General features: G+C 45.8%; 4 protein-coding genes across 4 annotated transcripts in view; 3 read left to right on the forward strand and 1 right to left on the reverse strand.

Moving 5' to 3' along the window:
• Positions 1-3,206, forward strand: part of LOC130487145 (pituitary homeobox 2-like) — a 9,533-nt gene extending 6,327 nt beyond the window's left edge. Inside the window, exons 2-3 of the mRNA XM_056860551.1 lie at positions 1-170; positions 2,700-3,206. The exon at positions 1-170 is cut by the window's left edge and continues 45 nt beyond it. Coding sequence (XP_056716529.1) covers positions 1-170; positions 2,700-3,206 — 677 coding nt within the window. The remainder of the gene's footprint in view (positions 171-2,699) is intronic.
• Positions 3,207-9,878: 6,672 nt separating this feature from the next.
• SNRNP200 (small nuclear ribonucleoprotein U5 subunit 200) lies at positions 9,879-48,339 on the forward strand. The gene is made up of 45 exons (XM_056860009.1): positions 9,879-9,951; positions 11,039-11,202; positions 13,709-13,880; positions 14,244-14,436; positions 15,571-15,626; positions 16,529-16,627; positions 16,857-17,009; positions 18,302-18,401; positions 19,282-19,418; positions 19,992-20,075; positions 20,560-20,733; positions 22,249-22,386; positions 22,532-22,687; positions 24,243-24,413; positions 24,636-24,829; positions 25,373-25,496; positions 27,027-27,176; positions 27,276-27,386; positions 28,044-28,175; positions 29,014-29,202; positions 29,992-30,189; positions 31,688-31,840; positions 32,212-32,292; positions 32,986-33,069; positions 34,197-34,303; positions 34,841-34,959; positions 35,391-35,545; positions 36,093-36,282; positions 36,508-36,681; positions 37,064-37,224; positions 37,545-37,772; positions 39,186-39,377; positions 39,493-39,671; positions 40,302-40,453; positions 40,941-41,049; positions 42,017-42,125; positions 42,919-43,108; positions 44,385-44,549; positions 44,660-44,781; positions 45,933-46,076; positions 46,337-46,513; positions 46,600-46,760; positions 47,429-47,510; positions 47,666-47,758; positions 48,114-48,339. Exons 1-45 carry the CDS (start codon positions 9,907-9,909, stop codon positions 48,255-48,257), a joined length of 6,411 nt encoding a protein of 2,136 aa, XP_056715987.1. The 5' UTR covers positions 9,879-9,906; the 3' UTR covers positions 48,258-48,339.
• A 1,187-nt stretch (positions 48,340-49,526) lies between these two features.
• CIAO1 (cytosolic iron-sulfur assembly component 1) lies at positions 49,527-55,336 on the reverse strand. The gene is made up of 7 exons (XM_056860560.1): positions 55,175-55,336; positions 54,470-54,618; positions 53,764-53,875; positions 53,496-53,584; positions 51,611-51,812; positions 50,535-50,622; positions 49,527-49,769 (listed from the first exon to the last, which is right to left on the reverse strand). Exons 1-7 carry the CDS (start codon positions 55,311-55,313, stop codon positions 49,529-49,531), a joined length of 1,020 nt encoding a protein of 339 aa, XP_056716538.1. The 5' UTR covers positions 55,314-55,336; the 3' UTR covers positions 49,527-49,528.
• Positions 55,337-60,310: 4,974 nt separating this feature from the next.
• On the forward strand, positions 60,311-68,201 carry TMEM127 (transmembrane protein 127). The gene is made up of 3 exons (XM_056860679.1): positions 60,311-60,605; positions 66,173-66,337; positions 67,845-68,201. The coding sequence occupies exons 1-3, from the start codon at positions 60,362-60,364 to the stop codon at positions 68,150-68,152; spliced, it is 717 nt and encodes a 238-aa protein (XP_056716657.1). The 5' UTR covers positions 60,311-60,361; the 3' UTR covers positions 68,153-68,201.
• Positions 68,202-69,662: the final 1,461 nt, after the last annotated feature.

The raw sequence follows: 69,662 nt of genomic DNA on the forward strand, positions 1-69,662 counted from the left end.
GTGAGGATGAAGCAAACTTGGGGAAAAAGAAACCACGTCGGCAGAGGACCCATTTCACCAGCCAGCAGCTACAGGAACTGGAGGCCACTTTCCAGCGGAATCGCTATCCGGACATGAGCACCAGGGAGGAGATTGCAGGCTGGACCAATCTGACAGAGCCCAGGATCAGGGTGAGGAGCTATGCCTGCACAGGAGGTTAACCAGGAATGCAATCCCTGAACTTCATTCCACTCTGTTTACACATTTAAAGGTTGAATAAGGAACCAAAGTGGGGTGAAAGACAGCCTGACAAAGATCAGGTGCTCTTGGCTCACTTTTCTTTCTCTGCTGGATCAGGTAATATAAAGAATACCCAGGTTGTTGGACTCTGGTGGGATGGATTTCACAGTTCTATAGAGAAACACTCTGACCTGTGATTGACCTCAGGTTGCCAGGAAGGCAGTGCGGTAAAATGGGCCCTTCAGGCACCTTGTTTTCTATCATATGGGTAGGGTTGCCAGGTCCTTCTTCGACACTGGTGGGAGGTTTTTGGGGTGGAGCCTGGGGAGGGCGGGGTTTGGGGAGGGGAGGGACTTCAATGCCATAGAGTCCAATTGCCCAAGCGGCCATTTTCTCCAGGTGAACTGATCTCTATCAGCTGGAGATCAGTTGTAATAGCAGGAGATCTCCAGCTACTACCTGGAGGTTGGCAACCAAACATATGGGATGTAGAATTTACGCAGCCAGCCCAGTTTCAATCTGCTTGACCACCTTGGCAGAATTATTCCACCATTACTAGATACAGCTAGGGGCCAGAGTAGATGTTCAGGTGTCCATGAATTTCTGTGGATGCCAACACCATTTTGGAGCTGAATTTAGCAATTTAAAAATGCCATAAGTGCCGGGAAACAAGATTGCCTGGTCCTGCTGCGCTTTGAGCCTGATCAGTTTCAGGCCATCACCGCATTTTTAAATGGCCGAGTTCTACTTGAAAATGGCATCATGGGCTGTACCTGTGGGCACCATAACAAGACAAGCAAAGAAAAGAAACACGTCCTGGGCAGGCCTTCATTCATTGGGCTGGCTACAGTATACCCCAGGCTCTGAGCCAAGGGCCAAAAGTCCTTTAGCTTGCACATATGGCCATCAGGCATGGAGCTGGGGGAAAGAGCGCCCGGGGCAGTGGGGAGGAATGGAGGGTGTGTGCCACACACGCGTGCTGGAGCCAGGTGCTGGGGCGGAGACAAATGCTCCGGGTAGTGCAAGTGGCGGCCACCCCTGCAGGAAAAAAAAAGAGGAGAGTAGTGTCCAGATGGGCGGCGTGCGCACCAGCCAGGCCATGGGCAGGCAGCTGGGCTTGTGCCGTGGCGGCGCTCCTTCTACCCATGCCCGAACTTTCCATGCCTGCGCTGGCGCCCCCTCTCCTTACACTGGGGGCATATGCTACCCCCATCCCCCCCACAAAGATCCATCCCTGGTGGCCATGCCCAGACAAGAACCTGTAAATACAGGAGAAACCAAAGTCAGCCCAGGTGGTACTCAGCAAGGAATACAACTTTTAATAAATACTTAAATCAGAGAAGAAGCATAGGAGGAAGAGGTTAACTACCCTCTCCTCCAGTGTTCCTTGATCTTGAAAGCAGTTTGGAACTGCCAAACAGTTTTTGCGAGACCAGCAGGGAGAACATAATTACAGATCTTTCCATCACCCCTAGCATGGCCATTATTCAGACAGTCACTAAATTGTTACTAACTGCTGCAATATAAACAGTTCAGAACAGTACGGTTTATGTATTTAGATATGCATACCCAATTTTTCTCCCCAATGGTACTCAAAGCGGCCCGCACCATCCTCCATTTTATCCTCATAACCTTGTGTGGTAGTCAAAAAGGACAGGAGTCCAGTAGCACCTTAAAGACTAACAAAAATATTTTCTGGTAGGGTATGAGCTTTCGTGAGCCACAGCTCACTTCTTCAGATACAGCTAGAATGTGAATCCATCGGTCTTTAAGTAGAGGAACAGTATGTCAATGTGAATAGCAGGCTTGATGGGATTAGGTGTGATATGCAGAAGTCTGTGATGTCCAGGGGAGAGATGGGTGTGGAGAAATCAGCATTGGTAATGGGCCATGAATGCAAGGTCTTTATTCAGCCCAGGTAAATGCATTGACTTTAGTTTGAATATCAACTGTAATTCAGCAGATTGGAAACTGCTGAATTACAGTTGATATTCAAACTAAAGTCAATGCATTTACCTGGGCTGAATAAAGACCTTGCATTCATGGCCCATTACCAATGCTGATTTCTCCACACCCATCTCTCCCCTGGACATCACAGACTCTTCTGCATATCACACCTAATCCCATCAAGCCTGCTATTCACATTGACATACTGTTCCTCTACTTAAAGACCGATGGATTCACATTCTAGCTGTATCTGAAGAAGTGAGCTGTGGCTCACGAAAGCTCATACCCTACCAGAAAATATTTTTGTTAGTCTTTAAGGTGCTACTGGACTCTTGCCCTTTTTGACTACTGCAAACAGACTAACACGGCTACCCACTGTGAATTATCTTGTGTGGTAGGTTAGGCTAAGATGGAGTGACTGGCCGAACATCATTCAGTAAGCTTTCATGGCAGCGTGGAGATTTGAACCTGGGCCCCTTAGATCTGGTCCAGCAATGTAGCAACTCCATCTCTCTCTCTCTCTCTCTTTCTAGGTTTGGTTTAAAAACCGCAGAGCCAAATGGCGGAAAAAGGAGCGGCATCAGCAGACAGAACTATGCAAAGGGACTTTTGGCTTACCACTCAACGGCTTGTCCGGAAGCTCTTACGAGGACCTCTACCCGAGCTACACCTACAATAACTGGACCCCCAAAGGGCTGCACACCACCCCCATCCATGGCAAAGGGTTCCAGATCTTCAACTCTATGAACCTCAATTCCTTTCCAAACCCCACTGTCTTCCCTGCAGCTGCAGCAGTCTCCATGTCTGGTGTGCCATCTCTGGAAACCTTTAATAGCCTGGCAAGCCCTTCTGGGCCTCCTGGTTCAACATACGGACCAGGTGCACCTTCACCATACATGTACAGGGACCCCTGTAACCCAAACCTGGCTGGTCTGAGATTCAGAGCAAAGCAGACACAGCCTCCTCTAGGCTACGTTGTCCCTCAAAGTCCAGTTATAAGCCCCAGTTCCAGCCACTATAATCTGGACAGGCCAGTGTGATATGGCCAAAAGCATGGAGGAATGAATGGATTTTTGTCTCCTTAGAACTCTTGCCGACAGACCTTGAAGAAGAGCTTGTCACTGTAAGCCTGTGTGGAACATGAATAGGATTGACCAGGTGTGGACAGAAGAACTCTTTTGGCCTGCACCATATGGAGGAGGCATATCTTTCCTCTAAATTGCCTTCACACAGACACCTTTCAGTGAGCTGGTGCTTTCTCTGAGGGCCTCAGACTTCGGCATGGCTGAAGCCCTCACACAATCAATGTAATCTGGATTTAATTCAAATTACATTCGTTTGGGAGGTCCTAAGTGTTTCTATTTCTTTCGCTGGGGGCCATTAGAGATGGTGAGATGGGAGGTCAGGTGTCAATTGTCTGAAGGCTAAAGTAAGTCCATTCAATATGACCAAAAGAAACAAGTAGAATGAGGCGGAGGAAACCAGGAGGAACTTCAAAGAGTAGTGAGAGAGAGGGGGAAGCAGGTGTGACAAAGAGGAATCAGGGGCATTCCTGATTTCTTGGCCTCATTTGTTCAAGTAAATTTTAACACACCATTGAGTTACACAGGATTAGGGCATTCATTCTTAAAATATGTGCCACCAGAGGGATGTTAGTATGCTGTGAGAAATAACTGAAAAGTTAAAGTTCCTTGTGATCCCAAAGTACCTACAGAAAGTAGAAGTTGCCCATTGCACCTCTGCTTGATATACTGCTCTGGCTTCTCTCCCTTCCAAATGCCTCTGTTGAGAACAGCTAACTCTCTTTAGATCTGTTGGTCAGTCCTGATGTAGAAATAGAGAATCACCTGCACTTGTAGGAGACATTCTCAGACTCATGAGAAACCCAAGTCAAGGGCTCTTCCTATATTCTTAAGCATTCTAAAAGGAAAGCTTTTCAGGTGTAAGAAAGAAGTGGTGCTGCCCACTTACATTCTGATAGAAGCACTCCATAGCTGCCTGAAGCGGGGCCAAAAAGAGATGGCTGCAATTTAAATACAAGGTGCTCCCTCTGCCTGCAGCGAGGCTTTCTTCTTCCTTACGTTTATCTAGTTATCACAACTATTGCCAGATCACAGCTAAAGCAAGAACAGTAGTAAAGAAGGCTTTACTTCTTCTTTACTGCCCCTGGGGAGCAATTAGTTTTACAGGTGAGCTGCATCAAAGAGTGAGGCGGCTGGACCAGCTTCCTGTCCCCAAACTGGGCTGCTAGCAAGTCCTGTTATCATCACTAGCCTTCTACCCACAAACTCCTCCTGCCTCTGCCTTGTATATCAGGAGTGGTGGTGGGAAGCTGAGGTACTTCGGAGGGCTGAATCTGACTGGAAATTAAGTTGTTTATTCTAATTATTCTACAGAAATGTAGAGGACCATGATACGACCAATACAGGCATTTGGCGGATACCATCCATGACAAGTAATGTTCCTTCTTGCTCAGAGCAGTTTTGGAACTAGGGTTACCAACCTCCAGATGGGGCCTGGAATTACAATTGATCTTCAGACCACGCAGGGATCAGTTCCCCTGTTGGGAATGGCAGCTTGGGAGGGCAGACTCTACGGCATCATATTCACACTGCACTCCCTCTGCTTCGCGTACCTGAATACTCCCCCCCCCCGGGACCACCCATAAAGCCACCTTGGTGGACCTGAGGGCAGAAAGGCAGGGTATACATTTTCTAAATAAATAAATAAATAAAAATTTCAGGAATTTCCTAAAATAGAATTAGCAGACCTCACCTGACATATATTTTAGTACATACATGTTTCAGTACATATATATTTATAAATCTATATGGCCAAAAGAGGGGGGGAAAGAGCATCAAGATGACTCAGACTAGACCAGAAGTATTCAGAGCAGATCAGACTGTGGGATTATGGAGGCTCTTGGGCAAGGCGCTTGTGGGCCACCTTAACAGGGAGGGTAAGGCACACATGCCTCTTTCCTGTAGACGTTCACCTTCCTCCTCTGTCGGTTGGGTGGGTCCTAGGGTTGCCAGCTCTGGTCTGGGAAATAACTGGAGATTTTGGGGGTGGAGCCTGAGGAGGGCAGGGTTAGGGGACGGGAGGGACTTCAAGGTATCTCCAAAGCAGCTATTTTCTCCAGGGGGACTGATCTCTGTTGCCTGGTGATCAACTGTAATAGCGGGAGGTATCAGGTGCCACCTGGAGGTTGGCAACCCTAGCAGAAGCATATGCAAGCATTTTCAATGTTTTCCCAACCTTGAGATTAAGAAAGTCCACTTTTTAACCAGACTTTCAATAAACTTCTTTTCTGTGATTGCCATATGAGTCTTTCTGACATCCTATCAATAAACCATTTTTTTCTATTTTACTGCCTGTAGATTTGAACTCTCTAGGTTTACCAGTTCTGAACCATTAAAATAATAAAGTGTGGTAATTCTAGTCTAAATGGTTAGTGTACAAGCAGCTGCTATTAACAGCAAAAAATGTTGGGTTTTTATATTCACTAGGACCTTCCAAGAACACTTTCCAAACTGGTTCATATGTTGATGAGCCCTTGTACATTGCAAAAGATTCTGGGATTTGTTCAAGGGCCCTTATTTGCTACATACAGGACAGTAGCCGCACTTGAGCTGATGTCAAAATTATATGCAAACTGTAAAATGCAGGAAGGCTGAACTGAGATTGTAAATTAACTGTCCTGCCATCAGGTAGTCCACAAAGCTGATAAAAACACATTTAGAGCTGCCCTCTTGTCTTTCAGCGGTCATTAACAGAGAAGGGAGCCAAAAAGCACTGTTAGCACATTTGAATTTGGTTTGAGTGTGATACAAAACCAAACCAATTTTCTCCATGCAGTCGAGGAACTGCTGATGCCTCAGAGGAACTGGGTTTCTTGGAACAAAGCTTGAAAGTTACTGCATTAAGACATTAAAAGTAATTTCAGGATCTCTCAAGCTATGTTCACCCATCCAGGATCTTACAAAAGGTCCTTAAGTTAATAAAAATATATATTTCCTCCATGAGTCTTTCCTAATATAACCATAGATCATGAGTCCCCAACCTTATTGAACTTGCGTAGGCATTTCTGAAGTTTGGAAAACAGGTAGCAGGTACCACCACAAAATGCTTGTCATGGCTGCTGGGGCCACTCAACAGTATTGGGAAGTTCAAGCAAAGTATCCTCCTAATGGGGTTGCCAGCTCTGGGTTGGGAAATACCTGGAGATTTGGTGGGGGTGGAGGCTGGGGAGGGTGGGGTTTGGGGAGCGAACGGACCTCAGCAGGATACAGTGCCATAGAATCCATCCTCCAAAGCAGCCATTTTCTCCAGGGGAATTGATCTTGGTCATCTGGAGATCAATTGTAATAACAGGAGATCTCCAGGAGATCTCCACCTGGAAGTTGGCAATCCTGTATGATGACACAGCTGTTTCTGAATTGTTGCTCCTTGTACAGACAAAGGTGATGCTTCCTGGGCTCTACTGAAAGACTTCCTGCTTCAATAAAGAGCAAATCCAAAGTTGCCCTTTGGTGCCAGGAAACACAGTGATGGGCAACACACTGGAGGATTACTGCTTTAGATCATCAAACCAACTTCATTGTATGCAAAGCCTAATTCTTACTCAAAACGGCATCCTCCTGTCCATAGTAAGGCTCCCACTCTCCTTCACTATGTCTTTTATTTTGTCATCCTCATTAAACTGCAGTATAACCACTGAAGTGGTAATTATAGTAAGGGGAGATGGTACTGAAAATGGTCTGTCTGTACAGGCCCTAGCATAGTGACACAACTTAGCCCCCTTCAATGTAATCTAGTCTTTCCTTTTGCCTTCCTTCAGCCATCAGGAGGGCTTTTCTCCAGCTCTAACGCGTTGCCTTCCCTACATAAAGTTGTCCTTTAAGAGTGTCTGGGAGCAAAGCTCCTTATGTCCTTTTTGCCCCATCCACTTGAGATTGCTGGGAAGAACAGCTGGTAAATTTAGAGCAAATAAAAGGAGATACCTCATCACACTGTGGGTTGCCAGATTGCAGAATTCACAACCGTGGGGAAAGGCTTGGATATTCAGCCGAATTTGAAATCCCACACTACTTTTGTATGCAGACGGTTCCCAAATGGAGGCAGTCATAAATGACAGCATGCATTGCCTACAGCTCAGATGAAAGGTCGTTTCATTAAGACGCCTCCAAAGCAGAGTCTTTGCGACTGTCCCTTACTGGTGGCTGATTAATTATTACTCGTCTTTCTTTGCTGTCTAAAACATGCCACGGCCAGGGAGAAATTTCTTGCAAAGTGGCTACTAAAATACCTCGCTACCTCAGATGTTCACAAATTAGGGTTTTTAAGTGACTGTAGCAAAAACCGCATAGTTGACATGGCTATAGTTTTGCTGTTATTTGTTTCTTCAATTATTTGGAGTATGACCTATGGACTATTAAACCCCAAGTAAAGTAAAATATAACACCAGTTCTTTATACTGGCTCCTGGTCAGTTTCCAGGACCAGTTCAGGACCTGTAAAGCCAATTCAATGACCAAGGCTTTGAACTGTAAAGCTCTAAGTATTTGAACAGAAGGCACCCAAAGGACCAACTCCACTCATATCAATCTGCCCAAACACCTTTTATCCCTCCAAATACATCTCTTGAATGTAACATCCTTCACAGAGTGTGAGTTTGGGAATATTTTGCATTTACAGTGGGCATTTTAGAAAATAATGCTATAGAATCATAGAGTTGGAAGGGACCACTAGGGTCATCTAGTCCAACCCCCTGCACAATGCTATGTGTACTCAAATGTATTTTATTCCACTCAAATAAACTGCTTCTGCCTTCCAACACTGCCAAATCTCACTTTTTCTTTCCTTGCATGCTCTACAGCCCCATCATGTTGACATAAATCCCTAAAATAAGAGTGTTGTCATCTAAATTTTAGGATTGTTTGTATTGTAATTATTTATTTATGCTGTAACCATGACATGCTTGCTGAGGTAACATGTCCTTCTGTCTTAATGCAAATAAGTGAACACAAAACAGAAAATGTACACACATCTTCTTTAGTTGCATAATCTGAGGGCCAAATTTGGGTCATTTGGGTACAGATTTAGGATTAATTTTTGTCTGGACAAACTCCAAGTCAGCAGCTTTGAAGATAGAGTTGGCATATTGCATAGCCTAGGTCTTGGGCTCTGATCTCTCTAGTGCCGTAGCTGCTTGTGAATCCAGACCTTCCAAAGCTATGGACAGTGTTTCCAAAAATACTGCCATCACATACAAACCTTAAGCCTTCTGGAACACAGTCCTTGGCAGAATGCCACAGATCTATTTTAATCCCACTACAGAGAAAAAGTTTTTTTTTAAAAAAAGCTACCTTGACCCCCCCCTCTGCCCAGTTGGATTGTGTCAATGTCACATGTCCTCAAAGGACCCCCTTGCTCTCCTGCTTCATTAAAGCTACAATCCTGTGAGAACTTAACCCCACTGAACACTGCGGAAACTTACTTCTGAGCTATTTCTGTTGTTGCCTATCTAGTAACAAGTGTCACACAACTGGCTTGTACCGTTAGAGAAAGACCAATGGTAATTTCCCCTTGTTCATGGGCTCGTCATCTTCCACGTCTCAAAATGCAGGATGAACCCATGTGCCACTGTAGGTCAGCCCAGCGGGCTTTGAGTTGCATTCCTACCTTGACAAGTATGTACATTATCTACAATATTGCATGCCCTTTTGGCAGTTGCTCCTCAACTCTGCAATAGTCTCTAAGAGTAGATGTGCCGCCATTTATGCATGGGAGGTTTTGCCTTGGATTTGCTGTGCTCTGCACATTTCCTCCATCTGAATTCTCAAAACTCAAAAATAAGCCCCCATAGTTTTGAGAATTCGGATGGGGAAATCCCAGGCAACCCCCCACCCATGCATAAATGGCAGTACCCCCTTTGTGGCTACCTTTCTAAGGCTTGAAAAATTTCTGTCTCATCAGCTCTGCCTACCTGGATTCTTTTGGATTGTTCTTGGTCCGCTGGAATTCTGATAATAATTTTACTGTTTTGTGTTTTAGGATGGCAAGGTTTCAACTTGATGATATTGTAAGCTGGTGTGAATTGATGAAAGAGTAGGAGATACATTCATCCAATACATAAATCGTCCTTGCGTTAGACGCTTTGACTAACTCTTATGCAGGTCTTAATAGCACACATCCCCCATGCATCAAAAAGGAGACAGTCCACAGATTTGCATCAGAGATAATGAAATTGCGTCCATAGAGGATCATGGGCAACAGTGTCTTTCTGTTTCCACTAGAAATTCAGGATATGTGTCATAGTCACTCTATATTTGTAGGGGAATCTATTTTAAAAAAAAATTCCAAGAGTTACCCGCAGCCCTCGTTTCCTGTCTCTCCTTGAAAGGCGCCATACGACGGCCCAGGAACCTAATACAGAACAGAACGAGGAAACCGCTCTGGCCCCAAACATCTATGACACCTCCGTTCTTTTTCTTTGTCGTTCGTCGCCACCCCTCCGCGCAGCCACTTAGGAACCGGAAACGCCTCTAGGACATTCACCTCCCAGGAGAGAGGAAGGCTATGTGGATGTGACCCGGAAGTGGAACTAGCGGTGTGTTCCGAAGTGCGTGCGGGCGCCGTTTTGCTGCGTCTGAGGAGCAGCGGAGACAGGCCGGCCGGGACTGGAAGCCTTCGCCCTCCGGACCGTTAGCGGAGCCGGGAAAGAGGCGACGGGGCCGCCATGGCGGACGTGACCGCCCGTAGCCTGCAGTATGAGTACAAGGCGGTGAGTACTGCGAAGGGAAGGGTCGAGGGTTTCTGAGGCGGCCTTGGGTTCCTCCTTATCCAGGAGAAATGTGCGCAGCCGAGCCTTGTTCTCACTTGAACGCATGAAGCTGCTATAGACTGAACCAGACCCTTGGCCCATCGAAGTCAGTATTGTCTACTCAGACTGGCAGCGGCTCTCTAGGGTCTCAGGCGGAGGTCTCTCACATCACCTATTTGCCTAGTAGTCCCTTCAACTGGAGATGGCGGGGATTGAACCCGGGACCTTCTGCATGCCAAGCAGATGCTCTGCCACTGGGCCACGGCCTCTCCCTTGATGCTCATTTGTTACTGTTAATGAATAATCTGTGCAAATAACTGCACTGATGTTATTGGCATTGCCATTTAGTATTTGTTCATTCACTTGCAGTCTTTTCCCGCTGACTCTGATGGTGAATCGTCATTATATATATATAAAAAAAGCCTAACGGTACCATGTGCCTTGTTAACCATAAAGCTAACAATAATATCTGGACAAATATGTTGGCATTACTGCGGACATTATTATCTGCCCGGATAATAGCAATAATAGACTAGAGGGGCAGTTGTATTAACTTGTTTGCTATAAAGATAAGAGAGGCTATTATCACATATAGACACTTAACAGCCAAATCAGATGCAATACAGATTATGAATTGTTGTATGTCTCTCAGAGGCAAATCGACAGTCTACAAACCTGGCTTGGATCAGGGCCATACAGGTAGGGGTGAGGAGGTTTAATTATTTTTTTCTTATTAAAAATATAAAAATAGTTTCCTGCTTCATGGTTGTTGAGTTGTTAGCGCTTTACAGGGGGAAAGGGGGGCTTAAAAATACTTTCTCTGTTGCACAAGTGACTGTGGATATGGGAAATAAGTGGTGCTGTTTCTGATAACATATGAAATTTGTCCTTTTATTTTATTCTTTCATTTTTCACATGCAGCAGGCTGGGAGATGATGGAATGCTGCCCAGTCTTCACAATGTATTGCTAAAAGCAGGAATGTCTGTGCTTCATGGCCATCTCCAAAATCTTGATCTCTTTCTCTTGTGCTATCATTTTTCCCCCCAGAACTCAAACCTTGTACTTCAAGCTGACCGTTCCTTGATAGACAGGACCCGGCGTGATGAGCCTACAGGGGAGGTCCTGTCCCTGGTTGGGAAGCTGGAAGGTACTCGTATGGGCGACAAGGCCCAGAGGACCAAACCTCAGATGCAGGAGGAAAGACGAGCCAAGTGAGTTTCTCTGTAGGAAACTAAGGCAGTAAAGAATATTTAAATATACCTAGTCTAGGTGTTCCACGAGCCCCATTTCGCAGAGTGTTAAGCTGCAGTACTGCAGTCAAAAACTTTGCTCACGACCTGAGTTCGATCCCGACGGAAGTCGGTTTCAGGTAGCCGGCTCAAGGTTGACTCAGCCTTCCATCCTTCTGAGGTCGGTGAAATGAGTACCCAGCTTGCTGGGGGTAAAGGGAAGGTGACTGGGGAAGGCACTGGCAAACCACCCCGCAAACAAAGTCTGCCTTGGAAATGTTGGGATGTGATGTCACCCAATGGGTCAGGAATGACCTGGTGCTTGCACAGGGGACCTTTACCTTACCTATAGTCTAGGTGTTATAATAATCAGCAGACTTCATTCCTAAGATTGGATCCTGTGCGTGAATCCTGTATTATATGTCACTTGTCATTGAAAACTCTGATGCTGATTGACTGAACTGGTCCAGAACTATGGTCCAGACTGAGCTGGGGTGCAGAACTATGGCTTGTTTGAGGGACTGGTAAGTTGTCAGTTTGATTGGAGTTGTAATATCACATGGAAGCATGCTGAAGACTGGGGAAAAGTCCTGTAACATAAGGAGCAGGTTGCTAAGAGATAGGAAGGTTCAAGGATGTAGGCCGTGGACTGAGAGAATCTGAAGGGAATCTTCGATAATAGAATGTAAGAAGCAAGGAATTGAAGCAAGAAGGGGCTAAATAAAAAAAAAGAGAGTTCATAGTACATGGTCAAGAAGAGATAAACAGTGTGGGGAAGGAACAGAGCAATGCTGGGACAGTGGTCAAGAAATAAGGGTGGCTGGGGCAAGAGGGACACAGTAGGAAGTGGACTGAAAGGCAGGAAGTTGAGAAAACAATGAGCAGTAGAGAGTGGGTTGAAGAAAGTGAAGGCCAAGCAGGATGTACAGATGGGGCAAAACTGCACAGAGGGTCTAGAGACTGGAGGTGATATTATTGGTTGACTGCTGTGGGTTGTTGGCCAGGGACTTAAGGGAGCATAAGATAGCTAGGTCCAGATTCTAAAAGAGGGATGCTGCCTATTTTAACTTCCCCCATAGCATTGTGTTCTGGCAACCATAAGAGAAGCCATGAGGAACAAGAAGCAATGGGGATGAGACTAAATTTCATATGCCAACTTGACCTAAGAAGCCAGTTCTTAGATTGCAGGCTCCCAGTTTCAGCCATAATTTTTCCCGTCTAAGAGCTGCTTTGTGTTACAATTTCTTACGCAAATATACACTACTACATGCCAAGTGGTAAGGGATTCTGGCGAATGGTGTGTGTGTGTGTTTATTAAGGCAGTTAGGTGGACCAAAATCGAACTGACCATATGGATCGGCCCCTGAGTCTACCCAGTTAATGTAATTCCAACGGTAAACAAAAAAACAACGCAACACCCATAATGTGGCTATGCACGTACACACAGACTGACTTCTACGTGGCAAACTGTCATATGTGAAGTGGTCTTCGGCTGATGATAGTCCTACTGTGTATTCAAATATTTTAAGTAATAGTTAGCATTGATGTGGGGACTTTTATTGTTATCCTCTGCAAAGTTCCTAAAGATAACACAAAGATGTGAATGCGTTTGTTGTGTGCTCTGTAGCAGTTGCATGCCTTTGTTATGCTGCCCTGTGGAATAAGTAATGGTATATACCTGCTGTTCATGATATTGCTGCATTTAAATGTAGTGTGCCCTAGGACTATAATACTCATTGTTTTGGGGAGCCTCAACGGCTGCTGTTCAGACGTTGATTGCAATCCCTTATAACCCTGAAATCTTCCCTGCCCTTTCAGTAGGAAAACTAATTATGCATTGAAGGTACGTCGCTTTAGAGTATGCCCTCAATCTTACTGTGAAAATGTACAATCAGGTGATTCTTAATTTTGCCAGCCTTGGTTTGTAAATCTGTTCCTTGTAAGGTTGGTTTCTATTTTATCTGGCATAATACCCACAAATAAATTTTATTATTAAACTAATGAATGCTGTCAGTAGATTAAAAGTGCAAGATTCCTTAATCCAGCGGAGGGACCCTAGTACAGTCCATTGTTTCTTTCATTCATTTGTGATTTGGTCTTATTCACAGTCTTCCTTTGTGTGTTGTTCAGCTGTCCCAGCTCCATGATGAGAGCAAAGCAGACTACTTCCATTTCTCCCCTCCTGGTTTAATTTGCTATCCACTCCAAGTTTCTCATCCACCTCCAGCCCTCATCACCCTTTTTAAGGATCATTAGTGATGAAAAAACTACTCTGCCAGATATCAATAATTTGATTTTCTAAACTTGAAACATAGTAATTTATGGTATGCATTAACTGGTTAGTACCCCAGCATTCGTAAAAGCAGAGCTTTGTAATTTTGTGTATTTCACTTGAGAGGATGTGTTTGTTCCTTGCCTTTCTCTTCTTGTGTGCTGGAGAGAGATTCTAATTTTTTTTCCTGATTGTGATGTGGTCTTTGCTTTCTAGGAGAAGGAAACGTGATGAGGACAGACATGACATCAACAAGATGAAAGGCTACACTCTGCTTTCTGAGGGCATCGATGAGATGGTGGGAATTATCTACAAGCCCAAAACCAAGGAGACCCGGGAAACCTATGAAGTGCTACTGAGCTTCATTCAGGCAGCACTTGGGGATCAGGTGAGAGATGGCTGGGTGCTGTGGATGTTGGTGTGCAGAATCGATGGTTAAAGCGAAGATGTCAACCTCTGCCGTCTTTTAAAAACAAAGTTAGCTTGCAAACAAAGTAATCTGTGTGAAGCAATATTAAATCACTCCAATGATGCTATAAATAAAATAAATTATAATAAGCTGGTTGTGTTTCAGAGCTAAATGTGGTTTCTCAATAAATGTTTGACCATCTTTATGTTTGACTGGCCCCATCATCAGAAAGAACTGCCTTGTCTTGCTTTGGTTTCACAACCAAGAAATAACAGTGTGCATAATGAAGTAAATGTGGCAGGCAGACATCAGATTCATTAAGTTAACTCTTGTTTTTCGCAGCCCAGAGACATTTTGTGTGGAGCTGCCGATGAGGTCCTGGCTGTCCTGAAGAACGAGAAGCTACGAGATAAGGAGCGGCGGAAAGAGATCGACCTGCTTCTGGGACAGACAGATGATACCCGTTACCACGTGCTGGTGAACTTGGGCAAGAAAATCACAGACTATGGCGGGGACAAGGAGATCCAGAACATGGGTATGGTGCTTAAGTTGAGCCCCTTTTATAGTTAGAGCCTAGGTTCACCATTTGTAATTTGCATCCTATGTAGAATAATAGAGAGATTGACAGCCTTCTTTTTATTGAAGGCAAGGTTCACAGCCATTGATGATTTCTGCACCTTGCTTTCTAACTTTATCTTAAAATTCTTCCATAAAAGGCATTCTCTGCCTTTCTTAGATGTTGTCTGAATGAATGTCTTTGAATTATTCTTAAATTTACGCTCTGACAATCGCAAACTCATGTTTAATACCATAGATGTTTTGTAGTTTGTGCTGCTTTTGTGACCACTTTAGCGATTGTGCAGAAAAGCACACGGTGTGTTAGAGTACCTGTGTTACATGCAGAAGAACCGAGGTCCAATCCCCAGCATCTCTAGTTAAAGGATCTCTGGTTAAATGGCCTGGGAAGGCCCTGCTTTGAGACCTGAGAGAGCCACTGTTAGTAACAATAAGACAGAATTTTGCTAAAAGAACCAATGGCCTGATTGCGCCATACCTTAACTCCCTTGCTGTGTGGCAGCATGCTGGAACGTCTGCTGCACACTGGCTTTAGCTGACTATAGGCCACCACGATCTGCCTTAACTGTATGCTAGGACAGGCTTGCAAAGTACTGAATTTGGCAAAGAAAATAAAGTCCAATATGGTTGCTTCCTTCGAGTTGATTTTAATGGTTGCAAGGTCTCACTGGCCGATTGGGACACCGCCACAGTTTTTAGCTGTTGTTGCTCTGTATGCATCAATTTAGCATAGTTTTATTATGTATGTTAACAATCTAGCAATTTTTAACCTAGTATTTTCCTTTTATTATGTATTTGTGGTATTGTTGACATGTTTGTAATGGCCTACGTCTATATGCAAATAAAACCATTCATTCATTGTGTTTTGTCAGTTGAGCACTGCCAGCTTGGCATGTACAGGGAGTTTCTGGGCTTCAACCTGTGCGGACTTTCCCCCATTTCTGTCGCATGCTAAATTAATCATGGGGCTGTTGCTCATCTCCCTGCAGGAGCATCATTCTTTTAAATAATGAACTCTGTGTTCTTGGCCGTGAGGAGTTCTACAGATCTGAAACTGTGCTTCTTGTTTCTGATTTGTTTCTCTCTTTTCTAGATGACAACATTGATGAGACCTATGGAGTGAATGTGCAGTTTGAGTCAGATGAAGAGGTAAGTAAATAATCATACTCTTCTGATGTGGATAAGCTAGGAAGTAGAGAGAGGCTTACAGAGCAGCCTTCACAACATAAGATAACCTGTTGCTCCCACACACATTACCAAAAAAATACCCATGTCTACAGAAGAAGAATTGATTTTTATACCCCACTTTTCTCTACCTTAAGGAATCTCAAAGCGGCTTACAATCACCATCCCTTCCTCTCCTCACAACAGGCACCTTGTGAGGTAGGTGGGACTGAGAGAGTTTTGAGAGAACCATGACTAGCCCAAGTTCACCCAGTATGCTTCATGTGAAGGAGTGGGGAATCTTAATCTGGTTCTCCAGATCAGAGTCCACCACTCTTAACCACTACACCATGCTGGCTGTACAGGAGAGGGTGGGGGTAAATTTGGGCAGTACTGCACAGGCAATAGCCCTCTCTCTCCCTGCCTAATCCTCTCTCTCTAGTTGCATGTACATAGCCAGAAGAGTTTTTTTGTGATAATTAGAACATTGCTATCAGCAGTACTAAGCCTGATTTCTGCCCCATATAATTTTGTTTTTTCATGGCTTGTTAATGGAGCATTTGCTAAACTGGCCCACTGGCCCCAGATCTTGCTTTTCTCTCTGCTGAAGAGGATATGGTAGAAGAAGCCTTGTTTAAATCTTCCAGGAAGAGGAAGGCCCAGGTCCAAGTGCAACTGTCCTCACTAGAGTTTTACTAGAGTGACCCAAACCCTTTCTTGCCTCAAGTATGACTTGATCTCTGTTCTGCTTGTAGAATCATTATCTTGCTCTTCAGTCTGTTTGTCCAGCTGCTACCGTGCTGCTAATGGAAATGCTGCATGGTTGGAAATGTTGGGCAACATGTTTGGAAGGAGCCTCTAACTGAGAAGGTCTTTTGCTCCAACAGGAAGGGGACGAAGATGTTTATGGCGAAGTGCGGGATGAAGCATCTGACGATGACATGGAAGGGGATGAGGCTGTTGTCCGTTGCACACTTTCAGCCAATGTAAGTCATCCTGGGAAAACACAGGGCATTTGCCATCTTACTTGTCTCATTTTGCAATGGTGCAGAGTAATAACTTGGTGATTTCCTATCACTTGTATATTGGGGTAGCCTTGTAGTGGTCCCTCTGCGTGCAGACCCACACAGTAGTACTTAAAAGCCTTACCTGCTGTATGTTTCAATGTGATTCTTAAGGCTCTTTGTGAAAACATTGTGGTGGTGTTCCTCTTAGCTTGTGGCATCGGGTGAGCTGATGAGCTCCAAGAAGAAAGATCTCCACCCCCGGGACATTGATGCCTTCTGGCTGCAGCGGCAGCTGAGCCGTTTCTACGATGATGCCATTGTATCCCAGAAAAAGGCAGATGAAGTCCTAGAAATATTAAAGGTGTGCTGTTCCCTTTTATTCCTTTTGAGGCTGCAGCCATGAGCTCTTGTGGTGCTTGTCTTGTTAGTCACTTGTTAGAGAAAAAAGTTAATCTATGTATGGGAAGTGAATACTGAGGTGGCTTACTCTTGTGAAGGGGTAAGAAAGAATTTGAACCATCTCACTCTGACCCAGAACTGTTCTGGCCTTTTCAGTGGCATGATGTAGTAGTGGTTAAGAGTGGTGGTTTGGAGTGGTGGACTCTGATCTGGAGAACTGGGTTTGATTTTCCACTCCTCCACATGAGTGGTGGAGGCTAATCTGGTGAACCGTGTTGATTTCCCCACTCCTACACATGAAGCCAGCTGGGTGACCTTGGGCTAGTCACAGTTCTCTCCGAACTCACTCAGCCCCACCTACCTCACAGGGTGTCTGTTGTGGGGAGGGGAGGGGAAGGTGATTGTAAGCCGGTTTGATTCTTCCTCAAGTGGTAGAGAAAGTTGGCGTATAAAAACCAACTCTTCTTCATCTTCTTGTGATTTGAATGCTGAGGATGAGGAGGCAGATCTGTGAGAGATTCTGTGTCTTCTATACCCTTTGGAAAAAATCCTGGAGATGCTTCAAGTGACGGTCCCCCAGGTTCATTCTCTCATTAATGTGACTTTTAAAATGCTACATAGTTTAGTGTTTGGTCAACCATCTGATTGCATGTGTTTCTGCATAAGAACATAAGAAAGGCCCTGCTGGATCAGACCAAGGCCCATCAAGTCCAGCAGTCTGTTCACACAGTGGCCAACCAGGTGCCTCTAGGAAGCCACTAACAAGACGAGTGCAGCAGCACCATCCTGCCTGTGTTCCACCGCACCCAAAATAATAGGCATGCTCCTCTGATACTAGAGAGAATAGGTATGCAGCATGACTAGTATCCATTCTAACTAACAGCCATGAATACCCCTCTCCTCCATGAATATGTCCACTCCCCTCTTAAAGCCCTCCAAGCTGGCAGCCATCACCACATCCTGGGGCAGGGAGTTCCACAATTTAACTATGCGTTGTGTGAAAAAATACTTCCTTTTATCTGTTTTGAATCTCTCACCCTCCAGCTTTAGCAGGTGACCCCATGTTCTAGTATTATGGGAGAGGGAGAAAAACGTCTCCCTGTCTGCATGCATAATTTTATAGACCTCTATCATGTCTCCCCTCAGCCGCCTTCTTTCCAAGCTAAACATAAGCGGCAGCTTCTCTGTGAGGAGGAATGGTTCTCAGTGGACAGTTGAATGAGCTCTCCCTCCCTTTGTTCCATCTCTTTCTAGACTGCCAGTGATGACAGAGAATGTGAAAACCAGCTGGTTCTGCTCCTGGGCTTTAACACATTTGACTTCATTAAAGTGCTGAGGCAACACAGAATGATGAGTGAGTAAGAGAAACAGAAGGGTGTAGTGGTTAGAGTGCCAGACTTGGATCTGGGAGACCCAGGTTCATATCTCCTCTCTGCCGTGGAAGCTTGCTGGATGACCCTACTTCACAGGGTTGTTGGGAGGATACAGTATAGAGGAGAGGGGGACAATGTAAGCTGCTTTGGGTCCCCATTGGGGAGAAAGGGAGGGATATAAACAAAATAAGTATCTGCTGTGGTCAGGGTAGCAGGCCTTGGGATGTGTGTGCTTCAGGTACTGGCATGAATTCGCTTCTTCTGCAGTTGTTTGAGCAACGATTCATATTTTGTTCTGTCCCGAACAATGCAGCTAGTACTCACACAGTTATGATCAAATGTGGACCAGTGTCTAAATTTTGTACTGTCCTATGCATATTGTGCTGAAGACCTTTGGTCAGATGAGCCTGAAATAAAAGGAAAGGAATTTTGTACTGTACTGTAATTCTCTGTGCTCATGCTTTATTCCGAACCCTGTACTAGATCCTGAGAATGATGATTTAGTTGTGGGTAGTGATGTGCTTTGCTAAGTGACAGTGAACCGGTGAGTGTTAAAAGTCACAAGGGAGAGGCTGGTAGCAACAGAGGATACCAAAGTGTACTGTATAATGGCATCTTCTGTGGATGTCACTGTATTTAATCTTCACAGATCTGTATCTTATGTGCTAAACATTTAAAGTATCCGCAGTCTGTCTTTTATGCCACCTTTATACCATAGTTCACAGTGCGGTGAGGAGCGGGGAACGGCTCATGTCACTGGCTTGCAGGACACATATTTTGTTTGCCAACCTTCAGGAATATCTGGGTATGTTCTGTTTGGCACGTCACACCGGACACAGCTGTTGTTTGCTCTCTCCCCAGTCTTGTACTGTACCCTCCTGGCTAGTGCTCAGAGTGAAGCTGAGAAGGAAAGGATTATGGGAAAGATGGAGTCGGATCCTGAGCTGTCAAAGTTCCTATATCAGCTGCATGAGACAGAAAAGGAAGATCTGATCCGGGTAAGGATTGAAGGTGGGGTGGGGCAAAACTCGGGTAAAAATTCACTTTGATGGCTGTCCAAAGCATCAAGATGGGTTGCAATACCTTCTTTTTACTCTGATTGCTCTGTGAGTTGTGAAAGAAAGAGAAGCTTTCAGGCATCACAACAAGCTTTGGTGAAACCTAGGTGTGTGTGTAAATTATTGATTCGATGGTGACTATTGGGATCTCTGAATGCAGTCAGAAACTTGCCCAAAGCCCCTGTCTGAATGTGTAACAGTTTTGTATTGCAGTTCAGCTCTCTACAAGGGCTGGGTTGCTCTGGTTTGTGGCAGGGTAGGAGTGTTGTTGAATCTATTGTGTAAAATGTTTTGTTGCATTATTTTTCTTTATGTCTTTGTGAATGAAACACTGCACACACAATATGAACGCCATTTTCTTTCTCTTGATAAAACAAACCTTTAAAGAAAGTCTGAGATGCCTTAAAATCTTGGACAAAGAAAGCTGAATAATTTCTGCAGAACCTGGCCTTTGCTGAGCTGCCTGAGGAGCTGAAACCTACACTTACTTGCAATTTCTTTCAACTTCTTCAGGAGGAACGCTCTCGCAGAGAACGTGTCCGCCAGTCCCGCATGGACACTGACCTGGAAACTATGGATCTGGACCAAGGAGGGGAGGTATTTAATTTACTCAGTCAGTGGTGATTGTTAGGGTGCTAGGGGCTATATGAGCAAGAGCAGCCATGCAAAAGATTCTGCATCTCGGGTTGCCTCCTAACAAGGAAGAACAGTCCCCTCAGCCTCTTGCCAAACAAGCTACTTGTTTTTTAATAAGGAAAGGGAGTACAGGGCAAGCAAGAACCAAAATAATCACAGTGTAGTGAAGCGCATGGACCAATTGTCCTTACCAATTCAACAAATTTATTACCATGAGTATATAATGCATAACCAAGTTTATACCACATTTCCAAATAACAATAGTGTTTTGTGACAAATTTCAAAATAACTATAGCAAAGTGCCATATTAATCTTAACAAAAAAAATGACTTAAAGCAAGCTACATAGGTAGAAAACTTGCAGTGATTTCGGTCCTGTTTTCTCCTTTGCGAGTTTTGGTTAAGAGTGATGTGCTCTTTGTCTTGGTTTTCGTCTTCAATTTCAGGCATTAGCCCCCCGGCAGGTTTTGGACCTTGAGGACCTGGTATTTGCTCAAGGTAGTCACTTCATGGCCAACAAGCGATGCCAGCTGCCGGATGGCTCTTTTCGTAGACAGCGCAAAGGCTACGAGGAAGTTCATGTCCCTGCCCTGAAGCCAAAGCCTTTTGGCTCCGAAGAGGTTGGTGACTTCTTTCTTTCTCACCCGTAGAAATAGGGCACAGGGTTAGGGCCTTGTAGTCATGTCTACAGTAGACAGCTGGATGCCTTCAGTATTCATGGAGTCCACTTGGCTGGTGGTTCTTGGCTTGAACATCAGTGAAGTGCTTCTAATCTCATTACTTAGCCTCTCAAGCTAGAAGCAGGGTTTGCAGTGGTTGGTAACTACTGATTTGTTTTTTACTATTTTGATGCTTGTACAGTGGTGGTGGGGGAAAGAGGACCTAGAGCAGGTGTGGTGTAGTGGTTAGAGCATGGGTTCTCAACAAAGGGGGGAATGTTAGGGTTCTGGGGGGGAGGAATTGGGACCACTATTCAGCAAAGTGTGATGTCATGTAGATTATGTACAATCTGTAAAATTGTAGGGTTTTTTCTTTTTCTTTTTTTTTTGTTAGACTATCTTGGGAAGTGGGGGAATTATAATCTGAACAATGGTGAAAGGGGGGAATGGAGGGGAAAAGGTTGAGAACCACTGGGTTAGAGTGTCAGACTAAGATCTAGGAGAGCCCGGTTTGAATCCCTGCTCTGTCATGGAAACTTTCTGGATGACCTTGTGAGTCAGATTAAGCTGAAGGCCCAAGATTGTTGTAAGGGTAATATGGAGGAGAAGATGATGATGCAAGCTACTTCCTGTCTGTTGGCTTTCTGTGTGGGATTGCTCAAGATGATGTACAGAAATACAAAAACAGCATTATTCCAGGGAAATTTCCAGTTTTAAAATACTGGTGTAAATAAAGTTCTTGATGTATCTTTTTTTGAAAGGCGATTATTCCACATCTTCAATGCCACCATCAAGAAAGCCCCATCCCTGGCGACACTAGCACTTCCCTCTCCAAAGGGTACTCATACCAAACCCCTTTTGGAAGTCCTCAGCGATCGGAAAGATGTCAGAATGGTAGTGCCTTGGCTTCAGTGGCTGGTGCTGACCTGTCAGAAGTGTCATGCAACATGATACACATATGAAGCTGCCTTATACACTGTCAGACCACTGGCCTGTCTAGATCAGTATTGTTGCTCTTACTGGCAGTGGCTTGCCAGGGGTCTCAGGCAGAAAAAGGACTTGCTCAGCAGTTATTACTTGAGATCCTTTAACTGGGAATGTCAGGTATTGAACCAGGGACTTTCTCCATGCTAAGCCTGGGCTCTAGCACAGAGTTGTGATCCTTCACAAATACGTTAGGACTGGCTGTTCATCCCACTTCCGATCACCATGCTGCTCGTTGGCTTGTTTTGCTGCACAAAGAGGGGTTTTTGTTGGGGTTTTAATCCTTCCCCTACCATTTTTGATTGCTGTTAGTTATTCCACTGCCTGCTTTGTGATAAGTGAGTGGCGTACTCTCTGCTCTGCAGAGATTATTAATTGATTTGAAGCCCTTCTGTTTGGCCCCATATTTGTTTCAGGCTTATTTCTGACTCGCTTGAGTAATGAATATGTTGTACAAAGATTTCTTTTCCTAATGATGATTCTCCTTTACAGCAACTGGTTCCTGTGGAGAAACTCCCTAAATATGCTCAGGCTGGATTTGAAGGATTCAAAACACTAAATCGCATTCAGAGCAAACTGTATCGTGCGGCACTCGAGACAGACATGAACCTGCTTCTGTGTGCGCCCACCGTAAGTGTCCTTCCCGTTGTTCTGTATCATCAAAACAAATGGATCTGTTGGGACCCTGACATCTTTAGCCTTGCTAATAAGGGAGGGAGTGTTTCTGTGCGTGCTTTTGTGGTGTCAAAGTATAATCTTAATGCTTATTTTCCAGGGTGCTGGGAAAACCAATGTGGCCTTGATGTGTATGTTGCGTGAGATAGGCAAACATATCAACCTTGATGGGACCATTAACGTGGATGACTTCAAAATTATCTATATTGCGCCAATGAGGTCCTTAGTACAGGAAATGGTGGGCAGTTTTGGGAAGGTAAGAACAGGATTCATTTTGTACGAGACTTGCATTGGGTTGGAGATGCCTGGAGAACTGCAGTTTCATTTCCTGAGATAAAGTACCTATTCCCCTTTTTCAAAGGATCCTCTAATGGCGTTATTTATTGACTTGTATTATTTATTAATGGCGTAAATGTCTTAAGAGCTGAGCAAAGAGTGAGCGGGCCTGCCAGAGTGGCTTGCTTTGTTACAACAGCAAAAAATTGGTGTTGGGGGAGGACAAGCGGTAAGATCACTGTAGCAGTGCCAAGTGGTATGGCCATGGTCTATTTTGGACAGAGGATCCCAGACCCGGAGTGGATGCCTAAACTAGGCTGATGGAAAGGGCCTTGTGGGCGCCCTCAGGCTGTGAGGGCTGCCTTGGGGTGAATGGCTACGGAAGTAGCCTGTTGTGAGGGGGAGGAGCTAGGGTGCTAGAAGAGGGGCTTGGCTGTGTCCCCTTAGGGCAGCTGCTAGTTATCCTGAAGGCTTGTCCCATTTTCAGGTGTTTGAGGAGTTTCGTTCATGAGCCAAATACCCCTTTGTGCTACCCGCTTTACCCTTCCTCCAAGCAGCATAGTATGACATGCATGGTTTCCTACCCCCTGCTGCCCAGCGTGCTGTAGTGGTTAAGAACGGTGGTTTGGAGCAGTGGCCTCTGATCTGGTGAACCAGGTTTGATTCCTCACTCCTCCACATGAGCGGTGGAGGCTAATCTGGGGAACTGGATTTGTTTCCCCACTCCTACACATGAAGCCAGCTGGGTGACCTTGGACTAGTCACACTCTCTCAGCCCCACCTACCTCACAGGGTGTCTGGTGTGGGGAGGGCAAGGGAAGGTGATTGTAAGCCGGTTTGAGTCTCCCTTAAGTGGTAGAGAAAGTCAGCATATAAAAACCAACTCGTCTTCTTCTTTGTTCTTATCACAGCCTGTAGTGAGGCAGGTGCAGAGGTATAATAATAATTTATTAATACAGTCACTGACCAGCAAAAACAAACAAAAGTTACAACAGATAATAAGAAAACCACAACAACAGCTACTACTGCTACTACAAATAATCTGAGCCTAAAAATTACATATTACATGTATGAATAAAATTTATATAAACATAGTATAACGTGGTGTGACCCCCTTAATATTTTTAGTAATAAAGTATTTCTGAGCAGGTGCAGAGGAAGTGGCTGTCCCAAGGACACCCAGAGAGCTTCAGGGGTCCCCACTCAGCGCTTAGTTATGCTATAGTGTTAATTTGAGTCCAAAACACTCTCACGTGCCACTGTCGGCTGCTGTTCTCCACTGAGATGAAAGCAGGATTCCCTGAAGGCACCAGCTGCCCATTGCTAGCTGTGGTCCTGTAGAGGGCAGGCGTAACCTAGTGGCCGAGGTCCCTAGTTTGAATCTCTCCTGCCGCAAACTCACCGGGGGGGTCTTAAAACAAGCCGCTCCTTCTCAGTCCCCCTCCCCCCATGTCCTAATATTGCCATACGGGTTTATGGTAAGGCAAGACTATGTATGTGAAATGCTCTGAAACCTATTCCAATCTTCTTTGTAGCGTTTAGCCACTTATGGCATCACTGTGGCTGAATTGACCGGAGACCATCAGTTATGCAAGGAAGAAATAAACGCCACGCAGATCATTGTCTGCACCCCAGAGAAGTGGGACATCATCACCCGAAAAGGGGGAGAGCGCACCTATACTCAACTGGTCCGCCTTATTGTCTTGGTAAGTTGCGCTAGAAGTGTCTTGCTGGACCAGAAGGGTCCGTATTTCTGCCATGCTGTGACCATTCAGGGTGCTCATTATCCGGCAGAATGATTGAAGCACTTGCAACTGCAGCCATTGTGACACAGCTGCTTCTGAGCTCACTTAGAGGATGTGTGAAATGGGCTCTATAGCTTCTTTGGGGCATTGTGTGGTGTGTTCAGCCTTCTTCCTTTTCTACAGGATGAGATCCACCTTCTGCATGACGATCGGGGCCCTGTTCTGGAGGCGTTGGTGGCCAGGACCATCCGTAACATCGAGATGACCCAGGAAGATGTGAGGCTGATTGGGCTGAGTGCCACACTCCCAAACTATGAGGACGTGGCTACGTTCCTAAGAGTGGAGCCCTCCAAAGGCTTGTTCTATTTTGACAACAGGTGCGAGGGGCACATTTGAGGGGAGGATGTTTGGGTAGGAGACGCTTTTGGAAGCAGTCAGAAATTGAGGACTTTGGGCATTTGAGAATGCAGCAGGCAGTGATTTTGAGCCCTCAGTTGCTTTTGAGACTCGTGAGCAGAAATGGTACGTGTATTTTTGCTACTGCATGGATATGCGCTTGGAAACTTCAACTTCCTAGCGTGTATGTGGCATCTGCAGTTAGGGTCACCCACCTCCAGGTGAGGCCTGGAGTTCTCCTGGAATTACGACTTATCTCCAAACTACAGAGAGAGGTTTCCCTGGAGGAAATGGCAGCTTTGGAAGGTGGAATCTGTCATCATATCCCTGCAGAGCTTCCTCCCAAATTCCTTCCTTCCCAAGCACCACCCACAGATGTCCAGGAATTTCCCTAGCCGGAGTTGGCAACCCTATCTGCAGTTGAAAGCGGCCACTTGTTGTGCATACGTGTAGAGAAATTGGTATGTCTTAAAGAATTTGTGCAACAATTTAACATAATTCCTTCCCCCTCCACTTTTTTGTAGCTTCCGCCCAGTGCCTCTGGAACAGACATATGTGGGGATCACAGAGAAGAAAGCCATCAAGCGCTTCCAGATCATGAATGAGATTGTGTATGAGAAAATAATGGAGCATGCTGGGAAGAATCAGGTGAGACGAGGCTCTTCTACTCGAAATCTACTCTTTAAAATCTCTGCCCACCTTCAAAGAGAATCAGTTTGTGTGCCCCCCCCCCACCAGTTGCATTCATTTCATTGAGAAAAGTTAGGCTGAAAGGGAGCAGGCAACCTGAGGTCACCCAGTGAGGTCCATGGCCAAGTGGGCCTCCCTAGTCCAAGTCTAGCACCCTGTCCACTGTGTCATGCAGACTCCCTTTCCTAGGTACCTCTAGTTTTCTTTGAAGTGGGAGGTTAGTACCAGCATTGAACACACTTTTCAAAAAACATAAGGATACACAAGGGCCAGCATGGTGTAGTGGTTAAAGTGTCAGACCAGGACCTAGGAAACCCAGGTTTGAATCCCCACTCTCCCAAGGAAGCTTGCTGGGTTACCTTAGGTCAGTCACATATTCTCAGCCAAACCTACCTGACAGGGTTGTTGTGGGGATAAAACGGAGGCGATGAGAACAACTTAAGCTGCTTTGGGTCCCCATTGGGGAGAAAGGCGTGATTGAAATGAAATAGAATCATAGAGTTGGAAGGGACCACCAGGGCCATCAAGTCCAACCCCCTGCACAATGCAGGAAATTCACAACTACCTCCCCCCTCCACACCCCTAGTGACCAGAAGATGGCCAAGATGCCCTCCCTCTCATCATCTGACTAAGGTCACAGAATCAGCATTGCTGACAGATGGCCATCTAACCACTTCTTAAAAACCTCCAGGGAAGGAGAGCTTACCACCTCCTGAGGAAGCTGTTCCACAGTAAATAGATAAATATACCCATCCATTTTCTAGCTGCTCCAGGTGCTGGAAAAAGTTCAGTAATCCTACATGAACATTGTTTTGTATCTCAGTAATTTCAGACATCTCTGCCTTGTACTGTTCTCAGCAAAGGAATGTGATGCTGTTCATCTTCCCAGGAATAGGTGCTGTGTGAGATTCTAGTATAAACAAGTAAATAAGTCTGTTGATTAGGGATTAGCTCGCAACTATAACCACATTGAACTGAGTTGCTGGAGGAAGATGAGCGGGCAAGCAGGCAAGACCGCATTCATATCAGATACTCTTGGATGTGTGAAGGTGCTTTCGGTTGTCTAGTGTGTTTGAAAGTCAATTGTGTTGGGGAGAAGGGTGAGTAGGATTTCCAGTGGAAAGTGAGACAGAGACACATAGCTGAATTTGCATAACATTGGCCTCCTGCAGAATTCAGCTTTTCTTTGTGCAGAATTTTAGTTTAGAATCTCCTTGGTCCAGTTTGCAGTTCTTCAGCCTCAGTTTCTATTCAGTTGTGTTTCTCTTTGCTTTTGATATTAATTGACTTTCTGGTTTCCAGTACATGCTGTTCAGGTTTTACTTCTCATTTCGGAATCATTTTCAATACCTCTTTATCCTTTCAAGTCTCTTCAAGGATCTTCTCTGCCCACCTTGCTCTCTCATCAATCAAATCAAAGCCTTTGAGCAAAAATATTACATGTAAGCATAACCAACATGGGCCCTGATTTGTGATGTCTCAAACCAGGTGCTGGTGTTCGTCCATTCCAGGAAGGAGACTGGGAAAACTGCCCGAGCCATCAGGGACATGTGTCTGGAGAAAGACACCCTGGGTCTCTTTCTGCGGGAAGGTTCTGCCTCCACTGAGGTCCTCAGGACTGAAGCTGAGCAGTGCAAGGTAAGCACCGAGCATCCCCTCAGTTTTATCGACTTGACCGCAAGTGGGCTAGGAAGAATTCTCAGCCTTTTGACAGCAGTGTCACTTTCTCCTTTGCAGAATTTGGAGCTTAAAGACCTGTTGCCCTACGGCTTTGCCATTCACCATGCTGGGATGACCAGGGTGGACCGAACGCTGGTGGAAGACTTGTTTGCAGACAAGCACATACAGGTAGGTCCAAGGTTTTCCGTGTCAGCTGTACTTGCTTCTCTTCCTCTACAAACACATGCAATAGTTGGAGTGCTATTGCATAAAGTTCCATCTAGTTGCAGCTGACTTATGGCGTCCCTGTAGGATTTTCAAGGCAAGAGACGTTCAGAGGTGGTTTGCCATTGCCTTCCTCGGCATAGCGACCCTGGAATTCCTTGGTGGTATCCCATCCAAATACTAACCAGGGCTGACTCTGCTTTGCTTCTGAGATCTGATGAGATAAGGCTAGTCTGGGCCAGTTCTAGCTTTTAGGAACATCCAAATGTTTCTGTATGATACTTTTTAGAAGTGTACTGTTTCTAAGCCCAGATAGTTACTAGCTGACTTCTTTTCCCAGGTAGCAAAACTCAGTACTTACATACGTTAGGATACACAAGCTTGCAACTCAAAATCTCAGGCAGTTATGTTTTCCAATGTATCGTAACAGTACAAAAAATGAAAAGGAAGGAAGTAATGCATGCCTATCACATTGCCAGCGTTTCCATTTTGCTTGTGACCCCTAGTTTCATTCTGCATGTCTCAAGCTGCTGACAGCAAGTAAACGTTAACCGCTGTTCTTTCCTTCTGGGATGAGGACTGAAATCATCCTTTAAGTGTTTCAAAACTATTTGCTTGTAGGTTCTGGTCTCCACAGCAACCTTGGCCTGGGGTGTTAACCTTCCTGCTCATACAGTCATCATCAAAGGGACGCAGGTATATAGCCCAGAGAAGGGCCGCTGGACTGAGCTCGGTGCCCTGGACATTTTGCAGGTATGCTCTGCGTGGCATTTGTGCTCCTGATAGATTCAAGTACGCTTTCTGTGCATCCCTACAGACTCCGCTTGCGAATCTTTCACAAATTATCAGCTTCATACACCAGCAGCCTATAATAGATGTCAGTGAAATCATTTTTATCCCACTTTTCTTCATAAGATACTTGAGACGGTTAACAAAAGATAGCAGAACCTTAAAACAGCCAGTTCTGTGGCCCAAATTTAGAATAAAGCAGCAAATTGATGAACAGTGTTATCTCCATTTACCTCTCTTATGTCAAATGCTTTTCTGTTACAACTGCTTTGTAGGGCAACAATGTGGTTTTGCTGGGCCTACATGGGTAGGACCAGTTAATGACTATAATAATTATTAGCATTTATGTATCTCACTGCAAGTGATCAGAAAGCTTTACATAAATAGTTACCTCAGTAATCCTTACATCGGCCCTGTGAGGGCCAGTATCATCCCCAGAGTGCAGATGGGTGTGCTGAGAACAGTGGCTTGGCCAAGACTTCCTGGCAAGCACATTGGTATATCATCTCAGCTAGAGACTTCCCAATTTACGTTTTTAGTCATTTATGCTATTTTTACACTTACTTTAGAAATAAATGTTTACCCCGCTTTTTCATTATAGCTTGAAGATGATGAAATACAATAATGTGATTTCAACTCTAGTTAGTAAGGAGAGTTCTCCTATAAGAAACCCATAAGATGTTCTGATGAGTCTGTAATCTCTTTGGCCTTCAGATGCTCAGCACTCCAGACTTCCTAGTTAGGTACACAGAACACCCTGCTCTTGGGCCTCCCTTTTACATCTCTGGCTTGTTTTGTTTAGATGCTGGGCCGTGCGGGGAGACCTCAGTACGATACCAAGGGCGAGGGGATCCTGATCACTTCCCATGGAGAACTGCAGTACTACCTCTCGCTGCTCAACCAGCAGCTTCCCATTGAAAGCCAGATGGTGGCCAAACTCCCAGACATGTTGAATGCAGAGGTTGTGCTGGGAAATGTCCAGAATGCAAAGGTGAGTCGGGAGGGAGATCCTTTGGGAAGCCTCTTTCTGTAACGCTTAAGCCACAAAAGGTGCGTCAGGCATCTGGTCTCTGGAGCTGGAGCTGTGTGCATCATAGAAACAAAGGAGGAAACGAAGGGTGCTCTGATGAGCATCACGTCGGGGAAACATCTGGTCACAACACAGGAACGCCCTGGACGTCACCTGCTGTACCATGCAAATACCAAAATTAGTATAAGGTATAGAGTTGAGTATGAAGGAAAACCCAGCTTTAGTTAAAGTGTATGGGCTGTGCCAGGCAAAATTAGAAGCCAGAAGGTAGAGTTTAGTGTTTTACATATTGTTGTGCGTGCCCCCCCTCCCCATGTAGGGTGGCTATCTTGTCCATATGTGCTAGAGGCTGAATTACATTTGGTGCAGAATATTGGGGCGGGGGGGTGTCTGTGAAGCACAGATTACATGTAATTCTGCATGCAGTTCTGCAGTTGTGTTTTGGAGCCTGGATTCTCAACTGTGAGGAGTGGCGGTAAACCTGGAGTGGGGAGGAGGACTTCCTTGAAGTATCTTGGTTTAAATTTTGGGCTAGTTGCAGAAGAATTCAAACCTCTCTCACTCCCAATGTGTGTTGAGAGTCCTCTTTCATAACTCCATTTTATTAGCAGCTCCCTCACCCACTCCATGTATTTCGGGGTGTTTGTCCATCCTGTCCTTTTTTCCCCCGTCCAGAGCTCATGCCTTTAGCATTAAAGAGATGAGAGGCTGCTGGGGCTGATATTGTGTTTCTTGGGTGTGTGTGTTTAGGATGCTGTCAACTGGCTGGGCTACGCTTACCTCTACATCCGAATGCTGCGTTCCCCAACCCTGTATGGGATATCCCATGATGACTTGAAAGGAGACCCGCTGTTGGATCAGCGTCGGCTAGACTTGGTGCACACTGCAGCACTAATGCTTGACAAGAACAACTTGGTCAAATATGACAAGAAGACAGGGAATTTCCAGGTGAGAGGATGCTGTTGGGCAGGATGGTGGGAGAAGTCCAGACTGTGGTTTTTCGGAATGCATTCCACCAAGTTTCTTCATGATTTGGCCACACAAGGTGTTCATTGGCAGCGGGTTTGTCAGCTTAGGGCCCTCATAGTTCAGATGTTCAGCTTAGTGCACCGAGGTCTAGCTGCCCCTGCTCCATAATATGTCTGAATATTTATTTGCTTAATAAATGGGAATGTGGTGAAGGCTTATGCAAATGGAGGGCACCCTCTCCAGTGTGAGCAGAACATGCTTGTGCAAGTAAACTTTTTTCCTGTCTCCCCCCTCATGCAACCACCTGCTTTGTCCTTCCCCCTTCCCCGAACAATCATGCCTCTGTTGGTTGGTAGAACCCTAGAAACAGAATGAGAAGTAAAATGGGGCTGTGGAAAGGGAAATTGGCAAAAACAACACACACAAACTCTTTGTGCCAGTGGAAGGCAAAGATTGGATCCACCCCCATGAATCGTGGGATGAGGCAATGTCTCTCGTAATAGTAGAAAGGGTCACCCAGTGAAACAACATCTGTGGGTTCAGAAGAGAGGACAAGATGTACTCCTTCAGACAGTGCATAATTAACTGATAGAATTAATTGCCTCAAGTTGTTTTGTCTTCTGGTTTGTAAAAGATTAATTTATGGAGGACAGGTTAATAAGCATTTAGCAACCATGACAGCGAGTGGGATGGGGCTTATGGAACCAAACTTGCTCACATCCCCATTTTCACAGCAACCCACCATGCTCCCTGCAGTGTTGCTTCAGGGGATCAGACGCCCATGAACTGTGTTGGGTGGCGGGGGGCATCTGCAGTGGCTGAGAAGAATTGGCAAAAATCTTAAGAACATAAGAAAAGCCCTGCTGGATCAGACCAAGACCCATCAAGTCCAGCAGTCTGTTCACAAGTGGCCAACCAGGTGCCTCTAGGAAGCCCCCAAACAAGACGACTGCAGCAGCACCATCCTGCCTGTGTTCCACAACACCCAAGATAATAGGCACGCTCCTCTGATCCTGGAGAGAATAAGTATGCAGCATGACCGGTATCCATTTTAACTAGTAGCCATGAATACCCCTTTCCTCCACGAACATGTCCCCTCTTAAAACCTTCCAAGTTGGCAGCCATCACCACATTTTGGGGCAGGGAGTTCCACAATTTAATCTTGGTGTGAGCAGGGGACAAAATCCCACGCTGTAACTTGAAGTATAAGTGGGGGAAGGATGGATAGATGGTTTACTGGGTTTCAAAGAGACTGGGTAAGAGGACATGAGTTAAAAAAAAACATTTAGCTCTCAAACATGCTTTAATCTAGGTAAGCACACTTGCATAGATCATCAAAGAGCTTTCAGAGTAGGTCATGCAGTCAAGAAACTGATCTCTTCCCTGCGTTCCACAAAGGGGATGCTGGTATCTTTGCTTCCCCCCCCCTCTTCCTTAGTTAGCCTAACCAGGCTTCTCTTCCTCCATCGTTCCCCAGGTGACTGAGCTGGGCCGCATTGCCAGCCACTACTACATCACCAATGAGACCGTGCAAACCTACAACCAGCTGCTCAAGCCCACCTTGAGTGAAATTGAGCTCTTCCGGGTTTTCTCATTGTCCTCTGAGTTCAAGAACATCACCGTTAGGGAGGTATGAATACATAGATTCTGTCAATTGTGTCATCTGTGAACATTAATTGCATCCTGGCTTGTCTTTAGTGGGAGAATCACCCATCTCATGCTAATAAATGCTCAGCTCTTTAAACATGAGGATTCACATGTGTTCGGCCAGAATTTGTTAGTCAGGAGACCATGTTTTGTCTTTTTAAATTTCTATGCTTGTCAAACTTTAAGGGACGAAACCATATTTGAACATCAGGGGCTAACAATATTGGTACTATTAATCGTGCTTAGTTCACTGAAAGAATTTCCCTACCAAACCAGCTGCTGTTCTTGCACTTTCTCTCTCTTATGTGGGATGTAGCGGTTGAATTTTTCCCCTGTTTGTTTTATTGTTTTCAGGAAGAGAAGCTGGAATTGCAGAAACTTCTTGAACGAGTCCCCATCCCTGTGAAGGAGAGCATTGAGGAGCCCAGTGCTAAGGTAGGGTGGTTCTGCAGATTTACAAGTTCTTCCCTGTGTACTACACATTCCCCACGCTAAGCAAGTTAGCACATTGGGGGGGGAAGGTTCTAGTCCTCACCTTGTGTGATAGATTGGAATGTGCAGGGAGTCAGTGATGTGCAGGGAGTGAGCACCCATCCTCAATAAAGTAGTACCACCCCAACTGAGCGGGTGCCACATTATTACTCTGGATGTGTAGCCAAAGGCAGAGGCAGTGTTAAATGGTCAGCAGAGGGGGTGTTGGATTCAGTGCCTGGACAACGCCTCTCATTCTCTGTTCTTGCCATGCGATCTGCACCATGTGGGCTAAACTTCGTTTCTGGGGCAAAGTCAGTTATTTGTGTGCTTTCTGCAGAGTTTTGAAAGCTGGGCTGCCAGCCTCTTGGGATTAAATTGATATTATTGTTATATCATACAACTCAGACCAAATTAAGTCTTAGAAGTCATTGCAATAAGCTTCAGATAATGGGATTTAAAAATAGATAAATCCAGAACAGTAACTGGCCAGCAGTTTTGTGCATTTCTCTTCTAGGAGTGCTAGATGTCCCTGTGTTCATTGGTCATGTGCAAGTATTGTTCTACAGTATAATTGATTTTCCCCACCTCCTAAGTCAAGAGAGGAGTGGTTGTTTTGGAGGATGTTTATTTCTCCCATCTCTTCCCTTTCTTCAGATCAATGTCCTTCTCCAGGCCTTCATCTCTCAGCTGAAGCTGGAAGGCTTTGCCCTCATGGCAGACATGGTGTATGTCACTCAAGTAAGTAAAAGAGAATGTGTGTCTGGCTATTGTTCTTGTCTTACTACTTTTGCCTGTCCTGATGTTTCAGTATTCTCTATGCCTTAAGTTTCCATGTATCTGATGCCTATGAAATCTTGGGCGAAATAATTGTGTTCCTCTCTCAGGTACCAACAAGACTCTTTGTTGTATTCATATGTTTCTATGGAAGCTTAGATGTGTATTATGTTTACTGCATCAAACATAGCCATGTGTTTAAAGAAACAAAACTGGCCCTGATGATTCAGAATTCTTAAACTCCCTTAGAGACAGACGGACAGAAGGTGACGAAAGGGACCTGATAAGCTGCAGGATGGATTTCAAGGGTTTTTTAAAATCTGTTGTGTATTTATTAAGGCATTTCTATGAGAGCCAGTGTGGTGTAGTGGTTAAGGTTCAGATCTAGTTCAGATCTAGTGGTCTAGTTCAGATCCCCACTCATGCCATGGAAACTTGCTGGGTGACCTTTGGCCAGTCACACATTCTCAGCCCAGACCCTGGCAAGTATTTGGATGGGAGACCTCCAAGGAATACCATGGTCATGACATGGAGGCGAGCAATGGCAAGCCACCTCCGAACAAATATCTTTTGCTTGAAAACTGTACGAGGTCGTCATTAGTCAACTGTGACGTGACAGCAAACAAACAAACAAACAAAAAAAAACACCATTTCTATGCTATTTTTTTTGAAGGGTCCAGAGCAGCTTATGGACAATTCCTGGCTAAATTAAACAATATAATTTTTTTCAAAAGCAGTTCACAAAAACAATCACATCTTGGACCAGGTCCTACTTCACTGGGCTGGCTATCATAGGCCTCTAAGCTGTGAGTCACAGGCCAAGAGCCCTTTGCTCTAGTCCCTTGGATCATACCTCTGGCTATGCCTAGCTCTTACACTTCCAAGCAGGGAGGAGACCAGAACACAGCAGAGCTGTTGTGCAGCTGGCAGGATACTGAAGTAGGATGCTTCAGAGTGGGTGCTGGAGAAATGATTGCTTGCTTTGCTGTGTTGGACATAATTAAAAGCTGCCTGAGATATTTGGAGCACCTCCACTCGGGTTTCTTCCTCTGATGCTTGATCCTGACCTCTTTCTTTTGTACCCCTGCTAGTCTGCCGGGCGACTGATGCGTGCCATCTTTGAGATTGTTCTCAACCGTGGCTGGGCACAGCTCACTGACAAGACTTTGAACCTCTGCAAGATGATTGACAAGCGAATGTAAGTGATGGTTCCCGGGAAGGCTCTTTTTTTTTTTTTTTTAATAAGATTTTTTCCCGGGAAGGCTCTTAATCCCGTCCACCATGACATCTTATTTCCATGGAAGTAAATGTGCCAAGGATTGTAGACTTAAGCTGTAAAACTGGCTTTGTTGGCTGACCCGGCAGAGGTCCAGTACACACAGTGAATAATGAACCCTGGAGAAATTATGCACTGAACTCTTCTTGGGCCCTGTGCATATGAAGTGCTGGGCAGCATTTGTGGATTCGGCACTTCCCTGCTGTTTCGAAGGGTCTTCGTCTCGTGCATCCTGGAATATGAAGAAAAAATATTTATGTAACTGACTCTGGTAGTGGAATTGCCTAGCATTCTTTGCCTCCCCCCCCCACCTCTGCAGCCCAGAATCTCAAGAGGCTTTCTATTCCTGTTCGAAGGAGAGCTTGGAGCGGAAGAGAAAAACCCGTTCCCGCTGGGGTTCGGTACTACCTACTGGCCATGGCTAAAGTTAAACTTTGACCGTAAGTCTTTCTCTTGCAGGTGGCAGTCCATGTGCCCCCTTCGTCAGTTCAAGAAACTGCCTGAGGAGGTAGTGAAGAAGATCGAGAAGAAGAATTTCCCATTTGAACGGCTCTATGACCTGAATCACAATGAAATTGGTTAGTGGTTGAGTTGGAGGGGAGGAAGCCTGATTTGAAGTTGGTGGATGTGGCTACAAGGGTGGCGGACCCCTACTGGCTGGGGGGAGTACGAAGTGTTTGGCTTAGCTGACTGCACCAGATATATTGATTGCAGCTTCATTTGTGACGATCCTTTTGAGATAACATCTTCCAAGGTTTGTTTTGGAAAAACTGGTGTGATAGTAGAGTAAGAAAAGATCGAGACAATCCCGAGTGTGAGGTGAGGAATGACAGAATGTACCTTTTTCAAGTTACAGGGAAGTCATTTGGAAACCAAATTCTATACCAGATCATGCATGGAAAGGCAACCTGTTGAGAATATGTGGCCTCCAGACCTCCCTTTGTCCATATGATTACTTGTCTAACTCCCTCTCCGCTTTCCTTTCACTAATACCATCCCTGTAATGTAGGGGAGCTGATCCGGATGCCAAAGATGGGGAAGACCATTCACAAATATGTCCACTTGTTCCCAAAGCTGGAGCTGTCTGTCCACTTACAGCCCATCACCAGGTCTACTCTGAAAGTAGAGCTGACAATTACCCCAGATTTCCAGTGGGATGAGAAGGTAAATTGCCATTGGAGCCTGCACTAATAATCACTGCTTATGTTAAGCGCATGTATGGTCCCAGTCCACCGCTCTATTCAAGAGGCCTTTCTGCGCAGGTAATAGGGTAGCACTGTACTAAATAGTTGAACAAACGTGCTTCGATAAATGATTACAGACTGTGGTCTGTATTGCTGTATAGCTTGTTGTAAGAAGAGTCCTATTTATGTAATTTCTGTACTGCTTAATGTGTAATATGAATACTTATGCTATGCTTCACTTCTGACTGGTGGTCCTAGACTTGTAAAATCCTAATGCATTGGTTATTGAATGTCCCATTTTGTTGATTGTACCAACTCACTATGTGTAATCTGCCTTGAGCCCCTGTGAGAAAGGAGGACTATAAATAACGTAAATATAGGAAAGTGCACGTGCCTGGGAGCTACTCTCAGGATGACATGAATCATGACGTGGGAGGTTGAGATGCAGCAAAATGGGAGTCACTCCTTCAGCAAGCACTCCAGTCAGTCTCTTGCTCGAACAAAAGCGTTCCCTTCTCCCGGCTCAGGTCCACGGTTCCTCGGAGGCCTTCTGGATTCTGGTGGAGGATGTGGACAGCGAAGTGATCCTGCATCATGAGTACTTTCTTCTGAAGGCCAAATACGCCCAGGACGAGCACCTCATCACCTTCTTTGTGCCGGTCTTTGAGCCTCTCCCCCCACAGTATTTCATCCGGGTCGTCTCGGATCGCTGGCTGTGTAAGTCCCCTCCCTGCTTCAAAGAGGAGTATACATACTTATTTGAAAAACCACTGCAAGACTAACAGATTCCCCTGAAGAAGCCTCTTGGGCGAAATGCATAGGGATTTTTATCTGATTAATAAAATATATTTTTACCAATTTTGCGCCATCGGCCATGGCCTTCTTTTTTATCTCCTGTGACTGGTACGGCCCTTTTATTTCTCCTGTGCTTTGTTATTCTAGCTTGTGAGACGCAACTACCCGTGTCCTTCCGACACTTGATCCTTCCAGAGAAGTACCCGCCACCAACTGAGCTGCTGGACCTGCAGCCGCTGCCCGTGTCTGCTTTGCGAAACAGTGCCTTTGAGAGTCTCTACCAGGACAAATTCCCCTTCTTCAATCCTATCCAGACCCAAGGTAGACAGTGAGGATGGGTCGGTGGGTGGGGAGAGAGCTACAAACTGTAAGGCTGCTGGAATGCCCAAAAAGTAATACCATCTTAAGGGCTTGTAATGGCTGTTCAGCCATTGATATGTATTGATATATTTATTAGGTTCCTGCAGCCACAAGCTGCACAACAGATTAAAACCGTGCAATCCTGCCTGCAGGTTTGCAATCGAATAAGTATCAGCTGACTTACAGTCAGGGAACTGTGGCCAGAAGGCTTCGTCATGTCACTTTGCAGTGTGTTGTCCGCAGTGTCGGTACAGAATTTGGTACTTGGTTCTTGTGACGACTGGGATACCATCTCTGTCCTTATGAACACTGCAGTTTTTCTCATGCTTTTCCCCCCCTCTAGTATTCAACACGGTCTACAACAGCGATGAAAATGTCTTTGTGGGAGCTCCCACAGGCAGTGGTAAGACCATCTGTGCTGAGTTTGCCATCCTGAGGATGCTGCTGCAGAATTCGGAAGGCCGCTGTGTCTACATCACGCCAATGGAGGCACTCGCGGAACAGGTTTGGAACATCGGACTTTTTAATTCTGCCTTTCCTGGGAGGACAATGTTAAACCAGTTGCTTCCTCTCCTCCTCAGTTTTACAGGAGAATCCTAAAGGGGTGGGGTGGGTGTGAGGGGTTCACATACGTGAACATTTCTCATTTCCCTTCAGTCTCTTCCTTTTGGTTTCTGAGAGAAATTTCAAATACAGACGATGCAGAATTATTAACACAGATAATTCTAGGGGACATTTTACGGCCTGTAGGCAAGAAGCTAGTAAGGAAGGAGTGCTTAGCGTGGAGCCTGCTAAAGGGTGGGTGTCCTCTTCTGCCCTGGCAGATCTTCATGGATTGGTATGAGAAGTTCCAAGAACGTTTGCTTAAAAAAGTGGTCCTGTTGACGGGGGAGACGAGCACTGATCTCAAGCTGCTGGGCAAAGGCAACATCATCATCAGCACTCCCGAGAAGTGGGACATCCTCTCCCGGCGCTGGAAGCAGCGCAAGAACGTGCAGAACGTCAACCTCTTCATTGTGGATGAGGTGCACCTCATTGGCGGAGAGAACGGGGTGAGTCTTCTGGGAGAATGTCGGGTGCTGTGAAAGGGGTTGTTGGAGAAAGCTAAAGGTACGCCCTCCCAGCCACTTGCCCAGCTCCTGCCACCAGAAGAGGGGGTGTAGCCAGAAGCAATAATTGAGGAATTCCCATATATGTTGGAGGGGGCATTAGGCATGTTAGCAGGGATCTCTGGATCCAGACCAGTTTGTGTATTTGGCTAGCAGGGTAATCCCTGTGTTTTGGACTCTCAGGTAATGGATTGAGTTAGAAGAAGAGACCGAATTGAAACAGTCCTTGGTGTTTTGTGAGAAGGGTATTGGTACATCAGAGCAAGGAGAATGAAATTTGTTACGGGAAAAGTTAGTGTTTCAGGATCATCACCCCCAATGCTTAAGAGCAAAGAAATCATCACACTTATTGTTGCTTAGGTGTAGTCGTCAGATTGGACCAGTCCCCTGCTTTGATTTGCCCGTTTCTAGAATATGATCTCTAAAAATTAAACTGCTTAAAACATGCTGTGTTTGTGATGTATTTCAAGGATTACTGTTTCTTTCTCAAGGGATATATATCTTACAATTACACCGAGGCAGCTGGGCTGATGACAGAGAAATTATCAAGTCACTTTAGCATCTTAGAGCGTGGGTGTCAGATGAACAGACTAAATGAGAAAAAGAATCTTTGCATGCAGCTGTCTTCTTTGGGCTTCTTTGAGACTTTCATGTCTTGTAAAATCCACAGTCTGCACACCTAAAATCTTCCTTCTGTGGACCAACATTTCAGTCATGAATGAACATGAGTGATTACATTGCATAGATTGAGAGCCAGCTTGGTGTTGTGGTTAAGCGGTGGTTTGGAGTGGTGGACTCTAATCCGGAGAACTGAGTTTGGTTCCCCACTCCTCCACATGAGCAGCGGACAGGAGTTTGAAGTTGGTTCCCAGTTCATTCCAGCCCTCTGTGGCGGACTCTAATCTGGTGAACCGAGTTGGTTTCCTCACTCCTACTCATGAAGCCAGCTGGGTGACCTTGGGCTAGTCACAGCTCTCTTAGAGCTCTCAGCCTCACCTACCTCACAGGGTGTCAGTTGTGGGGAAGGGAAGGTGACTGTAAGCTGGTTTGATTCTTCCTTAAGTGGTAGAGAAAGTCGGCATATATAAAACCAACTCTTCTCCTCCTCTTCCTCCTTTTTTCTAAAAGGTTGAGGGAGAGGGAAATGCCTGAGCAAAGAAAAGGAAACCAAAGATCTTCGTCACAGCAATGGGGGAGGGAAAAAGCAGACCTGGAGAAGGCACCTCTGAGTTGGGACACGGCAGGGGGCCCCTGGCCATGTGCTCTTTCCCTGTCAGGCGATGTCTCTGGCTGTGGAGTCACAAGATAACTAGCGGCACCTGGCCTTAACCCCCCTTCTCTGGCTTCCTTTTGCAGCCGGTCTTAGAAGTGATTTGCTCCCGGATGCGTTACATCTCATCCCAGATTGAGCGGCCCATCCGCATTGTGGCCTTGAGCTCCTCACTGTCCAACGCCAAGGATGTGGCCCACTGGCTGGGTTGCAGCGCCACCGCCACCTTCAACTTCCACCCCAACGTGCGCCCAGTGCCCCTGGAATTGCACATCCAAGTAAGTTCCCACTCTGCAGCCCTTACGTTTTTCCGTTCACCCAGCAAGCAGGTTTGGCGTTATTCTGACCTGCCTGGCATGCTGTGTCTCTTCTTCCTCGCCTCACTTTACTCAGGGCTTCAACATCAGTCACACCCAGACTCGTCTGTTGTCCATGGCCAAGCCGGTCTATCACGCCATCACGAAACATTCACCCAAGAAGCCGGTCATCGTGTTCGTCCCGTCTCGCAAGCAGACGCGCCTCACGGCCATCGACATACTTACCACTTGCGCCTCAGACGTCCAACGGCAGAGGTAGGGAAAGGCAGGGCAGATCTTTGCAACTTGTGTACAAGTCGAGTCAGCTAAGTCCTTTTCTGCTTCTGTCGCACGACTTGTTTTGCAACTTGTACTGCTTCTGCTAACCTGCAAGGAGGTCCAGAGTGTTACCCCCAGGCAAGCAGTCTCCACTTCAGTTGGGGGAATTAGCTGGAGACAGAAAGGGGGGTGGGTGGTAACTAGGATCTATAACCTGCATATACCAGGATAGTCCCATGTGAGAAACTCTCAAAATAAAGGACGGCACTCTCCAAGCTGATGCTGTCTTTCCTCCTCCTCAGCATGGAAAGTTCCTTCAGATTCTGGAGGGATGAAAGGGAGGCAGCTGCCAAGTGTTCTGTGGCCTCTGGCTGTGGCCAACTTCTTCACGAAGTCTGTACCTGTGTCTAGTTATGCAGCGACTGCTTTCATGAAGCTGTTGGGAGGAGGGGGAATGAGAAACCTGTTAGGTAGTTCTTTGTTTGGCTACTGTTTGGTGGACAGAGGGGCTGTCTCCCTTCAGTCTTGCTGAGAGTGAAAGAGAGACTGTCCGGGGCAGTGGGGGGAGGACTGTGTTGCAACTTTTGGTTGGGCCACTGATGTCAACTCCGGCTTGCTCAATGGCAGGTTCCTGCACTGCACGGAGAAGGACTTGGTTCCCTACCTGAACAAGCTGAACGACAACACCCTGCAAGAGACTCTGGTGAATGGGGTGGGCTACCTGCACGAGGGGCTTACCTCACTGGAGCGAAGAGTTGTGGAGCAGCTTTTCAGCTCAGGTAAAGAGAGGTGGATTTCCAGGGCTCTGATTTCCCCCCTCCCCTTCTGATGGTAAAGTCTTTTTTTGCTGTGGTGTCCTGTCTGTAAATTTCTCCAATTCCCCTGTTTGCCTGGCACCTACTCTCTTGAGTAAGGTACCAGGGCAGACTCTTCTTTTACTATTTCCCATGGCTTTTGGCAGCAGATAATGACTGACTGATACAGCACCCCCCCCAAATCCTCTTGATTGTTTAAGGTCTAGTGCTGCTGTTGCTTTAAACATTTGTATCCAGATAACTTGATGGTTTTATTATGTTCTTCAGTTGTTGTTAAACTGCCTCCAAAAGTGATGAGGTGGCACAGAACATTTTTCTGAACTAAATGAAGTTATGCTTTCTTAGGCGCCCATACTGCAAAGATTAGGTGTCTCCGTCTTCTGTAAAGTTGCCTTGAGCCTAAGGAGAAAAGATGGGCTATAGATGTCACGTTCTTCTCTTTTGGTCCTAGGTGCCATTCAAGTCGTGGTCGCCTCCCGGAGCCTCTGCTGGGGAATGAACGTGGCTGCTCACCTGGTGATCATCATGGACACGCAGTACTACAACGGCAAGATCCACGCGTGAGTGAAGGCAGGGAGCTGCACTGGTGTAGAATGCCAGGTTTTAAGCCCTGAGTGCAGGGAGATTGCGGGGGGAGGGGGAACTAGGTGGAGAATACTGGAAACCACAAAGCACTTTTCTCATAGTATGGAGGAGGCTTTTCCAACATATGGACAGCGTCTCAGCTAGAGCTGGGTTTGACAGTTTAACCAACACAAATCTTAAGACTTGCTACTGGGACGCTGATCTAGAGAACTAGGAAGCTGCTTAGCCAGAGGCACATCTCTCCCCAAATGGCACGGACATGCACTTTTGGGGATGGGTCATCAGACAGTGCAAGCGTGTCCATGCTAATTAAAAAAAAAATACTCAGAGCAGTTGGCAGGGTATCCAGAAAGTCAGCCTGTCTAAAGAACTCAGTGTGGTGTCCACAGTTATCCCCTCCCCATTTCATCCTCACCACAGCCCTTTGAGGTAGGTTATGCTGAGAGTGAGTGATTGGCTCAAGATTTACCTAGTGACCTTCATTGCAGAGTAGGGAGTTTGAAGCTAGGTCTCCCGAGTCCTGCTACAAATTGGAGAATATCTGCTTGAATGTAAAATCAGGTTGTCACCTCATCCCTCTCCCTGTGAATTGGAATATTCCAGGTTGAAAAAGGCATGTAACGGTTGGCTATGATTTGAGAAAGTGTGTGGGTAGTTCCTTGTACACTTGTGGATGTCAGAGTGTGATTGGGTGTTGCTCCCATCAGTCATTGGGTGCAACACCTCTCAGCCTTTACTAAGGTGCCTCTGCATCCCTGTTAATTTTGGAAGCCCCTAATAAAGAAATCGGATTCACTTGATCCAGACACACAGTAACTCCCTGACTGAGTCTGTAAAAAAATTACTTGCCATGCTAATTGCAGATGCTTTTTACCCTGAAGAGTTCTCAGTCCCCTCACATCAGTCTGTGTTAACGGAGTGTGTTCTTCTTCTGTGTGCCAGGTATGTGGATTACCCAATCTATGATGTGCTGCAGATGGTCGGCCATGCCAATCGCCCATTGCAGGATGATGAGGGGCGCTGTGTCATTATGTGCCAGGGGTCCAAGAAGGTGAGCAAGGGTTGGACTTGTTCATTGGATAGGGAAGAGGGCCTGGAAACATTTCAGAACAAGACCTTCTTTCACATATTCTCTAGGAGTTGTTTGTTTAGGATTTGATCAGTCGTTTGGTCAGAGTAGATAGCTTATTTCTTGAAAGGAGAAGGGTGTTCAGTAATATGACAGGCACAAAACAGCATTCTTTTCTGGTTTGTTGATCACAGAGAAGTGTGAGATGGTTTCTGCCTTTTGGGTTCATCTGGCAGTCACTGAATCCATAAGCTTGGTTCAAGTGAATTTATCCTCAGCACAAGTTCCTCGCTGGTTGCTCAGCAGACTGAAGGTTTTTCAGTGGTCTCTGGACAGCAGCTGTTTCTGGCTTGCTACAATAACTAGCAGTGTCATGCTCTGACTTTTGGGATGGGGAATATTGCTCGGAAAACAAAAAGGGTAGCCAGCTACTTCAAGAGGAATGTTACCAGCAAGGAGAAAGTGAAGTAGAGCCATGGCTCAGTGGTAGAGCATCTACTTGGCATGCAGAAGGTCCCAGGTTCAATTCCCAGGATTGCCTGTTAAAAGGATCAGGTAGTAAGTGATGTGACCTCAGCCGCAGCCAGTCAGAGTGGACAGTACAGACCAATATAGACTTAAGGGTCTGACTCAGTATAAGAAAGTTTAATGTGGTAATGTGAATTACATTTCTCCAGTTGATGACATTGTGGAACAGAGGTGGAAGATTGGTGTATTTCTGAGTTTGAAATTCTCTAAGTAATTTTGGGGGGCTCCCCTGCTTCTTCAATTTCAGGATTTTTTCAAGAAGTTCCTGTATGAACCTCTCCCAGTTGAGTCTCATCTGGACCACTGCATGCATGATCACTTCAATGCTGAGATTGTCACCAAGACCATTGAGAACAAGCAGGATGCTGTGGACTACCTTACCTGGACCTTCCTGTACCGCAGGATGACTCAGAACCCCAACTATTACAACCTGCAAGGTGGGAGAGCAAGCCCCCACCCCACTCCAAGACCTGAGCTTGATTTGATCTCTCCCCTGTCTTCGCAGCTAAGGGACAGAAGGAAGCCGTAGAGTAGGACTAGAGTGAAGTGTTGTTGAATCCTGTGGGGCTGCTTGGGATATCTCGCCATTGGCTGCAACCTGCTTAGTCAGCTGACAGCAGAGCTACCTTGTCTCGTGCTTAGAGGGCATCTTAAAATAGATTAGTATATTCCCATTAGGGTAACTGCAACAAATCGAAAAGATGGCCTAGACTGTTGAGAGAGAGCTCGTCTGGCCTAGCAAAGCAGAGAACCGGGAAACGCGGCTTTTAATTCACTTCTGCCGTGAGCTCACTGAGTGGCCTTGGGCAACTTGAAGAAGAAGAGTTGGTTTTTAGATGCCGACTTTCTCTACCACTTAAGGGAGAATCAAACTGGCTTACAGTCACTTTCCCTTCCCCTCCCCACAACAGACACCCTGTAAGATAGGTGGGACTGAGAGAGCTGTGACTAGCCCAAGGTTACCCAGCTGGCTTCATGGGGAGGAGTGGTGAAACAAACCCGGTTCACCAGATTAGCATCCGCCACTCATGTGGAGGAGTGGGGAATCAAACCTGGTCCTCCAGATTACAGGCCACAGCTCCAAACCACTGCTCTTAACCAGTACACGCTTGCACACTATCGGCAATGCTTCATTTGTTGTTTGGTTGTTATTTGCTTATTTAGATATTTATACCCTTCTTTACTCTCCAGTGGGGACCCCAAAGCAGCTTACAATATTGTTCTCCCTCCTTCTTATCCTCACATCAACAGCCTGTGAGGTAGGCTAGGCTGAGAGCGGGAGACTGGCCCAAGGTCACTCAGCAAGCTTCCATGGCACTATTATGTAGTCTAGAAACATCCTTAAGAATGACAGGTTCTGCAAGATATAACAAGCTTGAGGGAAGATTTCAACCCGTGCTTGCACTGAGGCAAATATCTCTGGAACACAGCTTGCTTGCTGTATTTATTTATCTTGCTTGCTTTATTTCTAGCTTGCCTTTCAGTGATCTGGGGAATATACAGCAGGTTGGCTAAAAGAGGTGTTGCCCAGTGACAACAGTTTCTAGCTTGCCTTTCAGTGATCTGGGGAATATACAGCAGGTTTAGCTAAAAGAGGTGTTGCCCAGTGACAACAGTTTCAAAAGGAAAGATCCCCGGGGTCATTGTAAAGCTGTACTGTGCTCCAAAGGCCTTTTGAGTGTACCGGTCTCTGACTCCCATCTCTTGGTTTAGGGGTTTCCCACAGGCACCTTTCTGACCACCTGTCTGAGCTGGTGGAGCAGACTCTCAGCGACCTGGAGCAGTCCAAGTGCATCAGCATCGAGGACGAGATGGACGTTGCGCCTCTGAACTTGGGCATGATTGCGGCTTATTATTACATCAACTACACCACCATTGGTAAGGAGGGACAAATGCCGTGGCACCTGACCGCGGTGCGGCTCATGCAGCGTATTGCTTGAGGCTGCAGCCCCTGCCTGATGTTTCTCTTTCCAATTTCCCCCTATTAGAACTCTTCAGTATGTCCCTGAACGCCAAGACAAAAGTACGAGGCCTTATTGAAATCATTTCCAACGCTGCTGAGTATGAGAACATTCCCATCAGGCACCACGAGGACAACCTTCTGCGGCAGGTAAGGAAAGACAGCTCATCCTAGATTACAAGGGGCACATAGAGGGGACAACACTGCAGCCCTTTGCGCACTGGATGTGGATTAATTTGGGTGATTTTGTTTCTTTGCTTTAACCCCTCTGGGGTTGGATTCCTCTTATCAGCAGAGAGAACAAACTTCTTTCAGACTGCCGCGTAGCCGAATTTGGCAGGATAACATCACAGATCTTCAGTTTATTCTTTAATTTAGTATAATTTAAGTTGGCTGTTTCTTAAGATGTCAGATGCACCCATGGTGTAGTGATGAGGCTGTGTGCCAAATCCCTCCTGTCTGTGAGATCCAGTGATGAGGGTACACAGCAAGGCACTTTTCCATGGTGGCACCGCAAGTCTGGAGCTCCTTCCCAAGAGGAGTCTGCCAGAGCTTATTCCTTCCTGGATTTAGGAAGAGGGTGAAGACTAAGAGGGCTTTATTTTTAAAAAAAAAAACTGATTTAAAAAACCAGACCTCTGCATGGCTGCTGAGAGAAGGTGGGGTTCATTTGGTTGGTATCTGGTAATTGCTGTTCATGTGTGCGTGCAGGTGCGCTTTGTGGCTTTGCAACTTGTTCTCTCCTTCCCGCCTGGATAGAAAAACAGGATAACAAAACCTTGATTACCTTGTGTCCAGTCAGAAGGGAGGTGACAACTTGCAGCAAGGTTGTTCAGATGTTGAGATCTAGTTATGATAAAGCATATGTTTTGTGTTCTACTCTAAGCTTCCCCCCCCCCTTAAATCATAGTCTTTATTTGTAACTTAAATTCTGTGGTTTATTATGGACCATGTAGCCAAATCCCTAAGTAACTGGCAGCTCTCTGGGCCAGCGAGGTATCCTGTGCATCCCATCTGTGCCTGTGCATCCAGCTCAGCCCAGCCTCTCACATCTGCACTTGCATTAGGCTCCTTTCTCACATCTGAACTCCTCCTGATATCAGGTCCACACTGCATCCTTCACAGGAGAAGGGCAGGTTAAGTGCCTTGAGCCACCCTGTCTCCTTTTTTTTGACACATTGCTGCTGCCCAATCTAAACTGCTTTGCCCATCACCCGTTGTTGCTTATACCAAGGAGGCCCCGTTAGCGAGTACAAGATGAAAGTGCCGCATGCTGATTTCTGCTTCCCATCCCCCCTCAGCTTGCCCAGAAAGTGCCCCACAAGCTGAATAACCCTAAATTCAACGACCCCCACGTCAAGACCAACCTCCTGCTCCAGGCCCACTTGTCACGAATGCAGCTGAGTGCAGAACTACAGTCCGACACAGAGGAGATCCTTAGCAAGGTATGGCAAGGAATGGGGCGTGAGAGTGGGAAAGATGGGGCCATGAGAGGGCACCAGAGGTAACCACAAATGCCTACTCATGAAGAGCCCATGGGGAGATGAACGTTGCCAGGGATTGGTGGGTCCCTTCTGGTCCTGTATCGTTTTTTGTTTGCAGAATTTCTATCCCACCTTTCTGCCCTTACAAGAGAACTGACACTCCCCTTTTTGGCTACGACAGCAGAGGCTCTAAACTCTTTCAATCCGTCTCCTTTTCCCAGGCAATTCGGCTCATCCAAGCCTGTGTGGACGTCTTGTCCAGCAATGGCTGGCTGAGCCCTGCTCTGGCTGCCATGGAGCTGGCACAGATGGTCACCCAGGCCATGTGGTCCAAGGATTCCTACCTCAAGCAGCTGCCCCACTTCACTTCGGAGCACATCAAGCGCTGCACGGATAAGGTGAGTGGCAGCTGCCAGGCGGGTTGGCGCTGAAGCCTCCCAAGCCCCCCTTGAGACTCACCCTGTCTCTCTGTCCTTCTTTGCAGGGGGTGGAGAGTGTGTTTGACATCATGGAAATGGAAGACGAGGACCGCAGCGCGCTGCTGCAGCTCTCTGACGCGCAGATTGCGGATGTGGCTCGCTTCTGTAACCGCTACCCCAACATTGAACTTTCCTATGAGGTGGTGGAAAGGGACGTCATCCGCAGGTAAGAGGTGTGGGGAGGTCTGGTTGCCAGAAGCATGAGGTAGTCACTGTCACAATCCAGCCCTGGGTCTCTGTGTTCTCACATGCGCGTTTGCCTGCATATAAAAGTGTGTTTCCTCATTATTGCCATCACAACAAGATATACAACCCAGCCTCTCAAGTGCCTTGGGGTGCCCTGGTAAGGCTGCCTCTGAGCAAATACAAAGGACAGAGCTTCCAATCCCATGTGTGCATGTCCTTAGTGTTTTAGAGCGGTCTTCAGTGTCTAGGTAGCGTTTCAGTCACTGCTTTATTACTACAGAAAACTAGAGCACATACATGGGAAATAGCTATCATAGGAGTTATAGATCTAAGGAAAAGGAAAATAAAACATGAGTCTAGCTAAGTCACAGCATCTGAGCAAAGAAGCTGTGATTATTTTTCCAGTTTCTAATCCGAAAAGCTACTGATTTTTCTTTTCAAAAAAGTTTTAAGAAGTTAAATGAAAATTGAGATTATCAGGATTTAGCTCTGGACAAAGCTATGTGGATAGTAATTGCTGTCACATTGGCGCTTGAACCACTTGCCTGCAGTGGATCAGAGAGTATGTCAAACTCATCCACCGTGTACATAAATGCCACAACCTGGCTAGGTGTGTGACTAAAATCTTTACCTGGTTTGTCTCTGCAGTGGTGGGCCAGTGGTGGTGCTGGTGCAGCTGGAACGAGAGGAGGAAGTCACAGGGCCAGTGATCGCACCCCTCTTCCCACAGGTATTTTGAGTCCTCGGGGAGGAATTTCTAGCTAGTCAGTGGCTGATGCTTCCTATTGGGTTCCCCATACGGGGAAAGAGGATGTGGTTCTGATGTGTGGATGGGCAGGAAAGATGCTGCATTGGCCCTCATTTTTTTGTTCTTTCCCCCTGCAGAAACGTGAGGAAGGCTGGTGGGTGGTGATTGGAGACTCTAAGTCCAATAGCCTCATCTCCATCAAGAGGCTGACTCTGCAGCAGAAAGCCAAGGTGAGCTGGGAACATGTACAGCAGTTCACTTCATCTGGGAAAAAATGGTCCTTACAGGGAAGTGTCAGGGGTGCATTCACCAGTGCGCTGGGTCAGGACAGTATTCTGAACTTGAGCGAAGGAAATGGCTTGGCCCACCCTCTGTCTGCAGGGCGGGGATGAGCTGGGCCACAGGAGGGTGTGGTTTAAGCTGTCTTGTATGAGGGCCTCTTGGGATGTTGCTTGGTTTGCCTTCCCCAAACTGCAGTGTGACGAGGAGGGCTGCCATTGATAAATCTTTGGGAGGAGGTAGATTTTATTCTTATTGGCTGTAAATGCAAAGGATAAGGAACGGGGCTTCTCTTCCTTTATTTAGGTGAAACTGGATTTTGTGGCCCCAGCCACTGGGACTCACAACTACACCCTCTACTTCATGAGTGACGCCTACATGGGTTGTGATCAGGAGTACAAGTTCAGCGTGGATGTGAAGGAGGCAGAGAGTGACAGTGATTCCGACTGAGCTGAGCATTCAGTATGGGCAGTTGCTGTACTGTGCAGAGCAGTCCTGAGGTTCCTTGGACTAGTACCAAAAGGCTGCCTGCTGCTGAAGATGTATTGTGTGGACTCTTCCTGCCTCCCTCTCCTTTTAAAGGCAGCTTCTGAGGCCTCTTGTAAGCTTTCAGGCAGGGCCCTCCCATTCCTTACTACTTTCGTGTTGTGGTCAGTTACCTCCATATTCTTCTACCACCTAGAACAGCTTTTAATATTGGTGAGCTAATGTAAGTATTTTAGAAAGGAGCCCATGTGGGACCCATGTGATGTTCCTGTTTGTTTTCCCAAATAAAGCTCTTTAGGAACAAATTCCAGACTCTTTGGTTGAGCATGGGAAGACCAGCGGTTTTTACTGTCAGAGCAGGTCTGTCACTATTTGTCCATCTCGCACCCAAAGGGCTCTTCTTCCTGCAAGCTAAACTTGTTCCATTCCCATGATCACTGCAATCAGGGTTTGTTTTCCTTGTTGTTTTCTAAGCTAGAGTTCCTTTGCTGAAATTTGTAACATTTTTGTGTCTCGCTTGGTACAGTGATAAATTTACAAACTGTGAAATTTAGAGAGTTCTGAACAACGAGGGGACTCTTCCATTAAAAAATTGGTAGTGGGGAAAATGAGTCAGCGTATGGTAAGGAGACCTTTAAATACTTCCCCTTGACCCAAATGCTAAACCTTTCTCGTGTTTGCTTATTTGGTAACACACTTTAATGCAACATTCAACTACCAGGGACAAAGTTCCATGATCATCATCATAACATTTCATGGAAAACAAGCAAAAAGTTATGTCACCAGCTGTCCTTTCACACTACATTTGTGCCCTCTGCTACCGTCCAACTATACATTTTAAATGTACAGACATCCTAGAATAAATCAGAACGGCCCCTCTCGTTATAGTGCAAAAGAGTGGATCCCCTCAACTAGGCATTTACAGGATTGGTAGCAAGTACAGTTGGGGGAGGGTCCAGGCGATTGTGTTAGCCCACTCTGACCATCATGGAATCTGCACAAGGTTTTCCCATGTGGCTGAAAGATGGTCTGTTCCTACTGCGTGGTTCTTGAGAGAGCTGTTGCCTCACTGTCTTGGGAGACAAGGGGAACCATTCAGAGCGAGCTTTACATAATCTGTCTTATTTGTGAGAGGACTTGACCCAGCTCGCGGCCTGTGGCACTGTTAGCAATGCTAGAAACAGTAGCAGAAGGACTACACCAATGTCATGTGGCACAGGGGAAAACTGGTACTCTCAGCAAGCTTCAGGGCGCTGGTATTTCCAGAAGGCCATTTCCCCGTCATCGCTGCACGATGCCAGAAGCCCGGGCTCCTTAGGGTTCCAGGCCACACAGTTCACATCCTGAGAGTGGGCCCTGGCCATGTGGGCAGTCAAGGTGAAGGTCGGTTGTTGGGGGTCTGAGAGCGGCTCTTCCTCAAACACTCTGATTGCATCATCTCCACAAGCAGTGGCTAAAGCTCCTGTCAGGTGGCACCTGCAAAGAATTGAACAGCATCAGTTGGCCTCTTTATGGATGGATCTGAAAGGCACACTGGTGATCTATGTAGACTATAGAAGCATGAAGGTTCATTGCATGTGTTATCATTGTTTTAATCAACTGGTATTTAGTATTTGGTTGACTGGACATCCCAGCTCTTTCAGTACTGGCTGTTAAATGAGTGTTCCCAATGCAGATATTGCAGTCTCAACAAGGATAACAGGTGAGGGGTGTGTGTGGACTCTACACCAACAGAGAATCAGTTTTGGGTTACCCAGGCTTGATTAGTCTTAATGCCTTTATAGCCCTTCTTGTAGGATATATGGCAACGGTGACAGGCAGAACAAAGTCTTAGAGTCATGGTCTCGTGGGGCACATCATGCACCAACATTACCTTTGCTACTGCTTCACATTTACTCCTTCCAGTATGTGTCAACAGCAATAGAACACTAGCTAAACATGTCTAAAGTAATGTGCCTTCAGTACTTTCTGATGACCACCAACCCTGCACAAATGGTGGTGAAAATTCAGTTCATGAGGAGACAAAGGCCTCTGTTCTCACAGCAGAAGATTTGTGATATGCTATTTTTTTGGGGGTAGGCAGCCATTCTGAGATGCAACACACTCACCCCCTGCAGAGGTATAGCTCTTTCAGGCGTGCTCACACTGATCTCTATAAATTGATCCTTAAAACACTGATCTCTGTAAATTGATCTTTAAAACAGTTAAGCAACTATGGCACAGGGCTGGTCCTCAACTCACCATGCCACGTCGTAGATAGTTCTTGTGTGGAAACCAGACAGGGTGCAGACGCACTTCCATGTGGGATCGGTGCCACTGCAGACTACACCTGCAATACATGAACAGCGCTGCTTAAGCCACAGCTTTGCCTGCCCCTGGTTTACAGGCCACTGGGACAGGAGGAAATTTAAGCTCTCACTTTCGGGGCATTAGGAATGGAAGCTGTAACAGGTCTTGGTGTTTTTAGACCCTGTAGTTCCAGCAGCATTCATGTTTCCCATTTAACATCCAAAGCAAGAAAATATTTTGGACTTCATTCTTCAGTGCAAGGATCTGGGGTACCTTTTCATACCCACCTCTTGTTCAAGTAGGATTGTTCATCATCTGTGATTCCAAGAAGAATCTGGGACATGGGATGCTCTTGGCTGGAAATCTATGGTTGAGAGAGCTTCAAGGCAAGCAGTCTCAACAATGACACTCATCCCCACACCACAAGGTTTAAAAGTATAAATAAAAATGTAATTATGTTTAAAATAGTTTGGGGAGATGAGAAAAGTAGGGCTCAGATGATTCCCAGGCTGTTTCAATGCTTGGCATTAACTTTTGTATGTCCATACGTTACTAATGAAAACGGTAAACTTCAAAATTGTATCCCCCTTTGCCGACAGCACCATTACATATAAATGCAGTAAAGCAGAACTTAAATATTCTATGAACTCTTCTGTACACCCCCAGACATTAATATGGGCCAAAAAAACCCAGGTGGTGCATTCCCAACCAATCTGTATAATCTCAGGGCAACTCCCGGGCAGCAGGGGTTCTTTGACTCTCCATATGTATGTACATTTGTCTTCTACTGAGTCAGACTGTTGGTCTCTTGAGATCAGTATGGTCTACTCTGGCAGCAGCTTTCAGAGATGCAGAGATCCAGTGCCCACAGATTAAACAGAGTGGTCTGGATTCTTGAGTCTTGAACCACTGAGCTATGAGTCCAGGGAGGGGCTGGGGCCCTGCCACCAATCAGCTCTCATATCCCTGCATGAGCCACTCTGCTGTGATGCCTCAAGATTCCCCAAGGAGGCAACTGTGCCTCTCACCTTGCTCGTTGCCTGGTTTATATTGGCGCCAAACTCGCACTGTCTTGTCGTCGCTGCAAGAGGCCAAGCGCTCTCCGCTCTGGTCGAAGGCCAAGCTCCACACAGTGGACTCGTGGCCCTCCAGCGTGGCGAAGCACACCCAGTCATCCTCCTCCTCCCGGTACAGTTTCACTGTGTCGTCATAACTGGCTGAGGCCAGCAGCTGGCAAGGACAGAGAAGCAAGAAAGCCAAGTAAGCGTCTGAGAGGAGGGCCACTAGAAGAAGACCTGAGGGGTCTTCAGCAGGGCTGCTGCATGCAGTGATTCTACAGAGGGAACCCATCTTCCAGAATCCCAATTTTCATTTTAAAAAGAGTTAGCAAGATCAGACCAAGAACGGCCCTGCTGGATCAGACCAAGGCCCATCAAGTCCAGCAGTCTGTTCACACAGTGGCCAACCAGGTGTCTCAAAGAAGCCACAAACAAGACGACTGCAGCAGCATTGTCCTGCCCGTGCTCCACAGCACCCAATATAACAGGCATGCTCCTCTGATACTAGAGAGAATAGGTATGCAGCATGACTAGAATCCATTTTAACTAATAGCCATGAATACCCCTTTCCTCCATCAATATGTCCACTCCCCTCTTAAAGCCCTCCAAGCTGGCAGCCATCACCACATCCTGGGGCAGGGAGTCCCACAATTTAACTGCATTGTATGAAGAAATACTTCCTTTTATCTGTTTTGAATCTGTCACCCTCCGGCTTCAACAGATGACCTCGCGTTCTAGTATTATGGGAGAGAGAAAAACTCTCCAAACCTTGCATAATTTTAGACCTCTATCATGTCTCCCCTTAGCCGCCCTCTTTCCAAGCTAAACAGCCCTAAGCGTCTTAACCGCTCCCCATAGGACAGTTGCTCTAGTCCCCTGATCATTTTGGTTGCTCTTTTCTGCACCTTCTCAAGCTCTATAATATCCTTTTTTAGGTGTGGTGACCAGAACTGTACACAGTATTCCAAGTGTGGTCTCACCATTCTTTTCCCAGAGCATCTTCACTGCCAAAAGGGACGTGTCTGTATGGACAAAGCCCACTCTCAGAAGCCACAGAGGTCGCCAAGTAAAGATTCCTGTGGTTGATGTGGAACTCCATATAGTACTTGCCCATCCCATGACTGCCAAAAACGGCAGAATAAATTATGCAAAATAAGCGACAAATTTGTGTAATATATACAGGTTGCAGAATTATTATTTTCTGAACACAGAGAACCTGTGGGGTCTGCCCTCGATCGCTCCCCTCTAGGAGCCCCCTTTCTAAAGGGACACAGAAACTGCCACATATTCATTCAACCACCACCACCGCGGCAACAGTCCCTCTCCCCTTTGGAGAAAAACAAGGCCCTGGATCCAGGAAAGGGCCGGATCCTGAAGCCTTTCTCTCCCAGCCAACTGCAACCAGGTGGGCTGACCGCCCCTTCGGTGATCCACACTGGATTTGTGGGAATAACTGTATCTCCTTCTGTCCTATCATCCTAAACCAGTTCAGCAGCGTAGGAAGAGCTGCTTTTCTGCAGTTGCCCATGGAGGTCAGTGACCCCCCATTCAATTTCTCTTCTAATGCTATGGTTGGATTAAATGTCTAAATCCACAGATCCTCATAGGCAGCAGCAACATATCACACACAACAATGGGGGATAATCTCTGTGCAGCAGATCATTGGTAAAGGATTGTAAGGGAGAGACATGACAATGTGGAGCAAATTCCAAATGGGGAGGAGGAACAGATCAAAATGCTTGAAAAATGCGCTCCTTTTTGGTCAGCCCAGGTGCTGCATCATGCAAATCAGTGGCAAGATCCTGGCCCACCCAGGGATGCTGGCTGGCTGCCGTGCAAGAAGGGAGCTACTCACCTCCTGGTTGGGATGCCAGATGACGTGTTTGACATCCTGCGTGTGGGAGTTCAGGACGCTCATGCACTCGTACTCATCCTCCTCATCCACTGCAACACAGAAGTGGGAATAAGCCAGGCTAGGAAATGGAGCATTTCCCTCTCCCTCCCATCCTATGCCTGCATCCCACCCAAGTTTGCCTGGTTGTAACCAACACATATCACATATATTTGAATATATTGAGAAGGCCCCACTTCTTTACCCCAAACCACTTGCCTCTGAGTCTCACCTTCCCAAACCCAGACGCTCTTGTCTCGGCTGCAGGTGGCCAGGAGACTGCCTGATGGGGCCCAAGTCACAGACTTCACCTCATTTTCATGGCCCTCTAGAGTAGCTACACACTGTTGGGAGTAGGGGAGAGAAAGAAACATCTCTTCTGATAAGGGCTACTAGGATCCAGGATGAAGAAACTACTGAGAACAATTTGGCCGAATAACATACCAGATCTTCAGTTTATTCTTTAATTAGGGCAGTGGATTTTGCTCGTTTTACCTTCAGGGGACATTTCCCCAAGAGTCTGCCAGGGAATCTGTATTGCACAAGACTCTCATGACTGTTCTAGGGCCCAGTCTCTCTGGCCTCACTATATCATTGTCAAAACCTAGGACCTCCACCGCTCCAACACTTCCTTAAAGCTATGCATGGCAGAGAAAGGACAGCAGAGATTATGTATGTTTTCTTCCAAGGAAGCTCATTTGCAACTCATCTTCTAATTGAGGACTCCTGAATGAGCTTTTTTTATTTTAAATGATCCATTCAGTATGTATCAGTCACAATTTCATATATATAATTTTATACAAACCAGTTAAACGTAGCGCACAGGAAAATGGATGAACCAACACTACAATTACTCTGCAGAGGCAGTAAGTGCCGGACATTAATTGACTGAAAAGCATCAGATAACCAACACACACTCAAAAGGGAAGTCAAGTTACCTCAAAATCTTCTTGGTTCTTCTTCCAGATGCAGGTGGTAGCGTCAAAGCTGGCTGAAGCCAGATAGTTCCCACAGGGGGACCAGGCCACCTTGCGGATGGTCCTCTGGTGCCCCTCGCCCAGCGATGATTTGCACACCCAGGCATCGCCTGTGGAGAAAGGGGCAATGAGTTAGCAAGGGTGGGCTTTGGTAATAGTTACTTACTTTCCACCCAAGGCAGTGAACATCAAAATTAAAACATTTCAACAAAAAAAGTTAAAACAAAAAAGCATTTAAAATAGAGCATATATAAAAATATTTGAACAAAAACATAAAAACAACACACATAATTCAACCAGGGAAGAGGACCAATACGTTATTGGGGGTATGCCATTTATACATCACCTTTCTCCCCAGTGGGGACCCAAAGTAGCTTCCTATCCTCAACAATCCTGTGAGGTAGATTAGGCTGAAAGTGTTTGACTGGCCCAAGGTCATTCTGCAAGCTTCCATGGCTGAGAGGGGATTCAAACCTGTCTCCCAGATCCTAGTCTGGCTCTCTAACCACTACAACACAACATTCTGAAACGTTTCCATCTGAAAGCATTCCAGAAATGTAACTTGTCTATATTTCCACTACAGGATCCAAATGGTTTTTAACTGTCCTGGCTTTTTCTCCCATTCCCCACCCCAGAACGATAAACAAATCGACATTCTGAGCTTACCTTCTTTCCCCCATATACGGATGCTCCGATCCCCACCACAGGAAGCTAACAGAGTACCTGTAGGATTCCAAGCTAGAAACCAGCATCGGGAATCTGGATGTGCTGGGATGCGAGAAAGGAGGGTCAAAGAATCTTTCATCCTAACCCCAAACAGTCACGTGAGAACCTAGGGGGCAGGAAAGAAGAGATAAGAGGATGCCTTGAAGTCAAGGGCATCGGGTGGGGAATGTCAGGCCTGGGGGCCGTATAAGGCCCGCAAAATCATTTGGTCTGGCCCTTTGTGGGTCCTCTAGCTCAGAAGGAGCTAAGACTGGCGATCCGCCCCCCTCCCGCGGACAGGAATAGCCTCTATTCAAGGTGGATGTGAGTTTGTTTTGCTGAGAAAAGGAACCTTCCCCCCTCCTTGCAGAAGAGTCAATAGCTATGGAGCTGCTAGGACCGCCCAAGGAACTGTTTTAATCCTTTCCCACCTTGGCTGTGGAGAAACTACGTCGCAGACACTCAGAGCCGTCTCAGGTCATGCCTCTTGGCTAAATGTTTGACCAAATATAGCAGGCTAATTTTTAAGTTGATAATTTGGTATGGCCCGCGAATGATGTTATAAATATCCAAATGGCCCTTGGCAGAAAAAAGGTTCCCCACCCCTGATTTAAATCACCAACGCTTAATTGAAATCACCAAAAAGTGTGATGGCAACTCAATTGATTGGGAGGGGCTGTGTCTCAGTGGTAGAGTATCTGCTTGGAATGCAGAAGGCCCCAGGTTCAATCCCTGCCATCTCCAGTTGAAAAGACTACCGTAGGTAGGAGGTAATGTGAAAGACCTCTGCCTGAGCCCCTGGACAGCTGCTGCCAGTCTGAGTAGACAATACTGACTGTGATAGACCAATGGTCTGATTCAGTATAAGGCAGCTTCGTGTGTTCATTTAAATGCACTCTCCTATATTGTAATTCATGCATTCCTGCTCACGAGTGCATACTTATCGGTTGATATAACAATGGAAATATATTGGTTTGGATACTAAAAAGAGCCTTTTCACTACCTAGAAACATAAGCAGGAACATTTTTTGCACTTCAGAATTATATTTAAGTACCAGTCAGGGATGGGGGAAAATGTGAAATTAATGGATTTCAGTTTGTTTACATGCAAGGAATGTTTATCATTCTTAGGCTGAACTATTCTTAGCTAGCATGCAATCTAAATCAAGCCCTACCTACGCACAAGGAAATCTCATTGATTTCAGTGGGGTCTACTTTCAAGTAGGCTGGGTGTGTTTTCAATGAACAGTTGTTGGCCTGTTTTCACTGGAAATATTTATAAGCTGCCTTATGGATATAAGATTCTTGATAGATCGCTGAAGAATCAGGGCAGTGCCGTTTCCAGAATTGGTCACCCAGATGGTGCTAGGAAGCAGGGCATGAAGGCCTCTCTCCCCACTGCTCCCCAGCCTCTTGCATTCAGAAGAATTCTTTAGCTATTCGAAGAATGCTGTCAGGCCACAAAAATATCTATTCTTTTATAAAAACGTTAGCATTGCGTTGCTGCGTTCAGCCCACCTATACGAAAGGCCCGTCTATTCTAGCACTGCAAAGTGTCCCTACTGACGTCTTCAGAAAGTCCCCCCCTTTTTTTTTGCAGAGGTGGAAGGGAGGTTAGGTTAGGTCAGTGAATACTGAATCGAGAAAAATCATGACCGTTAGGGGCCTTCCTTTCTTGTTTATTCCCAGCATCTCATATCCAGAAGTTGGCTCTCTCTGCACATAGGCGCGCCACTTAGTGGTATGCTCGGCGGCAGAAGGTGTTTAAAGTTATTATTTAAAAATAAATAAAACAAAACATGATTGTGGAGTAGGGCTCCTGACATCAATGGGTAAGGTAAGCTTAGGATGCCTGATGCCTCTGATCTCCAGGATCCCCTGCTCCCCGCGGCTCTCAGCTTCTGGGAGAAAGCCCAAACCCATCAATTTCTCCTCCCCGGCCAGCAACCAAAAGGAGGAATCGCCAGGTACAAACCAGCTTTATTACTTCTTACCTGCGTTGCTTATCCACGAACTCTACAGCGGAGAGGCTCCACGCTGGCCGCAGGACTGCCTGCGCACTAGTAATACGAACACCGTTTCTACCATAGCCGGGATTGTCCAGAGCTCTGCTGGCCGCTGCCGCTTGTGGGAGTTGTAGTTTTATCACTCTCCCTCGCTGAGAAGACATCTCCACACGAAAACTACAACTCTCAGGATGCATTGCGGACAACGGCTTTTATTATCTCTCGGCGAGGAGGGAGGGAGGGAAGCCTAAGGAAATGAATGTATCTATTTATTGGTTTTAAATGTAATTTCCGTTCTCCCCAGGCACCTCGAGGCAGACGTGTGAATTCATTTTCATTAGCGAAAAGCAGGCTCCTTTAAAAAAAAAAAAAAAAAAGGGCAGAGCGTGCCGTGCGTCGTGACGTCACGGGACGCTTCCCGTCTCCCGGCCGGAGGAGGAAACGGAAATGGTCGCGGCTCTCGGTCGGGAGCAGGAAGTAAGGCTCGGCGTCGAGGGGTTTGTTGGACCCGTCGAAGGGGCGGGCGAAATCCCAGAGCGTCGTGCCCCGGGAAGGGGCTTCGGAAGGGGCCCGGCGGTGAGCGCGGTTGGGTCGCCCCTCTTTCCCGCCCCCTTTGTGTTTCCCCGGCCCCGGTGGCAAGCGGAAGGGCGGAGGGGAGGGGGTGGAGTCCGGACGGTCCCCGAGAGGCGTCCCGGGCGGCTGCCTTGCGCTCTGGAGCGGCGCGCTGGGGCCTGCGGAGCCTTCGTAGCGACAAAGAACCTGCCCGACGAGGGGGCCGGAGACAAGAGGCGCTGCTGAGCCGGGAAGCGGGCGTGGTCTGAAGGAAAAGGGGGTGCCTGGAGAGCGCTGAATGAGAATCGCAACAATGCTTCGTGTTTGTATAGCACCTTCCAGGGTTTCATGCGCTTTGCACGCGCTATTTCCGTAGTCGTAGGCCCGTTTTATCCCGGTATTGGGAGTTAGGGGCGCGGGAGGGGACGTGGCTCAGGGGCAGAGCATCTGCTTGGCATGCAGAAGGTCCCAGGTTCAGTCCCTGGCATCTCCAGTTAAAGGAACTAGGCAAGTCGGTAATTCCCAGTGGGTAGCCGTGTTCGTCTGTCTGCAGTAGTAGAAAAGGGCAAGAGTCCAGTAGCACCTTCAAGACTAACAAGTGAGTATCTGAAGAAGTGAGCTGTGGCTCACGAAAGCTCATACCCTGCCAGAAAATATTCTTGTTAGTCTTTAAGGTGCTAGTGGACTCTTGCCCTTTTCTACTATCTGAAGTGAGCTGTGGCTCACGAAAGCTCATACCCTGCCAGAAAATATTCTTGTTAGTCTTTAAGGTGCTACTGGACTCTTGCCCTTTTCTACTATCTGAAGAAGTGAGCTGTGGCTCACGAAAGCTCATACCCTACCAGAAAATATTCTTGTTAGTCTTTAAGGTGCTACTGGACTCTTGCCCTTTTCTGCTAGGCAAGTAGGTGATGTGAAAGACCTCTGCCTGAGACTCTGGGGAGCCGCTGCCGGTCTGAGTAGACAGTACTGACTTTGATGGACCAAGGGTCTTATTCAGTATAAGGCGGCTTCATGTGTTTATGTGATAAAACTATTAGGGAGTTTTTGGCTGAGATGAGATCTGAGCTAGTAGGGAAAAGGCAGTTTTAAGCAGAGTTGTGGGTGGATGCCCATCCCGTAGCGTTTTCAAGGCAGGAGATGAGCAGAGGTGGTTTTGCCATTGCCTCCTTTTGTGTAGTAAACCTGCACTTCCCATCCAATTACTAACCAGGACTTCGCTTCTGTGATCGGGCCAGCCTGGGCTATCCAGGTCAGGGTCTAAGCAGAGTTACATTCTTCCAAGTCCATTGACATGAATGGGCTTGGAATGGTGTCGTTCAGGATTGCCCTGCCAACTTCTTAGTTGCTGTGTTAACCAGCCATTAATTGATGCTGCTTATTACTGTTGTTTGTAAAGGGTGAGAGGCTTGGAATGTCACTTGAGATGTGGGGAGGGAATGCACCCCTTCCAGATTATGTAGGAGTATGCCTTTATGTAGGAGTGTCTGCTTTCTCTTGTGGTGGGTTCCTTCTATAGCTTGGATGCTGGGGTGAAAAATTTAAAAGGTCTTCTGTGCTAGTCAGGCATGCTAAAGACAGAAACTTCTTTGTGTGAAACAATGGAATGGTTTTTCTGTCCCCTACATTAATAGTGGTACTATTTGATCCCTTCCCCTGGATCATTGAAAGAACAATCCATTGGCTACATGATAAGTGCCCAAATCTCTTTCATGTAAGAACCCCCCCTCCCCAACACTGATAGTGTTTTACTTCACGTATGCTGTTTTGGTCTTTCAGGCAATGCATACCTTCTTAGGAGCATTTACATCTCTGTCTAATGTTTAGAGATCTACACACTGGCTGCTGTTGTAAAAAAAAAGAATAGAAATCATGTATCTGGCTGTACATGCTCAAGGCCACAGGCTCCTTTATACATTTGAGATGATAATATTATGGGCATGGCTACGAAAAGTAATCATAACAAAAACTGTTAAAACACAGCTTTTGTGCAGCTTAATTTTTAATGCAATGCATCTGTGCAGAAAGGCAACTTTTTAAAAATGTCCACGTTAATAGTATTGTTTCATTTCAGGATCTGATTCCCAGGGCCTAATTATCTGATTTGGCCTGGAAATTGTTTACCACTTTAACTATTTAAACCCAGTGCCAAGCATATTAAGGTAAAATAATCCATTTCAGTGAACAGTACTTAGGAAGTAGCAGCATACCATTCACCCACAGGCCCACACTTTTTTATAGCATTCCCGCCTAAACATTTCTGTGTTAATCATTTGTGAGTAAAAGAGGAACAGATCTCTTTAAAACTTCCCTGTCTCGGGCAACCAGGTGAGTGGCTACTTATAAGTACGCATCTGCAAATCACTTGAAGCATCTGTTGTCTCTTTCAGGTTCCTAAACCAAGTACAGAAAACAGCTGCGTCTGATGATGTGTTTTGGCTGCTGGCGTACTGTCACACTTCTTTGACTTGGCTGGTGCTGGATCGTGAAAGCAGTACTGGATGTTTGCTTTCTCCTGAAGATCCCAAGGGCTTTTTGTCTGCAGTTTTGCATTGGATTTAGCTGATCTAATCTCAGCAAGAGGAGATCCATGTACACCCCAAGTGGCTCGGTATTGCCCAGTGGGCGCAGGCGAAGAGGCCAAGATGGGAGTACCTTGCCAAAGCAGCCAGAAAGGAGCCTGGCTTCTGCACTGCCTGGTGCCCTCTCCATAACTGCCCTGTGTACTGCACTGGCAGAGCCTGCCTGGTTACGGATTCATGGGGGCACTTGCTCTCGCCAAGAGCTGGGCGTGGCTGATGTACTTGGATATGTTGACCCTGAATTGCTTGCAGGTGAGAGTGGAATATACAGTGTGTGCTTTTGAGCGATAATTTGGGGTTGTCATAGCTGTGCTGCATGTTTCTATAATGTTCACTTGGAAGTAAGGGCCACCAAGCTGGAAACTTAGCCACAAGCAAATATGCAGTTTTTTTGGCGAATGGTAATCAAGGTGGATTTTGCATGTGTCTTTGCATATGAGGTTGAGTCTGGTGGAATAAATAGTACCTTGTAGAAGAGTGGTGAATTCTTTCCCATGACTTAATGTAGCCAAATTGTGTTGAAAGAAACTCCTTTCTGCTTCATTCTAAAATAGTGTTCCATAGCTTCTCTTGTGAAATATATGTTTTATATTGGGGATCAGCAGTCCCAGGCCCAAATCCAGCATCTTGAAGAATTCTATTTCTTCCCCCTCCCCGGTTCCTAATCCAGAGTTAGGAGTGGGGGGGGGATTGATGTATTGCACTGGTGTAGGAGGCCTAGCCCACCTCCTTCCATCACTTCATTGAAATAGCCCCTTGGTAAAACTACCGGTAGTTGCCGATGAGACCTGCTTTCTGTAATCTTTGCTATAACCCTCTGCTTAAAAGTGCAGTGTTTAATTTGGAGTATTAATCTAGTCCAAATTAAAGTGCTTATGCCCCACTATTTTCAGTGGGAGAAAGGCACATGCCTAACTGAGATGTTTAAACACAAGGCCCTTGGGGAGGGACTGAGACTCAATAAAAAAGAAGTCTCTACTAGGCATGAAGAAAGTCCCAGATTCAGTCCCTGGCATCTTCTGATAGTAGATGTGGAGAGGTTTGCTCTGCCATAGGCTGAAGAATCATTGCTGGTGCAGGCAATAAAGTGGCAGATGGAACTATGGTTTAACATGGTAGTAAATTGCTTCATATGTTTGTATATGTGCTTTAACTTTGGCTGGGTCTCTCAGCACACAGTTCTCTGCAATTTAAACTTAGCCAGAAAGTAGAATGTGTCTTACTCTGCAGGTGTATCAGAAAGAACTCTCTGTTACTGACAAGGAAGTTGTATAACTGCTTGCCTGCTCAGGACATGTTTGCTTAACAGCTGTTTCTTTAACATATCCTGTCCCCACCTCCTTCTATAATATCTTTTCCATTTATTCACCTTAAGGTTAGTGTTCTAGAGAGGAATGGTAGGGGACAACAATTTTCCATTTATTCATCTTAAGGTTAGTGTTCTAGAGAGGAATGGTAGGGGACAACAAGGTCAAGTCACAAAGTATACATATAATACTGTCGAAGGCTTTCACGGTCAGAGTTCATTGGTTCTTGTAGGTTATCCGGGCTGTGTAACCGTTGTCTTGGTATTTTCTTTCCTGACGTTTCGCCAGCAGCTGTGGCAGGCATCTTCAGAGGAGTAACACTGAAGGACAGTCCTTCAGTGTTACTCCTCTGAAGATGCCTGCCACAGCTGCTGGCGAAACGTCAGGAAAGAAAATACCAAGACCACGGTCACACAGCCCAGATAACCTACAAAAACCAATATACATATAATAACCTGCCCAGCTGTTTTTTTGCAGACTTTGCCACTTCAACCATGTGTGTGGTTAATTTTCAGCCAAATAAATGGATGGTCACCAGCAGCTCTTCTGTAGCAGACGTCGTATCTTTCCACTATTAAACTGCGGCTTTTGAGGATTATAGTGTACTCCAATGGTGGCTTTTGTTCCTCCCACTATACCATCATGCCAAGTCATTGTGCCCATTCTCTGTTTCTGTCTTTGTGCCTGGAAAGCCCTCTTGGATCCCCTATAAGGTACCACTTTCTCCCCTTTCCAAAATAGTCCATGAAGACTATTGCTAAAAATCCCATAACTCTCACCCCCAGCCAAAATGGAGCCCATGTACGTGTAACGACATTTGCTCATATTCAGCTGTTAAACTTGTCTTTCTCTTTCCTCACTCCCTCTGTCACTTTGACTACTATTGGGGCTTTTGTCTTCTGTGATGCGCTATCTGCAGTCATGGCAATATATAAGTAATAAAAGCAGAAGATAATTCTCTTGATGGGAGCAAGAAGAGGTTGACTTCAAAGGAGAATGAATCATTCTGAAGTCCCTTGCTGTGGCAGTCTAGCTTTGTCTTCAGTGCATTGGGCACTTTGTGAATATTCCTTTAGCATTAGATTATGTGACTACTGTGTCGCCTACAAAAGAAATGTCCCATGCTTGATTTCAGATTATCTTACTGAATAGGCTTTTATGCAGCTTGTTGTCATGGTGAAACTGATATAAAACAGGACTGCACAGTTTAATGAGCTGGAACTCAGCTGCCCAGCACATCCAAAAGAACTTCTGGGAAATCCTTAGTTTCTTGTTAGAAACTTCTGAATCCCAGACCTCATTTTCTGAAAGCCATTTTAGCCCTTAGGCTTACAGAGACTGGAAAATGGGAGTGCTAAAATAAAGAAATGCGAAACAAGTACTTTCCCTCTAGCATTCATGAGGTCCAAGGCCAGTTATTCTCCCCCCCCCCCCCGCAGGACAGAATCACAATGAATCACAACTTTTGAGAATATTAGACACAATGGGATCGTTGTAAAGCAGCTTTGCAAATAAGCCTATGTAAGTTACTACCTAGAAAAAAGTTTACTTGCCTACTTGCATTTGCATACCTGTGTCACCTATTGATGGCATGAAGGAAAAGAGGAGCCAGATCTCTCCCAGCTGATACATGTTCATCTACTTGGTGGTTGTCTAGATAAGCTCTTGCTCACCACAGGTGACTAGTGTTTCACAAGTCTGGTGTGAGGTGGAATTAAACATATATGCTTAATGTCTAACGGAGCCCAGTTATCTTGTGGGAACAATACACAACTGGACAAGTATGCCATCACAGAGGATGAGCTTTAGATTATTTAGGACCTGGATCCTTTGAACTATGAGGCATTCCTAAAATAAAGGAGCTGTAGTCTTGTGTCAAATGGCAGACTACATCCGATTCAGTTTGTGATCTAGCATTGGAGGGGCATCATCTATTCGCAGTTTTAAAATCAAGAATTCTGTATGACTAGCGCAAGCATAATGTGTGAGCCTAAGCCACTCTTTGGATTACAAGGGGCATATGTAATTCTTTTTCTGCTTGTCATATTATAGATTGTAAGTTCCTCTGCAAAGGGACCTGTCTTGTTAGAATGCTGTGGGTACTGTAAGAAGAATTGTCATATTTGTTTGCTTTGAAACTTTATCCATTTTTGTTTGGAATTGTGCCAGGTTCATGGGACTGGTGGTCAGGTCCTGGCATTTAATTATATGCAGCTAGAGAACATGATGCCCAGTTTGAGCTCTATCTCATAGTCTATTTTTGATCAGGCTGTCAGGGATGGGCATTGCCTTTCTATGCTTATGATATTGCAGTGTGGTTCAAAATGAACCACACTGTACTTGATTTTGATTTTTCACCTTGTTGCCTTGTTGAAAGCACCAAAACAAAACTGTGTTGACCATCTAGGTTGGTGGGAAAGTTCTTGAGAAGATATGAAGTATAGGAGAAGCTGTTGGGCTGAAATGACTCCTTGCTTGTGCTGGAGTGGCTAATATATGAGCTCATTAGCATTATCAAAACAATACAAGACTAGAAGGAAGTGCTTGATTTCAGTAGAGGTTGGTAGATCTGAATCAGACATCATCTTAAAGGCATTAGGAACAAGTTATAGTAGATGCTAATAACAAGGCTGTCATTAGAGTAATAAACTAAGAGCTTGGAAGTTGAGAATTTTGACTGGCTTTGCCAGTGGCAAATGATGGGACCTCAGGGCAGCCGCTTCCCTTGTACAATTTTTCCAAGGCAATTGCTGTCAGCGCAGCCAAAGACAGAACCCTAAACGAGCTCTGTAAATTTATCATTTGCTTGGAATCTGGTATTTGATGCCCTGAGAATAATTGTATTTAAACATGAAAACAAGTATCTGGCCTTTGTAGTTGTAGAGCATGGCTTGGAAAGGTCATTTAGAGGCAAAATGTTGTTATGGTTGCGTTCATGTTGTAAAAGACCAGAGCATCAGCCATACTTGTGGCAGCTATTTGTCTTAGCAAAACATAAAGCCACTGGATATTAAAAGTGCTGCATAATATTCATCATCCCACAAACTCAGTATGTTGAGGCATAATTCACCTTTCACAGATGGGGAACTGATCCAAGAGTGACTTGCTCAAGTGAAAGGTTTACTGGGTCCTTTGTCTTCAGCAAAACTAGGAGAGTTGAGTTCCTTTTTTGTGCATAACTTGCTGCAGACAATGTAAGCTGCTTCATGCTGCACATGTGGCGTTAAAAATGTTATGTTTGTCTTCTGCATGAGTCACATCACCCCCTTCAGGTAGCCTTCTCCTTCTGGTCCCCTTTCCTAGGGTTGCCTGTTCAGCAACAATCACATCACAGGTTCTCTTAATGATAGGTCCAGTCCTTTGGAGCAGCCTTCTGGAGTGGGTGCAGAGGGCACCTTCATTGGCTGCATTTAGGAAGGCCTGCAAGACAGTTTTATTGCAGAGGACATTTGATGGAGGGTAAACTGCTTTGGCTGTGGTTTTACACTGCATGTTGTTGGTTTTTTATTTTGGTTTTCATCTCAGTAGTTGTTTATTTGTTATGGTCAATGGCCAGCATAATTCATCTCAGTAATTAACATATGTTTTTGTATCCTTCCAACTTGTTGCTGTTACCCACCTTGAGTTTAAAGGGAGGAGGCAGGCATGATATAAATACTTTAAATAAAAAGTTAGATTGTAAGCCATCTAGTCAGACCACCTCACTTCTGTGTCTTTCATCTCACCCTTCACCAGTAATGTGGGGCAAAAAAATGACTGTGGCATATTTGTCTTTGGAAAATTTTCCTCCCTGCATATGTAAATATACTCTGTTTATCTGTAGCCATTACTTTAGATCAGTGGTTCCCAACCTTTTTTTGACCAGGGACCACTAGGACTTTTTTGTTCGGTGCAGGGACCCCAAGGTTCAAAATAAAAATTCCCGGAATTTGAAAATAAACTTTAATCATAACTGTTAGTTAAACATTAAACTTAGAATTATATTTGAATATATATATATTATAATAGAGAACTTTTAATTGAAAATATTAATTTATTATGGGTTTATAACTTTGTTTTGCGGATCTTAATTTAGTTCTTGCGGACCCCTGGGGGTCCATGGACCCCTGGTTGGGAACCAGTGCTTTAGATGGACTAAATGTGAGATGAAAAACAGACAAACCATAGTCCATATACATGGTCCAAGCATGTACATGGTGTATTTGTCAATTGCTAACATGATTGAAATTTTGCTAATGCTGTTTAAGTATTTAAATTTGAATCAGAAATTTTTCCAATTCAAATTTTCAAGGAAAACCCACATCACTGTTCACCACTGATGAAAAATAATTGTTTAGGGCCTGATGTAAGGTGTTCCATAGCTGTACACTAAAGTTGAATTCTCAGAATTGATGTAGCAAGCTCCTGTTCTTATAAGCTTTTTGCAAGCTCCTGTTCTTATAAGCTTTTTGCAAGCTCCTGCTTGCAAAAACTCAACAGTTTGGACTCTCTTTTCTTTCTTCCTCATTGCAGACTACTGCATGAACCCCCAGACAGTATTGCTACTTCGGGTTATTGCTGCTTTTTGTTTCCTGGGAATTATCTGCAGCCTCTCAGCCTTCCTGTTGGATGTCTTTGGACCTAAACATCCTGCTCTGAAGATCACACGGCGCTATGCATTTGCCCACATCCTCACAGGTAATGCCATGGGGGGGGACTGCCCCCCCTCTATTAGGTTTCCTGTGTGATGCTTATATTCAAAGCCCTTCTCCAACTGAGTTTTGAAAACCTATGGTGGAGTTGGTTCTGGGGCTACCAGTGTCCTGGCACAGCTCTGAGTAGATGTATTTGGCAGCCAAACAGTATCCTAGGCAGTGGCTGTGTAGTGCCACGTCTCTCTCTTTACCCTCCCCATTAGCGAGCCAGTGTGGTGTAGTGGTTAGGAGCAGTGGTTAGGACCGGTGGACTCTGATCTGGAGAACCGGGTTTGATTCCCCACTCCTCCACATGAGTGGCAGAGGCAAATCCGGTGAACTGCGTTTGTTTTCCCGCTCCTACACATGAAGCCAGCTGGGTGACCTTGGACAAGTCACACTCAGTGCCACCTACCTCACAGGGTGTCTGTTGTGGGGAAGGCAAGGTGATTGTAACTTGGTTTGATTCTCCCTTAAGTGGTAGAGAAAGTCAGCATATAAAAATCAACTCTTCTTCACTAGATACTTCCAAAAACCCCACCATTTCAATTATACCTTTTGCTTAATCTTACTGAAAACATAGCCTAAATATGTGGAACTGCATTTGCCTATAGGCTTTAGTTACCTCTGCCTTTTGTATGGGTTCTTTCCTTGTTATGTCAAAACGCTCTGTGAGCTCCTTGGGGCAGACCTTGTGCTTACACAATGAAATTACACTTCAGTAGGGTTATGTAAATAATACTTCCAATAGCTGCAGTAAGTTTGCTTTGCCCTCTCTGCTTAGTGCAATGGAGACCTTGGGCCCTGGAAATTATACACAGAAAGATCTCAAGTGTGCTGTGCCAACCTAGGGTAGGCACAGGATCCCACATCTGTATGATCAAACTGCTTCTTCAATACTTGTTAATTGTAGCTTTTGTCGTGCCACTTTCTATTGCAAGAGAGAAACCACTTCCAGAGCAAGAAGCCAGATGTTTGTTTATACCTCACCTTTGTTCCCAATGGGAACCCAAATTGGCTTACATCCATGCCTTCATTTTCTCTTGACAACCTTGCTAGGTAGGTTAAGGTGAGAGTATATGACCAGCCCAAGGTCATCCAGCAAGCTTCTGTGGCTGAGCAAGGATTTGAACTTGGCCCTGCCCAGATCATAGTTCAACACTAACCACTTTACACTCCACACTGGCTCTCTTGTTGATTTTGTCTGTGGCAAAATGGAAATCCATGGTCAAGAACATGTCTTCTAAGTTCAAAAGAACAGAAAAATGTGTCCACGTGATTTAAATTCAGATTATCTAAGCACTTTAATTTTATTCCATTTTCAGCTTCCAGCCTTACATGTCCCATCTGCCATATACACAGGTCTCTTTACAAAATAGGGCCATAGGTAAAAGACAGTCTTAGCATCACTGAGGCAGGTGGCATATGACTCTTTGTTGTAGAGCCAAACTGTGTAAACCCGCAAGCTGTTCCTTCACTAAGTCTCCTTGCTTTTCTGCTTCTGCCCTCAGTGCTGCAGTGTGCCACAGTGATTGGGTTCTGTTACTGGGCCTCTGAGCTGATCCTCGCGCAGCAGCAGCAGCATAAAAAGTACCACGGCTCGCAAGTCTACGTTACGTTTGCTGTCAGCTTTTACCTGGTGGCTGGAGCTGGCGGGGCCTCCATCCTCGCCACGGCTGCCAACCTGCTGCGCCACTACCCCACCGAAGAGGAGGAGCAGGCCTTGGAGCTCCTCTCTGAAATGGAGGAGAACGAACCTTACCCAGCGGAGTATGAAGTGATCAACCAGTTCCAGCCACCTCCGGCGTACACACCATAATGCTACCGTCGGCTGACTGGAGGGAGAGGGCCGGGGCTTTCATTCAGTCCACGCCCCCCACCCCCAGAGCCTAGCTGCACACTTGGGCTTGGGAAAGGATTCCCTCGCAGAGCCACTCACTGGTGCTTCTTTTCCCAGGTGGCTCACTTACTTCCAACTACAGGAAGAACTGTCTTTGGCGGGTCACCCATGCAGGGGGTTTTCCTTAGGCAGTGACCTCCAGAGCAACCCTTTGTTCTTGGGTTTTTTTGGGGGGGGGGGTTCGTTTTCCAGTCCCTTGCATTGTTATGTACCGTGAGTGGCTGACCGACCAGCGTGGCCCAGCAGCTCTGTGCTTTCTCTGTGACTCCGGTGACCGGCACTGCTGTGTGGTTGGTCTACACAAGTTTTGCAGTCCAGCGCACACAAAAGGCCCATTCCGAGAGGAAAAGCACAGTTGCTCCAGGATGAGGGCTTCGCCTTGTATGTGACAGAGATGGCACGTGCACAGCTTAACTGGGGATGATCCACAATTTTGCATTGTGAGGAGATCTTTCATGCTGGCCTAACTACTCACTGTAGTGAATTCAAAGGTCATGCACTGTTTACGATCCACCCAAGCTCAATGCGCCTCTTTCCTTTTTAAAATAAAAATAAAATGTGACTTGCATCAATATTTACATGCGGGGAGTGGGAGGGGGAGAGTGTGCTCTGCATTTAGCACACCTAACAGTGGGAATCTGGTCTCTATGCACTGGTATGTGGGGAGGTGACCCCTTTCCATTGATATATGTACTTCTTGGAAGGCATGGTACGCTTCCTGCCACCACTGCTTCATCCACTCCCACATTCTGCCTCATGCTACTTAACAAAAGCATTTTGCACTTTATTTGCTGTTCATGCAGCCCCCCTTCCCTCCCCAGGTACTTAGAGGAGGGAGAGTCAATAAAACTTGGCAGAACCAGCTCCAGGGTATTGCCACTATTGAGATTCTCTTGGATAGGTTTGTAGGTACTGGACTCGATTGGAGGTAAAAGGAGCAGGGCTTGGCCCACAGAAGGAGTGATATTCCAATTGGGGCACACTGGGTTGGCCCTGTTGCTACAAACACACAGCCTGCGATAAATGGGCTTAGGGCAAGTTTTTTTAAAAACACTGGGTTTAAATATTCAAGGAACAGCACTGACATTTGTTCAGTGATCATCATCTCATTCCTTGTGGATCTAGATTATATGCAACTACCTGGCCACAGGCATGATTTTAATTACTTTTAATCTATTTTTACTTAAACCTTTTCAGTCTACCCATGGTCCTTAGCCTTTCTAACCCCAAAGTTAATTCTTCCAAATTTGGTGGGTATATCAGGGAGGATCCTGATCGTTAACAGGAAGTGATATAAGAGCATCTGAAGGTTCTCTGAACAAGAGAAACATGACTGACTTCCTTTTTATTTGTGTATATTATGGTACATTGAGCTAAAATCACTTGGAATAAGCCAGTGATTTCACTTATTGTAGCCATCTGTTGCTGA

This window comes from Euleptes europaea, chromosome 14 (assembly GCF_029931775.1).
Source record: "Euleptes europaea isolate rEulEur1 chromosome 14, rEulEur1.hap1, whole genome shotgun sequence".
NCBI lineage: Eukaryota > Metazoa > Chordata > Lepidosauria > Squamata > Sphaerodactylidae > Euleptes > Euleptes europaea.

What these genes read in the sequence shown, in the direction of transcription:
- SNRNP200 (XM_056860009.1), top strand. Translation starts at nt 9,907, where the DNA reads ATGGCGGACGTGACCGCCCGTAGCCTGCAGTATGAGTACAAGGCG. An exon ending in TGGAGGCACTCGCGGAACAG is followed by an intron (nt 37,225 to 37,544) that starts GTTTGGAACATC and finishes CTGCCCTGGCAG; the next exon opens with ATCTTCATGGATTGGTATGA. An exon ending in CATCAACTACACCACCATTG is followed by an intron (nt 44,550 to 44,659) that starts GTAAGGAGGGAC and finishes TCCCCCTATTAG; the next exon opens with AACTCTTCAGTATGTCCCTG.
- CIAO1 (XM_056860560.1), bottom strand. Translation starts at nt 55,313, where the DNA reads ATGAAAGATTCTTTGACCCTCCTTTCTCGCATCCCAGCACATCCAGAT. An exon ending in GAGCGTCTGGGTTTGGGAAG is followed by an intron (nt 53,585 to 53,763) that starts GTGAGACTCAGA and finishes TCTGTGTTGCAG; the next exon opens with TGGATGAGGAGGATGAGTAC. An exon ending in TCTGGCATCCCAACCAGGAG is followed by an intron (nt 51,813 to 53,495) that starts GTGAGTAGCTCC and finishes TGTCCTTGCCAG; the next exon opens with CTGCTGGCCTCAGCCAGTTA.
- TMEM127 (XM_056860679.1), top strand. Translation starts at nt 60,362, where the DNA reads ATGTACACCCCAAGTGGCTCGGTATTGCCCAGTGGGCGCAGGCGAAGA. An exon ending in TGACCCTGAATTGCTTGCAG is followed by an intron (nt 60,606 to 66,172) that starts GTGAGAGTGGAA and finishes TCCTCATTGCAG; the next exon opens with ACTACTGCATGAACCCCCAG. An exon ending in ATTTGCCCACATCCTCACAG is followed by an intron (nt 66,338 to 67,844) that starts GTAATGCCATGG and finishes TTCTGCCCTCAG; the next exon opens with TGCTGCAGTGTGCCACAGTG.